General features: G+C 40.4%; 5 protein-coding genes across 8 annotated transcripts in view; 1 reads left to right on the forward strand and 4 right to left on the reverse strand.

Annotated features, from left to right (window-relative positions):
* lyve1a (lymphatic vessel endothelial hyaluronic receptor 1a) overlaps positions 1 to 1,177 on the reverse strand; it is a 4,046-nt gene extending 2,869 nt beyond the window's left edge. Inside the window, exons 1-3 of the mRNA XM_077518424.1 lie at positions 1,008 to 1,177; positions 763 to 940; positions 543 to 682 (exon numbers count right to left, since the gene is read on the reverse strand). Coding sequence (XP_077374550.1) covers positions 543 to 682; positions 763 to 940; positions 1,008 to 1,089 — 400 coding nt within the window. The 5' untranslated portion in view covers positions 1,090 to 1,177. The remainder of the gene's footprint in view (positions 1 to 542; positions 683 to 762; positions 941 to 1,007) is intronic.
* A 2,604-nt stretch (positions 1,178 to 3,781) lies between these two features.
* Positions 3,782 to 42,966, reverse strand: LOC144017142 (uncharacterized). Of its 3 annotated transcripts, none has more exons than XM_077518426.1 (33): positions 42,909 to 42,966; positions 42,681 to 42,839; positions 42,400 to 42,517; positions 42,265 to 42,315; positions 41,612 to 41,689; positions 41,488 to 41,544; positions 41,355 to 41,414; positions 41,222 to 41,277; positions 40,376 to 40,469; positions 40,151 to 40,282; positions 39,997 to 40,082; positions 39,028 to 39,730; positions 37,373 to 37,508; positions 35,367 to 35,395; positions 30,881 to 31,087; positions 29,232 to 29,338; positions 28,951 to 29,012; positions 28,584 to 28,757; positions 27,270 to 27,316; positions 26,212 to 26,253; positions 24,908 to 25,309; positions 24,722 to 24,800; positions 23,833 to 23,950; positions 23,715 to 23,745; positions 21,738 to 21,878; positions 21,066 to 21,197; positions 19,817 to 19,970; positions 19,636 to 19,685; positions 19,424 to 19,558; positions 10,812 to 10,876; positions 8,907 to 9,029; positions 5,690 to 5,821; positions 3,782 to 5,335 (listed from the first exon to the last, which is right to left on the reverse strand). In XM_077518426.1, exons 3-33 carry the CDS (start codon positions 42,421 to 42,423, stop codon positions 5,173 to 5,175), a joined length of 3,870 nt encoding a protein of 1,289 aa, XP_077374552.1. In that variant the 5' UTR covers positions 42,424 to 42,517; positions 42,681 to 42,839; positions 42,909 to 42,966; the 3' UTR covers positions 3,782 to 5,172. The 3 variants fall into 3 exon arrangements, with proteins under 3 accessions (XP_077374552.1, XP_077374553.1, XP_077374551.1); XM_077518427.1 differs by having other exon boundaries at positions 37,400 to 37,508; positions 40,151 to 40,285; XM_077518425.1 differs by having other exon boundaries at positions 40,151 to 40,285.
* LOC144017103 (protein KASH5-like) lies at positions 42,677 to 44,167 on the reverse strand. The gene is made up of 6 exons (XM_077518356.1): positions 44,062 to 44,167; positions 43,714 to 43,833; positions 43,450 to 43,630; positions 43,056 to 43,117; positions 42,909 to 42,972; positions 42,677 to 42,839 (listed from the first exon to the last, which is right to left on the reverse strand). The coding sequence occupies exons 1-6, from the start codon at positions 44,078 to 44,080 to the stop codon at positions 42,677 to 42,679; spliced, it is 609 nt and encodes a 202-aa protein (XP_077374482.1). The 5' UTR covers positions 44,081 to 44,167.
* Positions 44,168 to 45,060: 893 nt separating this feature from the next.
* Positions 45,061 to 60,279, forward strand: ctr9 (CTR9 component of Paf1/RNA polymerase II complex). Its single transcript, XM_077518430.1, has 23 exons — positions 45,061 to 45,430; positions 46,039 to 46,137; positions 46,544 to 46,783; positions 46,865 to 46,982; positions 48,085 to 48,174; positions 48,258 to 48,514; positions 48,597 to 48,704; positions 48,890 to 49,126; positions 49,397 to 49,615; positions 51,792 to 51,975; positions 52,061 to 52,149; positions 52,425 to 52,610; positions 52,726 to 52,813; positions 52,893 to 53,041; positions 53,119 to 53,235; positions 54,656 to 54,801; positions 54,961 to 55,032; positions 55,462 to 55,597; positions 55,676 to 55,813; positions 57,043 to 57,191; positions 58,875 to 58,962; positions 59,475 to 59,584; positions 59,654 to 60,279. The coding sequence occupies exons 1-23, from the start codon at positions 45,386 to 45,388 to the stop codon at positions 60,087 to 60,089; spliced, it is 3,501 nt and encodes a 1,166-aa protein (XP_077374556.1). The 5' UTR covers positions 45,061 to 45,385; the 3' UTR covers positions 60,090 to 60,279.
* A 2,797-nt stretch (positions 60,280 to 63,076) lies between these two features.
* The window catches only part of LOC144017149 (eukaryotic translation initiation factor 4 gamma 2-like), a 9,179-nt gene continuing 3,550 nt past the window's right edge, over positions 63,077 to 68,705 (reverse strand). For both annotated transcript variants that reach the window (XM_077518436.1, XM_077518437.1), the window contains 9 exons: positions 68,582 to 68,689; positions 68,331 to 68,438; positions 68,138 to 68,242; positions 67,837 to 68,052; positions 67,441 to 67,699; positions 65,393 to 65,597; positions 65,096 to 65,304; positions 64,898 to 65,019; positions 63,077 to 64,087 (listed from right to left, as the gene is read on the reverse strand). In XM_077518436.1, the coding sequence (XP_077374562.1) occupies positions 64,022 to 64,087; positions 64,898 to 65,019; positions 65,096 to 65,304; positions 65,393 to 65,597; positions 67,441 to 67,699; positions 67,837 to 68,052; positions 68,138 to 68,242; positions 68,331 to 68,438; positions 68,582 to 68,689 (1,398 nt within the window). In that variant the 3' untranslated portion in view covers positions 63,077 to 64,021. The remainder of the gene's footprint in view (positions 64,088 to 64,897; positions 65,020 to 65,095; positions 65,305 to 65,392; positions 65,598 to 67,440; positions 67,700 to 67,836; positions 68,053 to 68,137; positions 68,243 to 68,330; positions 68,439 to 68,581; positions 68,690 to 68,705) is intronic.

The following is a 68,705-nucleotide window of genomic DNA, read 5'->3' on the forward strand; positions in this document are numbered from 1 at the left end:
TGCTATATTTTCTTACACAAGTAGCAAAAATAGTGAGGTGCCATACACGGGAATAGAACTAGGGGACAAGAAAATATGAATCAATTACTAAATAATAATTTAATGTTCTTGCCAACAAGTTGCATGTAATAAAGAGACATTCTTCCTCAGCCTTTTTTTTGTGTTTTTTTTAACCTAAAACATAAAACAAACAATCACAACAATAAACCTTTGTAAATATATAACGAATGGGAATGCATATTGATATACTGCATATTGATTAACATGTCAAATTGTAATTATTTATATCCTGGAAAGAAAAAAATTAATTAAGTAATCAAATAATGTGCTTCATCAATTTTTGACATCTGAGCTAAATTGGGTATTTAAAAAAAGAATTCAGTGCCTCATTCTTGTTCAAAATGGGAACATCAAAATATTAGTAAAATTAAAAGAATCTGCTGGATACTCAAATACTTTTTTTTTTTTTTTTTTAATGGCTGATTACATATATATTAAGTACTGCACATTTTACATGCATTTCTAATAATGAATAATCCTACCTGATTGATTAAAGCAAAACACATCAAACTTCTTGTCCAGTGCAGCTCGCCATGGGAGCAAACCAATCTGGTTTTGGCCGCAGTTCACAAGTGCCTTGATACGGGGGATGACTGCATAATGCTCGTCAATCCAGCCAAACCTGAAGAAAGGGAAAAAAAAAAGAACATTTGTTTTTCATGGTTAAATGTCACTTTGTGTGTGACTTTGTGTGTGTCTGACCTGCATGTTTCTAAACCCCTCTTGAGGGCTTCGGCGACTTGATCTTTGGTGGCGAGGTTGAGTCCGAGGTTAGTGCAAAGGTCTCGTGCTTCGGTGACATTGAAGCCGTACTCGGGCTGGTTTTGATCATTCATACGGCTGAGCTGGACCACTCCGGCGATGCTTTTTGCTGGGAACACTGTCAACAGCATATGCGTTGTCACTATTGGAAGCACGAAGAACTTGTAAAATAGAAAAAGCTTTACCTTGCAGGTGGATCGTGATGTTCTGAGAGAAGCCCGCAGTGATCGAAAGCGCCACAGCGACACAAAGGAAAAGGGCCTTCATGGCTTCTGGTGGTCGAAACGAACGAATACGGACAAAAGTGTTGAGCGCTCTGTGTGCGCCCCAGCCAAATGGACGGGGTTAAATAGAGGTGATCTGCTCTCATTGGGCTGTGTGCACTCTTTGGCCATTGCCAGAACGGAAAGGAAGGGGAAGAGGGAAGTCGGGTCAAAGGACCGAGCGCAAGGCCCACGAGACCAGAAGATAAAACATATGGAAAGCACACTGAAGTTCAACAGCAAGCAAAATTGAGCTGAAAAATATAATCGTGTGGAGATAACCTAAAAACAAAAAAAATGAATTTCACCTTCTCTTAACTTTTGAATGCACTTATTGTGTCAGTACTTTTTCCATAATTATCTCTTCTCTCACAATGGGCTGAATGCCCACAAAAGTTGATTTTTTATTTTTATTTCCAAGCAAATCCACTTCTTTACCAATTCCTGTCTGTCAGGAAGCATATCTGTTGCAAACTACATCACATCCACCCGTCTAGCCACTATTTCACTATTCTTCCCATATCATTACCCAGCACACCAACCATCATACATCCATTTGACCATCCATCAATTTTTCGGTCCAACCACAAATCTATTTGTCTGTCCATCCTGCATCTACCCATCCATCATCAACCCATCCATGCATTTGACTGTCCATCCATCCATCCATCCATCCATCCATCCATCCATCCATCCATCCATCCTTTATGCATTTGACCATCCATCCATTTGTCCATCCATCCATCCATCCATCCCTCCCTCCCTCCATCATCCATCCATCCATCCATCCATCCATCCTTTATGCATTTAACCAGCCATCCATTTGTCCATCCATCCATCCATCCATCCATCCATCCATCCATCCTTTATGCATTTAACCATCCATCCATTTGTCCATCCATCCATCCATCCATCCATCCATTATGCATTTGACCATCCATCCATCCATCCTTTATGCATTTGACCATCCATCCATTTGTCCATCCATCCATCCATCCATCCATCCATCCATTTGTCCATCCATCCATCCATCCATCCATCCATCCATCCATCCATCCATCCTTTATGCATTTGACCATCCATCCATTTGTCCATCCATCCATCCATTTGTCCATCCATCCATCCATCCATCCATCCGTCCGTCCATCCATCCATCCATCCATCCATCCGTCCGTCCATTTGTCCATCCATCCATCCATCCATCCATCCATCATCCATCCATCCATCCATCATCCATCCATCCTTTATGCATTTGACCATCCATCCATTTGTCCATCCATCCATCCATCCATCCATCCATTTGTTTATCAATCATCCATCCATCCATCCATCCATCCATCTATTCATTAATCCATCCATCCATCCATCCATCCATCCATCCATCCATCCATTCATAAAACCACCCACTCATTTGTCCACCCGTCCATCCATCAATTGATCCATCCATCCATCCATCCATCCATCCATCCATATGACAACACGGCTTAAAAAAATCATTGTACTTCATTGCTTCAATCCCGACTGCTGCAACAATAAAACCCTTAAAAGGAACCCCGGCTGTCATGACAAGTTTGCTCTGTATTATCTATTTGGTTGTTACTAACATAACTATGAGATTAATTTTTCAAAAATCATTTCCAGTTTAATACATTTTGTAGAAACGTGCTACAAGGTTTAACTTGCTTTCTTGACAGATGTTTCACATTGCTCCAGAGAGCCATTCTACGTCACTACGTATGGAATACGTTGCGACGTAAATAACAATGGCGGCGTACGCCCAAATAATGTTTCTACAAAATTAAAATGGAAATTATTTTTGAAAAATTAATCTCATAGTTATGGTAGTAACAACCAAATAATTAATATAGAGCAAACTTGTCATGACAGTCGGGGTTCCTTTTAAGAACACACAAATGTAAACAGCTCAGGTGCAACAAGTGCAACAGTAGGCTACTTGTGCAAAATTCATGATGTGTATTAGTAAATGAAGTTTCACTGTCCTGCAAGAATCCATTCAATGTCGCTGACACTTGACATTTCACGTATGGTCCAAAGGATTTCCTCCCGTGGGAGCTTGCAAAGTCATGAGCATGGCCGTGATCTCAGGATCCTCCCGTGATCTCGCTTCCACAAAAACACCCCATGAATGTCACAGCAGCACGAGTAATGACGCAGGCACACAGCTCGTTTGGTTGATTATTCACTGCCATTATTTTCTATTTGGGCTTCCAGTATTTGTCAATCGCCATGTAAAGTAAGTACAAATGAACACAACATTAGTTCCAAGCTCCGGACTAAATATAGTGAAGAATAAAATTGTTATTAGCAAATACTGAAGTTTGAAGAAAAAAATGTACTTCATTATCTTTGCATTAAAACAAAAATATAGAGGCTACAAATAATAAGCTCCTAGCTAGGGGCCACCAATTACAAGTCTGCATTACTTTCAATTTCAAATTTTGCGTATTCCATGATTTTTAACACAACATTTACAGTATGAATGACCTCATTGACCTCTCTTGTGTAAGTTTCCCTTACAGTCCTCAGTTTTGTATTGTTTGTGGCATGAATTCATCAAGTGACCCTGCCATTTTGCAGAATGTTATCTGTCACATGACTTCATGGTCAAGCACAATAACATCCTGCAGCTCCAGCTGCTTGACTGCTTATTGTACGAACAATACACCGTGCGTGCATGTATGAGCAGCAAGCAGTCTAGTCACATTATAATCACATTCTTCAATAAAAAGGACAGTGTCATTGTTTGAATTGACAAGCATTTATTTCAAGCTAAAGTGGCAGAGTAAATATCTACACAGAATTGATAGCACAAGTAGGCACATGTGTAAAGACGATCAAAAATCAACATTGTCTAACATCTTTCAGTCACTGCCCCGAAGACGCAATCCAAAATGGCACAAATGATTAATTGATTGCAAAACGTATTGCACTCTGGAAACTACAGTGGAACCTGCAGAGTCTACAACAATCCCTTCCGGACTTCAGTCACTGTAGTGGTGCCTTGAGATACAAGTGACCCACCCGACTTCAGAGAATTACACATCATCCGTTTAAAACCACATAACATAGCTTTGCCTTAGGAGAGCCCACTTAGCTTCATGCTAACACACAATGCTAAATGTCATAGACATGCTAAAGAATAGCATCGATAGTCGTGGTGTTAGAGCCTTTTAAGCGATGTGAACACAAACAATGCAGCAACACATGTAGACATGCAACATAACAAAACTCAAAAGCATGCATTCTTTATCCTCTGCAAATCCCCCCCCCCCACACCACTATTATTAGGGCCCAACTGATTAATTGGCTGTTCAGTTCAATCAGCCAATATTAGCTCTTTTAAAGTCTCGCAATTAATTTTCTTACAACTTAACACATTCAATCATAAGACATACTGACATCCAAACGGTTCCCCTCCCAAAAATTAACAAACCATCCATTTTCCAAACAGCTTAATTAATCACCAGCCAATCACAGGGCACACATAGACAAACAACCATTTGCACCCACAATCACACATACAAACAATTTGGAGTGGTCAATTGGCCAGCCATGCATGTTCTTTGAATGCGGGAGGAAACCGGAGTTCCCGGATATAAAATAATGTGGCCCCTGGGTTTTGGGTTTGACACCTGTGGCTTTGAAGTTCCACTGTCTATGAAAGTGTTTATATTTGAAATCTTTAAATGTACTTCATATAAATAATAACCACAATACATATATGTTCTACGTATATCTTCTCTCTAAGTATCAGCTGGTAGTCACGGTCCTTATAAAAAATAAAAAATAAAAAATAAAAACTATTGGATCTGAGACACAAGTTATAATTGTAAATGGTTGTAAATTATATGCATGCTACAATCTATGGCAGCACTTTATATCAAAAGTGCCATACTTATCATATTCACATGTACCACAATCATATTTGGTCCCTAAGTAGAAGTGAACAAGTAGTAACTGTAACAAACGGTATACATACCATATAACCTCTGAAACTTTTTTGTTAACTGCATTCAGCAGAGTTCTGTAATGGAGATTGGTGTCTGTGAATAAAGTGCTTGTGTTCTTATGTGTCGTCACGCTTGTTGTAGTAGCCAGAAAAGAATGTGAAAATGCTGATAACCAGACACATCACCAGAAAAACCATCAGCGCCATCCAGAGAAGCCGCTTGCTCCACGAAATCTTTGGGCAAATGCGGCTAACAAGAACCAGGATCTCCTCCATCCTCCTGGGGAGAAGAAAGAAGACATTTACCTGCCTGAGTGTGCATTAGAGGTTACTAGCCACCTTTGATGATAAAACAGTCAGCACAGAATTCAGTCATTAATTTCTCATAAAATTTAGACTAATGCTTATAATGAGTAAATGACTAAGAAGAAATCAAAATTGCTAATATGCTAAAAATAATACAAGTTCTGAGTTGTGCAGGATTATGGTGATGGATATTTACATGCCATTCCAATGTTGAAATTATCATGAGCCATGAGATTGTGTCAGAAATGAAATACGAGTATTTAGTGTCTCATTTACACAGTTTATTTTGGTAATGTAAATGTTGAGTGTTTTGTTCCGTGTGCCATACCGGCTTGCTTTGATTTTCTTTCCGCTTTCTTCATCCCGTATCTTTGATTCCAGCAACTTGTCTGCAGCTTTGTTCTCCTCTTCAGGCTTTTCATCCTGGATTGCTTTGTTTTGCTTTAGTCCTTCTTGGTACCTTCAGTGAAAATATTATACAGTCTCATTTATCAGCAAGTACAAACAGCCCACATAAGTAGAATGTTAGACAAAATGCCTGTTGAGTTAATAGAGGTTTTAAACTGGTGACAGATGGATATGAGGTGCCGTCTGGGCCATAATTCAGGATTAGCTCTCACACATATAACTGAAAAGCTCTTATAAACACCACTGAAATGTTTGCTGCTTATACACACTAGTCAAATGTGTTCATACGTAGTAGTGAAATACGCTCATAAACACCACTGAAATGCTTTTATAAACAGTACTGAAACGTTTTTGCTCACACACACTGGTGAAATCCGTTCATAAATACAACTCAATTGCTCTTATAAACAGTACTGAAATGCATCCAAACATACATGTGAAACATTCTCATAAACATAAGTGAATTGCTCTCATAAACAGTACTCAAATGCATCCACGCATACATGTGAAACGTTCTCACACACATAACTGAATTACGTTCACAAACAGTACTCAAATGCATCCACGCATACATGTGAAACGGTCTCACACACATAACTGAATTACGTTCACAAACAGTACTGAAATTCATCCACGCATACATGTGAAACGTTCTCAAACACATAACTGAATTACGTTCACAAACAGTACTGAAATTCATCCACGCATACATGTGAAACGTTCTCACACACATAACTGAATTACGTTCACAAACAGTACTGAAATTCATCCACGCATACATGTGAAACGTTCTCACACAGATAACTGAATTACGTTCACAAACAGTACTCAAATGCATCCACGCATACATGTGAAACGTTCTCACACACAGAACTGAATTACGTTCACAAACAGTACTGAAATTCATCCACGCATACATGTGAAACGTTCTCGCACACATAACTGAATTACGTTCACAAACAGTACTCAAATGCATCCACGCATACATGTGAAACGGTCTCACACACATAACTGAATTACGTTCACAAACAGTACTCAAATGCATCCACGCATACATGTGAAACGGTGGGGGGGATCCATCGCCTACATCACATGACACCTGACTACCACACAGTTTCCTATTGTAATATTTTTTATTATTATTGTATTATTATTCTAATAAAGAAGTTAGAAAAAGAAAAAAAAAATCTCGATTTCAATCCCAATTACCCACAACTCACCCCAATATTTTACGTCATGGCCACGGACTTAAAATATATCATCAGGTTTAAAGTTACGCAAATGATTAACTTATAAAATTGTGACTGTAGTCATTTGTCAGCACTGAACACCGTGCCTTAGGCATTACTGACACCTAGAGGTCAAAACGGCGCACAGCACATATCGGACATACATATAATTAGACGCAGGACTTCAAATTTCAGAACTAATCTTCTGTTTCTGTCACTCCTTGTTTATTTTAATTTGAATAATGTTGTATTTGGGCCACTGCGTGACTTGATTGTAAAAATATAGTCAGATTATCTAGTCAGCAATAGCCATCAGCTATATATATTTTCTTGTCAGATATATATATTTTCTTGTCAGAAAGCTTTTCAGTAATATGTAAGGAAATTTTAACTAGTATTTATACGAGAATTAATTTCATATAGGCGTCTGAAAGACTTTCAGTTGTGTGAGTAAGCGTGTTTCAGCTGTGTTTATGAGCGTTCTTTTCCATGTGTGTACATGGATTTCAGTAGGTTGTGTGAGAGGAATATATATTAAACGCAGCGGAAGTCATTTCTTTACGTTTTTCCAAGTAAAATACATGGGCTGGCCAAAAAGCATTAAGTAACCCTAACTCAAGCCACAGCGTAACTTGGTGACATGTTATATAGCAAATGCACATAACGATCCATCTATTTGTCATTTACTTATTGATTATTGCCTTACAATAACATTTTGTTAATATGAAAGTTTTTAATTTGAAAATTTTTGTTCCCCCAGTAGGATATGACGTTTCGTTCGGCCAATAGGAAACAGTGTGGTAGTCAGGTGTCATGTGATGTAGGCGATGGATCCCCCCCACCCCGTTTCACATGTATGCGTGGATGCATTTGAGTACTGTTTGTGAACGTAATTCAGTTACAGTATGTGTGTGAGAACGTTTCACATGTATGCGTGGATGAATTTCCAGTACTGTTTGTGAACATAATTCGGTTATGTGTGTGAGAACGTTTCACATGTATGCGTGGATGAATTTCAGTACTGTTTGTGAACGTAATTCAGTTATGTGTGTGAGAACGTTTCACATGTATGCGTGGATGCATTTGAGTACTGTTTGTGAACGGAATTCAGTTATGTGTGTGAGAACGTTTCACATGTATGCGTGGATGAATTTCAGTACTGTTTGTGAACGGAATTCAGTTATGTGTGTGAGAACGTTTCACATGTATGCGTGGATGAATTTCAGTACTGTTTGTGAACGTAATTCAGTTATGTGTGTGAGAACGTTTCACATGTATGCGTGGATGAATTTCAGTACTGTTTGTGAACGTAATTCAGTTATCTGTGTGAGACCGTTTTACATGTATGCATGGATGCATTTGAGTACTGTTTATGAGAGCAATTCAGTTATGTTTATGAGAAAGTTTCACATGTATGTTTGGATGCATTTCAGTACTGTTTACAAGAGCAATTGAGTTGTATTTATGAACGGATTTCACCAGTGTGTGTGAGCAAAAACGTTTCAGTACTGTTTATAAAAGCATTTCAGTGGTGTTTATGAGTGTATTTCACTAGTACGTATGAACACATTTGACTAGTGTGTATAAGCAGCAAACATTTCAGCGGTGTTTATAAGAGCTTTTCAGTTATATGTGTGAGAGCTAATCCTGAATTATGGCCCAGACGGCACCTCATAGATGGACCCTGGAAAATATTTATATTATTTCCTATGTAGAAAAAAAAAACCTCATTAACATTCTGTAAGGACTTGATTACACTATCTAAAATAAAAATGAAAATTAATTACATATTTGATATCTTAGCACTTATACACAATCTTAAAGTGTTGGTTTGTGATGAACGTTCATAATGGCTGTGGTGTGTTTATTTATCACAGAAAGTACATGTGCATAGAAAGAAGGCCTCACCCTTTATTGTACGCCATTTCCTCAATCTTTGCCTTGAGCTCTGCCCTGATTTCCGCTCTGATCTCTTCCAAGTTGACAGCGGGCTTGGCCGGCTCGCCTTCCTGCTCCGACATTCTCTTTCCACTGCATTGTTTTGTATAGGAAAGCACAGTTAGGCCTCAGCTGCATCACGGCAATCATTTTGAGAGTTCATTACGACGTAAACCTGATGAACTGGAACGCAAGCAGTCCAAAGACAAAACGGAGATAATACAAAGGGTCTGATTTACTAAGATCCCAAATCTTTCCCATCTTTAGTGGGTGGCCCGCTCCACACCATAGAGTTGGTGACTTTTTGCAATGGAAAAACTGAGACACTATCAGCTTTTGAGGTTCCACTCATAATAATATTGTACTACATTTGACTAAACCACAAAACATGGTGTGACTGTAGATAAAATAAACATGAGCAATTACATGTAAATGTCTCGTCGATACAATGTTAATTAGCTGAGGTCATATTTATACATATGGTTGAAAGAATACAGGTAACATTACCTCAATGTACATAAATAACCCCCAAATCACATTTAATATCGAGGCACTTACTCATTTACGCACGTATTGTGAATGAATTTAATTTGTGGTCGAAAACAAACGTGTTCCGTTCCCCTTCATCTGGCCAGTAGCGTGGGCCTTAACGTAGGTGGCCAAAACATGCCTAATTAAAATTAAACTGGATGAGTAAACCAACCACCAGAAGTTGATGGAACTGCACACATGGCCTTTTTTTTTAACAGATGTGTTGTATTTAATATCAAAACATGATAATGACGATATCATGGCAATTTTAATATTGCAATATTGAAGTTATCATTACATTCTTACTGCATTGGGATGACTGACTGGGTGTCACTTATGCTTCAAAACACTTTTTTTGTTTTTGTTTTTTTTGGTGTGAACCTTATGTTTATTTTCCATTGGCCATATATCAGCAAAGTTACTGCTGCTATTGCTGAACGCTGCACACTGCACGGATAGAGGCACAACAGATGTAAAAGTGAAACTGCCCTATTTTATTTTTATTTTAGTTTTTATTTTTTAGCTTTATGGAGCTACCGTAAGCTCTGATTGATTTCACCATGGAAAATTACAGAGGGCATTGCAAGTGAAAAATATAGTTTGCAGTCACTTAATTAATATCAGCAAACTGCTCTGGAAAACTCTTGCACCATTTCCACAATGCAAAGACGTAAGGGAATGCAGGGTAGAAAGGAGTTTTGTCATAGGTGATATGGCATGACTCCTTCTTGTGATTGTCTCCAAGCCAGCCCATGGAAGATTGAGAAGCTCCACTTTGCAATAATTTTTTCTGGTATTTCAAAAATTTCTATACATGCAGAAAACTCATCTGAAATGTATTTAGAGAGATTTTTAAAACAACCATAGCTGCATACAAAATGCACCTGACGCATTAATTAAAGATGCAAAATTAGCCACCAAATTACAAGTAAATCAGGCCTATAGAGGGAAAGATGGCGGCAGCCAGTTGTTTTCTGTTGTTTTCTATTGCCCTTCTCTGTCTTTGGCACAACATGCAAGCTTGCACCGTGACCAGGATACAACTGGTGTACTGAGTCTGGACTTGGTCAAAATCTCGTGTTATTTAGATTATGAGCCTGAAGAACAACTTCAGTGACATTTGATGATATTATTCCATTCATTTCCACTTTTCTCAAGCTTTGCTGCACTCAAACACATCCTCTAGGTCACACAAACATGATAAAAGTTCCCACTGCCACATAAAATGCTTTTTCAGCATTTTTGACCCATTGTTTGGAAGACTGACTGGTGACCTCAGGAATTAGCCAATGTTATGTGCACGCCCATGCTGTGTGTATGTGTGTGCGTGTTAACAAAACCTACCACTCTGTTGTCGCCTGTTGTGTCGACTCTGGTGAGGAGTTTCCTTTCACATCACTCGCTTCACTCTGCCAGGATGGGAGTAGTCATAAAATTATTAAAACATCCTGTAATCTAAAGTCGACACACTTTCACATTTCTTGATGGCCATTGCAGATTTTTGTTCATCAAAGTAAACAGCAAGTTTAATCCAGTGGGTTCTCCAGTTGGAGGACCCGTAAAGGGTAATAAAATACACTGAAATAAATAGATTAATAACAGTGTTGTTTTGGATTCATATGTGTCTGTCTGGTTTTGTCTAACTGCTGATTTTCTCTCTTTCTGAAGTGTGGGGCATTGTAAGCTCTGTACTGAGTTACCATGGCATTTACAAAAAGACATATTGTTTGCTTTGTAGCATAATTGCCCGTCCTTTTTAACTTACTGTCACAATGTCAATTAAAAACACCATCATGCTTGCAAAAAATACTTTTTCTTTACATCTGTGTAGATCCTTAGTCATCCTGGTCCGCAAAGGTTGAATGAATCAAGACAAAATGACTTTGTTGAAGTTTTTTTTCTTTCCAAGAACATAAAAAAAAAAAAAAAAGACTAGCTCAATAAATCACTAGCAGGCCAATTACATTCTTTTTAAAATGGACTTGGGGGCTCAAATGAACAAGCCATATGCCTTAACTCAACTCAACTCAACTCAACTCAACTCAACTCAACTCAACTCAACTTTATTTATAAAGCATTTTAAAACAAGCATTGCTGTATACAAAGTGCTGTACATGAAACATGAAACATGGAACATAGATAAGTAAAATAAGCAAAACAAAACATTGTAAGTAAGTATACAAGTTAAAATTTACATCAATAGATTAATAACTTGAAGTAGGTAAGGTAAGGCAAGGCAAGGCAAGTTTATTTGTATAGCACATTTCATACACAAGGCAACTCAATGTGCTTTACACAAGGAAAGTGTGATGGTTCTGTTGTCTCTCTAGCAGTTCCAGAGTGTGGCAGGAGGCGGCGCCAACCTCGCAGGCAGAGGCCTGCTCCCACACCTGAGGCTCATCAGCCTGATGAGCCAACAACCTATTTAACCAGCCCCTCCTTTGGTTCTGTGCCGGAACATTCCCTTGCCATACCTGCTACGTTTGCTTGTCTCCTCCTGCCACACCCTTGTTGTGTTCTAGTCCCTGGTCTCCGGCTTGTAGTGGTTTTTTGTTTCTCGTTCTACCGGTCTATTAAGACGGCTCTTTCTGTTGCTACTTTGGTCCCTAGTGTTTTATGTTGCTACTTTGCGCTTTAGTGTTTCTTCATCCCTGAACAAGGTGATTTTTGGTTGCTACTTTGTTTTCTAGAACTTTTTCCCTGAGCAAGGTGATTTTCTGTTGATACTTTTGTGAACAATAAACTGTGGACTTTGTCTCTCACTCTGCATCCTGGGTCCTGGCCTTGCTTTGCCTCACGGCACATAACAGAATGTTCTGGCCATAATGGACCCAGCAGAGTCAGAGCGCTTAAGGAGTGCGCTTTCGGCACAAGGAGCACTTGTTGGACAACACCAATCAACCCTGCAACAAGTGATGGACCATCTACAGCAACTCACCACCAGTGTGGACCAGCTGAACAAGCAGATGGCAGCCATGAGTCACCAACTGCCGTCGTCCAGCTCCTCTGGTTGCTCGCCCTCTCCATCGGCGGCAACCCCTCCAGCCTCCCAGCCGTCTTCTCCCAGAGAGCCATTTATTCCGATTCCTGCTAGGTATTCTGGAGACTTAGGCACATGTGCTCAGTTTTTGCTACAATGTAGATTAGTGTTTAACCAGCAACCCAGTACTTATGCTACTGCCCAGTCAAAAATCGCTTTCATTATGAGTCTGTTATCAGGACAAGCGGCCGCTTGGGCCTTGGCAATCACAGAACAAGGATCGGCAGTGCTAAATGATTATGAACAGTTTACCGGAGAAATGAAACGCATTTTTGATCACCCGGTGCGAGGCAAGGAAGCAGTTGGCCAGTTGCTGGATCTGCGTCAAGGTAGCCACTCTGTCTCTCAATATGCATTAACTTTCCAGGTTCTGGCAGCCAGTAGCGGATGGGGGGACTCTGAGCTACAAACAATTTTTCAAAAGGGGCTCGCTGGGGAGATAAAAGATGAGTTGGCTTTAAGGGATGAATGTAACTCACTAAATGACCTTATTACATTAGCAACACGGATGGACAATCGGCTCAGGGAGAGACGGCGGGAGAGGAAGATGGACATGGCTCGTCGCTCGTCAACTTTCTCACCATCCAGCTCAACCGTCATGGGGAACTCCACCGCCTCATCTCCGAGCACCGCTCCTGAACTCCATTCCAGCACGACACCTCGCGACGAGCCCATGGAGTTGGGCAGGGCTCGACTCACCCCTGTCGAACGACAGCGACGCATGAGGAGCCGACTGTGCCTGTACTGCGGCCAGGGGGGCCACTTCTTGGCAAGCTGCCCCGAGTTGCCAAAAGCTGGGGCTCACCAGTAGGAAGGGAGGCACTGGTGAGCCGAATATCTTCCCCCTCGTCCTCCCAAATACAGGTACCAGGTATGATTCACACGACACTCTGCTCGTTACCTGTCCAGGTGCTGATAGACTCCGGAGCCGATGACAACTTCATAGACATTGACTATGTTAAAAACAACAATCTTTCCCTGACTCCACTGACCTCCCCCAAGAAAGTTCTTGCAGTCGACGGGAGGCTTCTAGAAAGGGTTACACACAGAACCGCACCCATTAAACTGACACTCTCTAGTAACCATCATGAAGTAATTGAGTTCTATGTGATTTCCTCCCCCCTCAACACCGCAATTCTAGGGATTCCCTGGTTGAAGCTGCATAACCCCCACATAGACTGGTCCACAGGCACAATTCGGAACTGGAGCAACTATTGCCATGCCCACTGTCTAAAGTCAGCCCTACCTGCCAGGGGTCCTAACTCTCCCCACTACTCAAAAGATATTGACCTAAGTAACGTCCCCAGTGAATACCACGATTTAAAGGCAGTTTTCAGAAAGGACTTGGCGTGCTCCCTTCCCCCACATAGACCCTATGACTGTGTTATAGAACTGCTCCCTGGGGCTCCACTCCCAACACACAGACTATACAACTTAACCAAACCCGAACGGGAAGCAATGGAAAAATACATCACCGACTCATTAGCTGCAGGACTTATAAGACCGTCTTCATCTCCATTAGGCGCAGGGTTTTTCTTTGTGGAAAAGAAGGATAAAACTCTGCGTCCTTGCATTGACTACACTGGCTTAAACACCATCACAGTTAAAAACAAGTACCCTCTGCCGCTCCTGGACGCTGCATTCAGCCCTCTCCACAATGCAATGGTGTTCACCAAATTGGACCTCCGAAACGCCTACCACCTGGTAAGGATACGCGACGGCGACGAGTGGAAAACTGCCTTCAATACCCATTTGGGACATTTTGAGTATTTGGTCATGCCCTTTGGGCTCACAAACGCTCCAGCAACATTCCAGTCATTTGTGAATGATGTACTCAGAGACCTGCTCGATAAGAATGTTTTTGCATATCTAGACGATATTCTAATCTTTTCTCGATCACATGAAGAGCATGTGGGGCACGTAAGAGATGTCCTGCGGAGGTTACTAGAAAACAAACTATGTTAAAGTTGAGAAATGTGAATTTCATGTTTCCACTGTTAATTTCCTGGGCTATGTGATAGAAAAGGGGCGGCTCAGGGCCGATCCCTCTAAAATCGAAGCGGTTAAAAATTGGCCTCTGCCTACCAATCGGAAGCAGCTGCAACGTTTCCTTGGGTTCGCTAACTTCTATAGGAGATTTATCCGAAACTATAGTAGTATAGCTGCTCCTCTCACGTGTTTGACCTCAAACAAACTTCGCTTCGTGTGGTCTGCTGATGCTCAATGTGCTTTTAACCGTCTGAAAGAACTCTTTGTTAATGCCCCTGTTCTCGCCCACCCAGATCCCGAGCAGCAGTTTGTGGTAGAGGTGGATGCGTCAGATTCAGGAGTGGGGGCCGTCCTCTCTCAGCGCCTGCCTGCGGATCTAAAACTACACCCCTGTGCTTACTTCTCCCGCCGGCTTTCCCCGGCGGAGCGCAACTATGATGTAGGCAACCGCGAACTCCTGGCAGTGGTCCTAGCCCTCCAAGAATGGCGGCATTGGCTGGAGGGTGCAACTCATCCCTTCATTGTTTGGACGGACCACAAGAACTTGTCCTATCTTCGCACCGCCAAACGACTGAACTCTCGTCAAGCTCGTTGGGCTCTCTTCCTCGGACGCTTCAACTTCACCCTCACCTACCGCCCCGGCTCCCGAAACCTGAAACCTGACGCCCTCTCCCGGCAGTTCGCCTCTGGAGAGGAAGAGAGGGACTCAAGCACGATCCTCTCCCCTGAGTGTGTGGTCGGGGCGATGCGGTGGCGAGTGGAGAAGAAAGTTCAGGAGGCACTTGACAACCAACCAGTTCCAAATGAATGTCCTCCAGGGAAACTGTTCGTGCCACCTGCCGCCAGGACTCCTGTGCTCCTCTGGGGGCATACCTCAAGAATCGCTTGCCACCCTGGGATCCACCGGACACTCTCCCTGATCCAACAGCGCTTCTGGTGGCCAACCATGGCTGCCGATGTTCGAGCTTTTGTTGCGTCATGCTCAGTTTGCGCCCGCAATAAACCTTCTCATCAAGCCCCGGCAGGCCTATTACGCCCCTTGCCCATCCCCTCTCGGCCATGGTCGCATATCGCGGTGGATTTCGTCACGGGACTTCCCCCATCCGAGGGCAATGACACAATCCTTACCATCGTCGACAGATTCTCCAAGTCAGTTCATTATGTCCCCCTCCCAAAACTCCCCACCGCCTTGGAGACTGCTAACCTATTGGTCCAACACGTATTCAGGCTCCACGGAATCCCCACAGACATCGTGTCGGACAGGGGTCCACAATTCACCTCTCAAGTCTGGAAGGCTTTCTGTCGGGCACTGGGGATCTCTCCCAGTCTCTCCTCCGGCTACCACCCCCAAACCAACGGTCAGACGGAGCGTGCAAACCAAGACCTGGAAACAGCTCTGCGCTGCGTAGCCTCACGCCTTCCTGCCTCCTGGTCCGCGCACCTCCCATGGGTGGAATACGCGCATAACACACTGATCAGCACTGCCACAGGCATGTCCCCATTTAAGGTGACCTCGGGCTACCAACCCCCTCTGTTTCCCAGCCAGGAGTCCGAGGTTGCCGTCCCGTCCATCCATGCCCACTTCCGCCGTGCCAGACGAGTCTGGAGGGAGGCTCGAGCAGCGCTGTCCAGGACAGCGGAGCGCAACCGACGCCTGGCTGACCGGAGGAGAACCCCAGCCCCCGACTACCAAGTGGGACAGCGTGTCTGGCTTTCCGCACGTGACCTGCCCCTTCAAGTGGACTCCCGCAAAATGGCTCCACGCTTCATTGGCCCTTTTCCCATTGACAAGATCATCAACCCGAATGCTGTCCGACTTCGGCTCCCGTCATCCCTCAGGATCCACCCCGTTTTCCACGTGTCTCTTCTGAAACCGGTCGTGGATAGCCCCCTCCAGCCACCCGCCCCACCGCCACCTCCTCCCCGGATCGTTGATGGACACCCTGCATACACCGTGAATCGCATCCTTGATGTCCGCAGGCGGGGCAGGGGGTTCCAGTATCTCGTCGACTGGGAGGGGTACGGCCCGGAGGACCGCTCCTGGATCTCACGTGCCCTCATTTTGGACCCGCAACTGCTGCGTGAGTTCTATGCCCGTAACCCTGATAAGCCTGGTCGAACGCCGGGTGGCGTTCCTTAGGGGGGGGGTACTGTGATGGTTCTGTTGTCTCTCTAGCAGTTCCAGAGTGTGGCAGGAGGCGGCGCCAACCTCGCAGGCAGAGGCCTGCTCCCACACCTGAGGCTCATCAGCCTGATGAGCCAACAACCTATTTAACCAGCCCCTCCTTTGGTTCTGTGCCGGAACATTCCCTTGCCATACCTGCTACGTTTGCTTGTCTCCTCCTGCCACACCCTTGTTGTGTTCTAGTCCCTGGTCTCCGGCTTGTAGTGGTTTTTTGTTTCTCGTTCTACCGGTCTATTAAGACGGCTCTTTCTGTTGCTACTTTGGTCCCTAGTGTTTTATGTTGCTACTTTGCGCTTTAGTGTTTCTTCATCCCTGAACAAGGTGATTTTTGGTTGCTACTTTGTTTTATAGAACTTTTTCCCTGAGCAAGGTGATTTTCTGTTGATACTTTTGTGAACAATAAACTGTGGACTTTGTCTCTCACTCTGCATCCTGGGTCCTGGCCTTGCTTTGCCTCACGGCACATAACAGAAAGACAACACATAAGCATCAAGAAACAGTAGTTAACATTCAGAGGAAGAAAAATAAATGAAAATAGGTTACAAAATTTACTAAAAATAACATACAATAACAATCTTAAAACATTATTCAACAAACTTTAAAACATTTAAAATAATAATAAACACTTAATTAAAGCTGTTAAAAGTCCCTAATCAAAGGTATAAGAAAAAAGCAAAGTTTTTAACCTGGATTTAAAAGCATTTACACTCGGGGCTGACTTCACTTCTGTTGGTAGCCTGTTCCATCTGTGTGCAGCATAATAGCTAAATGCAGCTTCACCATGTTTGCTTCGAACTCTGGGTTCCACTAGTTGACCCAAGTCTGTAGATCTCAGAGCCCTGCTGGGTTTGTACTCAATCAGCATTTTTTGGATATATTCAGGACCCAAACCATTTAGTGATTTATAGACGAGTAGCAGAACTTTAAAATCGATTCTACAGCTGACTGGGAGCCAGTGTAAATCCTTAAGTACTGGATTAATATGTTCTGATCTCTTTGTTTTGGTCAGAACTCGAGCTGCAGCGTTCTGAATGAGCTGCAATTGTCTCATGTTCTTTTGAGAGAGTCCAGTCAGAAGACCGTTACAGTAATCGAGTCTGCTGGAGATAAAAGCATGGATAAGCTTCTCTTGGTCTGCTTGAAGCATGCAGTCCTTCAGTCTGGATATGTTTTTCAGCTGGTAAAAGGCTGTTTTAGTGATGAATTTAATGATTGCTGAAGGTCAGGTCTGAGTCTATTAGGACCCCAAGATTTCGAACTTGGTCTTTAGTTTCTAAAGACAGTGACTCAAGCTGTTTTTTAACAGCAATCCTCTTTTCTTTATTGCCAAAAACAATGAGCTCCGTTTTGTTTTCGTTCAGCTGAAGGAAATTTTGGTTCAGTTGTTAATTTGCTCTAGAGAATGACACAATACGTTAATAGAATTGGTGTCATTTGGGGACATTGATAAATACAGTTGTGTGTCATCTGCATAACTATGATCAACAATGGCGTTCTGAAGCATTTGACCCAAAGGTAACATATACAGACTGAACAACAGGGGTCCAAGGACTGACCCTTGGGGGACCCCACATGCCTTTCGATCAGATTCAAAATTTCCAATAGTCACAAAGTAACTCCTTTCCTCCAAATAGGACCTGAACCATTTAAGGACTGTTCCATTTAACCCCACCCAAGTTTCCAGCCTGTCTAACAGTATATTAAGATCAATCGTGTCAAATGCTGCACTGAGGTACAACAAGACGAGCACTGATACCTTCCCTGCATCAGTGCTCAATCTTATATCGTTCAGTACTTTAATCAGAGCTGTTTCTGTACTGTGATGAGGTCGGGAAAACCTGACTGGAATTTACTTTAATTCCAAAAGTCCGTTTAAGCTCAAGAAATTGCTGAGTTGATTAAAAACCACTTTTTCAACTATTGTAGTTATGAAGGGAAGGTTTGAGATTGGTCTATAATTTGCTAGCAGGGAGACATCCAGTGTTAGCTTTTTTAAAATGGGCTTGACGGCGGCTACTTTCAGAGATTTAGGAAGCTTTAGTGAACAGATTTCACAATGGTTTTGAAAAAGCCAGATTGTATTGAGTCAAGACAGCTCGTGGAAGCTCAATTGCTGAACCAAGTCTACTACAGTATTTTGATCCACTGAGTCAAATTCTGTCATGGTAATTAAATTATTGCTAGGTGATGTTAAGTGCTGCATCATTCTGTTATTTTGCTGGTTTGTAACAATGTTTGACCTGATGGCTTGTACTTTTTCACTAAAGTAGCAGGCAAATTCATTGCATTTATCTGTTGAGAGGAGTTCTGGCGCTGTTTGATTTGGGGGATTTGTGAGTGTGTCAACCACGGCAAATAGAGTGCGTGTATTGTTGAGGTTCCTACTAATAATTTCAGAAAAGTGTTGTGTCTAGCTATTACTAACTCTTGGTTAAAATGACAAAGACATTGTCTGTACAGGTCAAAATGAACTTGGAGTTTAGTTTTTCTCCACTTTCGCTCGGCTTTTCTGCATGTAAGTAAGGTAAGTGAATGAATGAATAAATAAATATATAAACAAACATCAAATTCATAACACAAAATATAGCAGACACCACAAAGCACCAAAACAATGTTAAGTCTCTTTTAAGAAGTGTTTTAAAAGCACAACAAGGGAATGTCGTGTGTTGCGGCCTTGCTGGCAAAACAATAGTAGTATGACACGAATCCCATTTGGTTGAGATCAGGAAAGGAAAGACTCACCAAGGCAGGAAGCGCTGCGCCAGGCGTGGAAACTGTTGGAGCGTTGGGGGCGGCAGTGGGTGGCATCTGACACGGTATGTTCAGCAAGTTAAACTTGGGCACCACAGCAACACTCACCCTGCGTCTGGGCAACGCCTAAGCAATAGATGACATCACCTTGTCAATGTTATGTGCAAAAAGTTTGAGAATATTGTACCGGGATAGTTGCCCACCTTTCCGAGAGTCAGTGACATGGATCTTGAAGCCCGAGAAACTCCGTCATCTTGATTAAGAAACGTCGAGCGTTACATTTGGAAACACTTTTAACACTGTTACTGGATTTTAGAATTGCAATGAAAGAAAATGTCTGGAATACAGTAACATGGACTACCATGTTAACAGATTTAGCCTTACCTCCAGTTTCTACGGAGCCTCCATAACAGCGATTGGAGTTCTGGTTGGCTAGCTTTTTAAACTCCGTCAGCTCAGCGTGGTCTTTCTCATACGTCCTCTTGAGGTTTTCAACATATTGCATCATGACCTCGGTAGCCTTGCTCATGCGTTTTTCCTGTGGTCAAAAATAGGACAAATGTTCATTTTTGGCTACTCTACCCATTTCTGATCTACCTTCTGTAGAACGAATTAGGGATGTTCGATAGCACTTATTTTCAGACCGATACCGATACTCAGACCCTCAGTACTCAACGATACCGATACCAACTGCCGATACCAGTAGTACATTTTGACAAATAAAAAAATCATTAAAAGATATTTTTAAACAAATATATTTCCTTTAAAGCACAGTCACTCTTCAATAGTCTTAACGCTCAAAATAAAACACAAAAATGGTCTTTTAGTTTAAGATTCACAATTTTGAAGTATTTCCAAACCGGTGAAGTTTTGGTGAAAAACTGCTGCAAGCTAGCGCCAGTTACAGGCAAGGAGGACTCACTTAACGTCTTCCCCCCTCCATCGGTCACTTGTACTTGTCTGCGTCACGAGTACTCGAGTACTTGAAAAAAGGCTGGTATCGGCCCGATACCGATACCTGGTATCGGTACTCGTCCATCCCTAGAACGACTGAAAGCTGTGTGCAAAAAAGTACAACAACATAAAATCTAACCATTGAGGTTTTGGTTTTCAGTAGACGACACCCAGACTTGCTTCTAGATGACCCCAGGATATTTAGAGGGAAAATAAACTACTTGGAACATCAAGGATGATAAACTTCCCTTATAGATTCCCATGAATAATTGTGCAGCTGTACAAAATCACTGGAAATAAATTCACTTCGAAGTTTAAATAGCATAAATAGCAACAGCAAATGTTTGCTTTGGCCGCACGAATGTCTGCCCATGTCATATCAAATTAAATCCTTCATCATCAAACATACCATAACCATGCCAAAAAGCACATTTCTCAAAATATGAGTCTAAGAGACGGACACTTCATTAGGTACACCTGTGGAAGATACAAATACTGCCTTTATAAAGCTAATACTGCAGTAGTAATTTAACAATGTTATTGAGAGTGCAGAACTATTCTGTGTGTCAATAAAACAGAGCTTTTTTTTTTTTTGATAAATCGTCATATTGGATCATGTAGGTGTACCAAATGTTTCGACCAGTGAGTGTGCAGTCGACAAATGTTAATGTGACTGTACCTGTCGAACCGCTCCAACTATCTCGGATCTGCTGGAGAGGCGAGTGGCCAGCCGATGCAGCACTGCCAACGTCTCTATGAGACGCTGGTAGGCCTCACGCTGCTCCAGGTTCTGCCACTGTGGGGCAGTCATCTGAAAGTAAAACAAGAAAAAAATAAAAATGTTCTTCTTTTAGGAAAACTGTACAGTATAAATGTGGCAAATGTACTCGCACACTGTGCTTAAGTAGAACTCCAAATATGGGTTTAAATACTGCAGAAGTACTGATTCAACTCTTGTACTTCAGGAAAAGTAAACAAAAAAGTACAGATTTGGAAATGTACTTAAGTTGGTCTTTCTCTGACAAATCATACTACTTATATTTGTTGTGGACGGATGGGGGCGCAAATGTAAAAATGATTCTTTTGTCAATTTGATTTATTTTTTGTCAGTACACCTATTATTAACTTGTCACATTTTTTTTTTTGGGGGGGGGGTTATATATATATCTATTTTTTTATTTTTTAGACACCTAAAATTCTACTTAAGCACAGCACAAAGCAACTGTAGCCACCACTGATATTAGAGTCTACAGTAGAATTTTTACACTGACAGGATAAATGTTTATAGTGGAAATATGTTCAGCAAACACGATGGATTATTGTTTTTTTGTTTTGTTTTTTAATGACTAACCTTCAGCGCGCCTTTGAATTCTTCAAGTTCTTTCTGTGTATCTTCCTCAGTCAGGTTCCTCTCCCTCTCTGCCTGTTTGAGGCGGGTCTCCAGGGTGTAGTTGTCATTACGAAAGGCCAATGACAGCTGGACAAACGCATTCTGAAGGGAGGAAGTGACAGCAATTGAACTCAGAGTGTTGCATTATGTTTCACATGAAGCACTGATAAGGTGGAAACAAAGGAAGTCAGGGCATGTTGAGTGTTATTGTTTACTGTGAGTATTAAATGTTAATGTTAACATGTATGGCGGTCGAGCAGCTCGAGGGACTCGCTGTGATTCTGACTTTTCACCTTGGGCTGTGAAACCTTCAAAGCCAGGCTGCACATTATCCAACAAATTACAGTCATGGTTGGGAGGAAACATATGACCTCCGACAGTTCTGATGCACAAACAGCCCTGCAGGACCAACCAGACGGGTCGCTGCCCGAGCCAGACAACGTCACTAATGTTTTGTAACTTCGCCACAGGAAATCACCCCAAGTCTCTTCTGGCTGATTGTGGCGACAAAATCACTTTCCTGTTGACAAAAAATACCGCCACATCCAGGCAGCTGTGTTTGTGGCTGTAATTTATACTATGGTAACAAAACAAGGTAATTTCTGAGATGTATATGGCAAAAGCACTGTGGAAAAAATAAAATCACCTTTTTATGGCCCAATATAGACTCATGTTTACTGTACATGAAACTACTGTTTGAAAGTGCAAATGTAATATTGGAACTTTTATTGGCAAAGATATTGTCAAAAAGTAATCAGTGTGTAATTTCAGGTTTGACGAAACTTGAGCATTTGACAGCTAAGGTTTTTCAGTTTTTGTTAGAATATCATTAAGGTTAGCTACACATTCCCTTGCTCAAGGCTCACCAACTGACATTGGAGCAGCGTTGCAAAATTCTCACCTGCCAAGATGTTTTTCAGTCCAGGACTGCAGTTCAGAACTACTCAAACACATAGTAGGATTTACACTCTCTATGTTCAAAGGCTTGCAAAAGGAAGATTAACCGGACGTTGGTAAGGGAAGTTTTACTACTCTCCTAGGTTTCTGCTGAATCGAGCTCTTGCTGATGCTGAGTTCCAGTGCGCTGTATGGCTGTCAAACAACACATCCGGTTTGGAGAAAACTGCTGTGGCTTGCGTAAAATCACACTACACATTGGAGCACTTTGACAAGCATAAAGCTTCCCAAACCAACTCTGAAATGCAGTCCGGGACAGAAATACTTCATGGCAGGGAGCAATTTTGCAACTTTGCCACACTGTCACTTGAGGAGCCAAGGCAAGGGAATGATATGCTTACAAAAAATGCAAAGTGAAGATGTTAAATTCTGATGGCCTCACATCTGTCCGAATGATAAAATAAGAAAAAGGAAGTGCACAGTACATTTTGGAACAAACTGTATTATTACTTAGTAGCTTAAGCAGTATAAATGTTGAGTGATCATATTGACTATATGTACAAATAATGAGAAGTTTAAAACCAAATTCAGAACCTTGTAAATTGCATGACTGGTTTGACATGTGGCTAAACTTGACAATGTCATTTTACTAATTTGCAGAAAAGTACTATATAAAAATAACTTGACTAAAAATGAAAAGAAAAAAAAGAAGAACATTTGAGGGATTCCTCTTGGGCTCATGTTCCAAACATCAGTCTTATTTCATTCAATAGGGAGTTTGTGGTTTTCAAACTATTACCAATAATGTGAATGCTGGCTCACTTCAGCCTTCCCACCCCCTCCCTCTTCCCCCCAATCCGGCCAATCATAGTCACTGACCCAATCACAGCCCTCACTAATGCGAACACACTTTGAGACGTGCATAGTAAACAAGGCTACATGCTACATTGCTAGCATGACTTTTCATGATGGAAAATTGTTTGAGTAAATGCATCACTCTTTTTAAGTAAATTATGTTGTAAACCTGGAAAGATTACAAACCTCAACTTCTTTTTCACTGAGTGGAGGTGGACTGGAATGAAATGAAATGAGAGGAAATGAAATGGTTAGGTATGTTGTACAGATTCAGGTAGAGGTACATTCAAAACATCACACACACCAGCCAGGAAGGCCGCGATGAAGTTTGAGTTTTCTCAGCATGACATCGGAGATGTTTGGCATGGCGTCCGATTTGGTCTCTTCGCTGCTCGGTGAGGAGTTTGGAGAGCAAGCAGGTCCTGCATATGGAAAGCTGTCTTAACATTTATTTGTTCTCCTTGGAAACAGCTTAAGGTCCATGTTCTTCACTCGTATGCTCTTTGTTTTCACGTGTAGCGATTTTGTTACCATCGGTAAACTGCTGATGATGTAAAACTACGGATGAGTTAAAGCTAGTAAATTGGTTTCCATTTTGTCAGCATAGCTGTGGTTAAAAATATTGCTAAAATAAGAGTAATTTTATTCCAAAACTCCAAAGCAATTTTCCATTGTCACCACAGAAAGTCACACACACTTTTCAAGACTGTTACATTAAATTTACTTCAATTTCAGGACACAAAACTCTAAAATGGCAACCAGCTTCAGCCCGCCTTCATCCAATCTTTAACCCAATCTTGGGTAAAAGTAACCCCAACTCCTCAAAATCTATAGCTGCCAATTAAGTGGGTTAGGAAAACAAAACAATCCAGCATTTTTTTAGTGTATAGAAGAGTGTACTAGCACATGAAAGTTCATGGACCTTAAGCTGGATATTGAATAAATGTTTAGCGTGGACTCTATTCGTCAGCCCTATGGGGTGAATTAGTGTAGATCATACTTTGATGATCATAAATTCACTCCAATTTATGCACTACCACCATCCTTTTACACAGGCGTTCTGTGTGTTTAAACAATCACATCATTGTCTAAGGAAACCTGAAAAGAACATCTGCTCACTAAAGGAAAAACACCATCATCATCATGAGATTTTCCCAGCGATTCAGGAAGTGCACACCCTCGAAGACATTCACCTTTTTCCTGTTCAGCGGCTTCACTCAAGTCCGGTAACTTGGAGCCGACCATGGTTTGGTTACGCATCAGCTTGTGCTCCTGTATACGCACCACACAGACATGCAAAGACACGCAAACTTTACACATTTACGGGTAAAAATGAGCTCGCACTTCAAGTACATGAAATTGCAAGAGCAGTGTTTTACCTCTCTAAATTTGGACAGTTTGGGTGCAGGGAGCTCTTTGAGCCCCGAAGATTTAAAAATACCATCCCGGGCTTTCTCCGAGCTTGTGTCTTCTGCTCCATTTCTGGAGTTAATGCCCCCAATGGCATCCCAGGAAACAGCCCTCATTAGTGGTGGAAAGGCACCAATGGTCTTGATTTCAGCTGTACAGGGGGCCTGTTGCGTTGGCGGTCGAGGGACTGGCTTGGCGACCCCTGTGGCCGGGGCCTGGTTGGAATTTCGTCCTCCATCGTCACTTTTATTGCCTCCTAGGGGACTTTTGGCTTCACAGTTCTCCTTCGGAATGGCAAAACGGGGAGTGAGGGTCCCAGAAGACACTTTCCTTTTCTCTGTGGGCTTCCGGTCCACTGTTAGTCTGCTTCCCTGAGTGAGGCCATGACATTTCAGTGAATTCAAGTACCACTGTTGTGTTTAAATGCTGAGTTGTTGTGTTTAAATGCTGAGCTAGAGAACCACACACATCATTCATCATTCATTTGGTGCGGCATAATACAGTGGTGCCTTAAAGCTTTCCCCATTGAAATGAATGGAATTGCCATTAATCTGTGCTAAATTGTAATTAATCTTTCAACCCCAAAAAACTACAAAAAAAAATGTTATAGCGTTATTTATTGTATTTTATTTGATTTATTTTTTTGTATTGCGCTAAAACAGTCAAAGCACAATTAAACAAAACATTTTTTTATGCATCATAAATGAATTGTAACTACTGTATACTGCTCCTGGTGTGGACACCTTGACCACCTGGGGGCAGTATAATACAAATACTGTATATAGATACACACAAAGTTGAGGGTCACAACTGCTTAGTAAGCTAAGCTAATACTATATATACACTATAATATATTATTATTATTGTATTACATTTGTTTATAACAGGACGACACTGATGCCCCATCTATGGTGTTTTGCATCGTTTGTTAGCATTAAACTAACCAAACTTTCCCAAGATAAAGCTATGTGGTTGTTTTCACTCTTTAAATGCAAAAGGCCAAGTGTGATTATCTTTATTTTACGTGTAGTTTGTCAGTAAAACTCAAGTGGGAGAGACGTTTTTCTTTTTTTTAAATTGTTCACTATCTGCCTAAGTACTTCTCATTGTGAAATGATTTGAGTCTCATTTCTTAAATGTTTGCTCGGAAGCCAAAGCAAAAAATCTGCCAAACGACAGCTTGTATCTTGAAAAATCTGTAAATTGGGTCACTTGTATCTCAAGACACCACTGTATTTGGTTTGAGCAATGGGGAAATAAACGGAAACCTGACCTCCACATCCTTTTGTCCCCTCACTGAGGCAATGTCCAGATGCTACAGAAGAGGGCGACACAGACAATGACTTTACAAGCAGCAAAGTATACAGAATTTGTTCCTTTTCCTTTTATTATTTTTTTGAACATATAAACAGATGAACAGCAGAAATAAAACAGAAAACAACAACAATCAAAAGAGAAGAAAATCCCAATAAAATAATCATTCAATCAATCATAACTTACATGTTCAAAAGGGAGTAGGAAGAAGTTAAAAACTTATCTAGTCCTACCCCTTTTACTCAATATATTTAAACTTATTTCATTATTAATACAATTTTAATTTACTAATTATTAAAAAAAAAATAAAAAAAAATAATAATAATAAATGATATATATATCCATCCATCCATCCATCCATTTTCTTGACCGCTTATTCCTCACAAGGGTCGCGGGGGCTGCTGGCGCCTATCTCAGCTGGCTCTGGGCAGTAGGCGGGGGACACCCTGGACTGGTTGCCAACCAATCGCAGGGCACACAGAGACGAACAACCATCCACACTCACACGCACACCTAGGGACAATTCGGAGCGCCCAATTAACCTGCCATGCATGTCTTTGGAATGTGGGAGGAGACCGGAGTACCCGGAGAAGACCCACGCGGGCACGGGGAGAACATGCAAACTCCACCCAGGAGGGTCCGAGCCTGGACTCGAACCGGAGACCTCAGAACTGGGAAGCGGACGTGCTAACCACTCGACTACCGTGCCGCTGATATATATAATCCAAGTTATATATATATATATACATATATACATACATACACACATATATATATATATACATATACACATATACATACATACATATACACACATATACACAAGTGCACTTAACATATTCACATTTACCAAAACCATATATACATAAATTTACTAAACATATACCATAATACCTATCTAGATTTGTTGACCTACTGTACCTTCTAACACAAAGAGAAAATCAAAATACAGCTTTGGGATTCATTGGTGAGATGTAAAGACAGGAAAAATAACAGAATTTATATGAATTTCTTTACCTGACTAATCAACTGTGGACTGCAAGTCACCTCTGGGCCTCCCGCAACTGGACCAAGAGAAAAGCAACATAAATTGATAATAGGAATATCACTTTTATTCTGTAGTTTTGTCTGATTTTTCATGCATTAATTGCACTATTAGCTGTATCTTGAAAAAAAAAAAAAACTGTATAGGAAAAACCCTGGATTGACAGTTTCAAGGCTAATATTTTTCACTGCTAATCAATTGCCAGTTTAAGGCCCCTGCCTGGACATGAGATTATATTACATTTTACATTGACCACATTTGATTAGACCAGGGATTAGCAACCTTTGCTGCCTTAAGAGCCATTTTAGGCCAAATAAATAACCAAAAGTGTGTCTGGAGCCGCAAAACATTTCAAGATGTTAGGGTTCGTCTAATCTACTGCGGGCCCAAAAATTAATTACCACAACATAAAAATATGCAGCATCCAATACTTTGACATTCATTTTTTTCTACTTTTCGTTTTTGGATTTGTGTGTAATTTTTCATATTTTTAGACTTTTCTACCTGTTACAATTTCTGACATTTTTGGCAATTTTATGGACATATTCCGATCATTTTCTGCTTCTCTTCTTCCTTTTTTTTGGGCTATTTTTGGATATTTTTTTTGCCAGCAAATTTATGACATTTTTGACAATTTTGTAGACATTTTATGGTCATTTTTGGGATTTTTTGTCTTTTTCTTTGGACATTTTAGAGTTACTTTTTAATTTTTTTTCTGCCTTTTTCTTTATAATAAATAAAAAAAACATTTTCTGACTTTTTTAGAAATTCCAAAAATATTTTATGGTATTTTTTTCTGACTTTTTTTTGGGGGGGACATTTTAGGTTACTTTTTGAACATTTTCTTTTCTGCCTTTTTTATTCTATTCTCTGACTTTTTTGGGGGGGAAATTTCATGGATTATGTTATGGTAATTTTCTGCTTTTCATCTTCCTTTTGAAAATTTTTAGGTAACAAAAATTATTTTTTTCATCTTTTTCTAAAGACTTAAACATTTGGACTGACATTTTTTTGAATATTCTTCTTTTTTTTTTTTATCTAAGTCATTCAAGGCAGTCACGAATATTTTATCTAAAGAATAAAAACAAATATGTATACAAAAAATATAATTCCTACTATTTTATTTTTTTTAAAGAGATTCACAGGGGACACAGGAGAGGGATTAAAGAGCCACATGTGGCTCCAGAGCCGCAGGTTGCAGACCCCTGGATTAGACTATAACTGAACACAGAGTACAGATAGTGTAGAAGTATTACCACTGTACTATGACGAACAGTGTGTGTCACCTGTGGTAGAGTCGGAAAGGCTGCTGGTAGAACGGCGGCCCCGTCGCATCAGGAAGCGGTCGCTGACCTTTTTGGCTTGTTCCAGCAGCTCCAGATTCTTCTGACGATCCTCCTCGGACAGCTGCATCTCCGGCAGCTTGTCCTTCACCAGGTCGATCACATGACCTGCGCTGTCTACAGAAAGACATGCATATAGTTAAGTACAGAAGCATGCAAACAATTTTTATCCAAGTATAAATATGTTTGTTATGTCACTTCTTAGCCCTGGAAAATGCATGTGTTCTGTATCATGAATGTCTACATTCACTGTAAAGATGTAACTGTCCAATACTTGAATGTGAATTACTATAATGTCTGCGTGTTTTACCGACTGTGGTGATGGATCCTGCAGAAGAGTTTCTGGCCAGACGAGTTCTAGGACTGTGTGGCCTACGGAAAAGCACACAAATTATTAAAACTCTTGGATAGATGCTGCTATCAGACCAATACTTTCATACTTATGCTATTGAGGACAGAAGTCTATCCCCGATGACTTTTGGTGAAAGACAAGGCAGACTGATTGCCAGTTAATCAGGGCACATGCAGACACAGTCAAATGTTCACTCTCACAATGACAATACAATGGAGCCATACTTTGACTGTGCTCACCTGGCCTGCTCTAGAGGACATCCATCTTGCTGGACAATGGAGGCCTGCTGTGGGTAGATAATAGTGGGGCCCGTCATGACAACAGCTCCGCTCTCAGCAGGTGCACACTGTACAAAAAAACACCACAAAGGCAACATGTGGGAAAAATAAAAAAGCTCATCGTGACAAAGTCATCCAGTATTTATTTTACTTGATTATGCAGTGAATGAAGAACATTACCATTACTGTGGAAAAATAACACACTTTGGGAATGTGGAGAATTTTGCTGAAAATCAGTGAAATGTAAAATAATAGTGAAGTTTATCAATTTTGACATTTTACATTAATAAATCTGTGATAAGAATTGTGTGGATAAGAAAATTATTCTGGGTGTCCTAAATCTTTGCAACGTGAGACCTGATGTGTTTCAGGTTCGTTCATCATAGTAAGGATCATAAATATTTGTTAGGGTCTGGGTTTTAGTTTGGGTTTTTCTTAGTAATGTTTTCCTTGTGTTCTGTCAATGTCTTATGTCCACCAGTGCTCGTTTTCCCATTCCCTTGTGTTTGTCCAATCAGCTCCCCAAGCCACTTGTGTCCTGTCCAGGTGTCTCTTGTTATCTCGTTAGTATGTGTATTTAGTTCCCTGCTTTCGTTCAGTCCTGGTCGAGTCTTTGTTGTTGTTGTCCTGTTGTCGCCACAGCTTGTTTCCCTGAGCCTCTGAGTCCTGCCCGTTTAGGTTACATCTAGTAAGTTTAGTTCCAAGCTTTAATTTGCTCTTTGTATGTTCTTTTGCACTTTGTTTGTTTATGCGTTAAATTAAAACATGTTTAAGAGCACCCCTGCCACGCCTTTCTTTGCCTCCCTCCACTTGGGTCCACAATCTCCCGCAAACCCTAACAATATTTGGTTTCTTGTTTTTTTTTTTTTTTCAGTATTACACTAGTACACTGCTACATTTTCCCTTTGGATTTGAATGAAAGAACTGGTGGTGATGCCAAAAGACAGATTGCAGAAACATTATGTGCAGACTGTAAATACAGCAGATACATTTTTGCATATGAGCAAGAGCCCTGAAGGTTAAATTGTGTACTAATTTCTGGGTAATTGTGCGTAATAATAGGCATAATATATGTTTATGTATAGGATTAATTAAGTCTAAACCTCAACCAGTCTAAACGGCTATAAACGTGATGCTTATACTGTACAATAATAACAGTGAATTTCCCAGAGAGAGCCATCCCAAAGGGATCAATAAAGTCTAAGTCTAACCACAATCTAACATGTCAAAAGAGACAATGAATTTCCATTTAAAATTTAAATAATGATAGTTTCTTGTTCTGTTGGAATGTGGCCCGCTCCACACAACTCCACTAGGTTTTGTGGAAATTAAACTTTTTTTTTTAGTTATGATGGCAACAAACAAAAAACCCTATGGCTAAGCATCACTTAAAATAAGGAGTACACTAGGATTTTCTCAACAAAGAATTCATCGCTGCTTTAAATAGTCCGAAGAGCATACCTTTTTTGGAGGAGGATGCCTGAAGTGGTAACACTGAGAGCGATTCCTCACCATGGCCAATTTGATTACTCACGAACAACTTTTATGGACTCACATGCTTTGGCCTAATATGTGCTTCTTTGTAGAAGGACACTGTGTTGTGTACACACCGTACTCGGCGAGCTTGAAGAACTGTCCAGATCCTCGGGGGAGTCCTCTTCTTCCTCAGGCAGCGTGGGCATGGCAGGGAGCAGGCAGGGCCGGGAGCGGGTGAGGGGGAAAAAAAAGGTGCCCTCAGAAGTGGAGGATTTGCTGGACTCCTTGGTGTTGTGGGGAGGGACAGTTGCCTGAAGAATGTCCTTCGACTCTTCTTCCACCTGAAAAAAAAAAAAAAGTAGAAATGATCTCTATTGGATTACACTACATGTGTTTTAGCACATTTTGGTCAACACTGAGACATTGTTACTTTGTTTGAGGATAGAAAGCAAAATGTGGAGAGTCTCTGTTGCCTAACTGGACAGGTGCGATCACGACAACAGCGTCTCAAAATATTCACAAATATTGTGCTGTCAAATCACATGACTGGCCCAACAATTGGTTAATATCATTTTTATGACTATAGTTTTGAAAAGCTGTGACATGCTATTGCAGACCACAGTGCTTCTGGATTTCTTTGCCATATGATATAGCACAGCTTTTGCAATAACGGAATTATACAATAATCAACATATTAAATAACACTGTCGACATTCAGGAGCATTGTGAGCTCCACATTGACTCGTCAGTGTGCAAAATCACAGCTAAAGATGATACAATATCACCTCTTTATGAAGAAATCCTAAAATAGCCTTAGTGCAATGCTTACTAAATTGATTAGATACAAAAGACCTGTTACTGAACAGACCTAAGGCTAATCCAAAATGAATACAGTGTATTCTTGTAAACATTTAATAATAATGAAAACAAATGTTCCCAGTCAAATATTAGTATTAGTATGTTTAACTGTTTGGGTGGCAAAAGACACTGAATGGATGAGCAGATTCTTCAGGAGTCAGGCTTGATATGAGTGACTCCCACAGGCTGACTGTGGCAGTGAGTTTCTGAGGGACACTGTAAAATAAACACAGGGGCTTTTCCATATACACAATTTAATAAGTACATCCTTTGTGGGAATCACACATCCACTAACAGAAGGGGAAATTACATAACTACAGCTGTGCATTTTTTTTTCTTTCTTAAATCAGGTTCTGTTTAGCAGTTGTTCGGCGGGGGGGGACATCATAGACAAGAGTATAATTAGCATAATTCGTCCTGCGATACCGTATTAATTCAACATATCAGCATCCCTATGAACGTACTGTAAGGATGAATTGGGCAATTTTGGTCCCTGGCTAATCTATATTTAATCCACTGTGGTAAATACAGACAAAGAGTGGTAAACATGCATTTAATAACCTGCAATCATGGAAGTTAAACAAGTCAATCCAATGAAATGCATGCAAATTACAAATTTTATGTCATGAATGTCTTGAAATAAACAAACACTTTGTGAGAAACGTTAGTAATAAGTTATTTATATCAATGTGTAGTGTGGTGTATTGATAAAATGGTGTCTAATCATACGTGTAGATTATCTGACATGTAAGTGGGTCCTTCTAATTTTGATGACAATGACTATTTAAACCTTCCTTTGAACCCTGTTTCCTCTTTTGAAGCAAATTAATGCAAATCACCACACAGTGCCAGGTCACTGTACTGTACTTCAATGGTATGGTAACATTTGCATAAGGTTCTCTCTGCCTTTGCCTCACAATATGTGTGTCTCTGTGCGATGGAGAGTACAAAATAATCGTGGTACTTTTAGACACACGTGATCAATGTTCAGTTAGCTTCACTGCGCGCGCTATATCTGCTGCTCCCTGTCATCACAACTAGGATGAAATGTTCTAGAAACATGCTGCGACAAAAAAGCAAGTGGTGGGAAACAAGTCGGCCTTGCAGTGAGCAACACTGATATTTCCTGGGAAAAAAATAACAACACTGGTTTAAAAGAAACATATTGTTGCACAACCTTTTAACACCTGTGTAATGCAACGCTCTTTTGTGGGTAAACAAAAGGGGTCAAATGTCAGTAGCAAGAATACTAATCCAAGTCTTTAGTCTTCAGTCAACTTAAAATGCACACTACATACAGGAATAAACAACAATCTCTCGGACAAGCCCAGGTACCAATCCACAGTTAAAGATATTTTTATTCTTTACAACGTCAAAAAAAAAAGAAAAAAAAGAAAAAGAAAAGAGTAATATGGGTAGCAGAACCGAAAAAAAAGGATGCTGACAATTGGCAGGGACACAGTATGAGAATGTCCTGTACAGTAGTCGCTGCTTCTGAAGCTTTTCCCCCCACATATCATCTTCTGGATCTGCTGAGTCACTGCACCACTTGTGCCAAGATGCAAAATGCCCATTGGTCAAAATCAGAGGCAAGTGGATAACACGGCATAGGCAAATGCTAAGGGCGTACAGGGGACACCACAAAATCAGGGGAAAATACCACCTTGGTTAATATGATTTTGATCAAAACAAGTTTTATTACTATTACATAAAAAAAAAAAAAAACTAAGCTAGGAAAAACTAACACATTCAAATTTAAATCAATGCCAGTTCATATTAAGACAAATGATAAAAACAACTTTGGTAACTTTGCAAATATGTCAACATGATTGAAAGTGTCTGAAGCACTGAGAAAAAACACACACACACACCCAAAAAAAAAAAAAAAAAACAATAAGAAAAGGCAGAGAAATGAACAAGTCATGACAGTAAGATTTTGAATGCCAGTACCATCAGAGAATATAGAACAGTTCCAATCTGGATTTATTTAAAACATTTAACCATTTTCCAATGTTCAACCCTTTTATAATTTCTTCCTGTCAGTTTTGAGTTTTAGTTTTTGTCAGGGCTGGTAGGTTAATAGAAGGACATAATGCAACACAAGACTGAAAAGTTCATGAAAAATCAGGTATGGCAATTTCATCTAACAGTAGTTGCCTGAAGCCACTTCTATGACGATTGTTTACTTAGCATCCAAAACATTTGACATCAGCAAATCAGTTTTTGTGTTTGTGGCATATATATAAGCAGATAAAACATAACATAAACATGCCACACTTTAGATTTTACACTGCCGACGTGACTGCAAGACAGAGATAAACGAGCACTTTAATTATTTCCTGTCAGAAAAGGGGACACAACACACATGTCTGTGCACACACAATCCAAAATCAGTCTTGTTTTCTCGTGCAATAAGATCATTCAACAAGCAAATAACAAGAGACGTGGGGACTGTCACCGTTGTCCCCCTCATCTTTATGTTACATAAGACAGACCCCTCCTGCCACATTGTGTAAAATGTGGCTGAGTCAAGCACGGGGCCCACAGAGGAAGTGATCTGCGAGAGAACCGATGTGACATAACAGGGCAAAAGGAGTGAGAGCCACTGAACAAACATGTGCAGTCAGCAATCCGCTGACTTTCAAATGCATCAGCACACTCAAAAACAGTCAACAATTTGCATTCAAACACTTCCAAGTTCCAGTTGCAAGTCAGACTGTTGAGGAAGACCGTCCAAAAGACACAGCAGAGGTTTAACCTGCCTCTCATGCTGCACACAAGTCAAACAAACCACAAACAGCGACCCCAAACTACAGAAGCCCTCCATCTGAACCTGCCCAGGCCAGATTGCAACATTACCTGCGTCCGGCTCCCAGCGGACCTCCGGACTCAGGCCGACTTCCCACCAACTGTCACCACACTCTGCCTTTTCTCACAAAACGTCTCCAGTCTCTTGGTCTCCGCTTCCTTCTCCCATTCCCTCGGTTCGCTGTCTTTTTTCAGCAGCAGCCTCTCTTTGACTCCTGGGAGCTTTGACCATTTAAGGAGAAGGGCTGTATGCTACTTCAGACTGGGTGTGTGTGTGTGGGTAAAGTTAGTGAGTTCTACACGCTCAGAGGAAACCACATTTCCTTCTCCAACCTAACAGAATCTGTCATGTGGGGTAAAGAGAATTTCAAACTTAACAAAGACTAAATTTATGTGAAGTTTTCAAACTTTTTTTTTTTTTTTACTGTCACAAACGTACTGAGATTTTTATTTTTATTTTTTTATGAGCATGAGAGGAGTGAGTAGTCAAACAACAGAATTAATGTTTATTGCGAATTGCAATTCAAAATCAACAACATTTGGATGTATGTGGTATGATTGCTATCTTGTCCATGAACACGTTTTTGATCTTCTAAAGAAAAATAATTTGTGGTAGAAACTAAATGACATGATTGTGCCTAATAAATCTTTTATATTATTATTATTATTATTATTATTATTATTATTATTATTATTATTATTATTATTATTATGTGTACTTAAGGGGAACATTATTATCAAAGCTTGACAGCCCAATATTTTTATTTTAAGAGCATAATTTGATCATAAGTATTTTCTACAGCTCCACAGCATCATGTTCATCATCAAATGTTTTACTTTATTTGGACTCTTGTATAATTGAATGACATGTAAAAAAAAAAAAAACACATGAAATTGAGCCTTTTCCTAAATTCAAACATATACTACTGTATTTTACAAAAGAAGATGTCTCACCTTGTCGCAGCAGTCTTGTTCTGTGTCACCTGTGGGATCCAAAGAGATAGAAGATTAGATTTGCATTTAACAGGAAATCATATGCAATGCAAATGTGACACAGGGCAACAAAGGGAGAGACAGTCTGGCACACGATAAAATAGACCGGAAAGAAACTGAGCATTCTGGCCTGGCAGGTGTTGGCAACAGTGAAGTTGATCTGCCAAGTAGAACTGTTGTAACTCCGTCATCTTCATCACTAAGGGCAACAACAACCTGGCAACCCAGTCCAGAGACATGATTGAGTCATCTGCTCAGGTTGCTAGCACTGACACCAGGCCTCCCCCCAATGTTTGTTTGTTTCGCGTAGCATTCAGACAAATGTGAGTTACAGAATCTGTTCTTGACAACTTGATAGAGCAGAGGGCCAGATACTATTACCACGGATGAAAACAGAAAACTCCGAGAGCAGGTGTGCAAAGCCAGGGAGAGCTATATCTGGAGGGCTGCAGTGAAAATCTCAGTAAGTTTTTGATTGAGTGGATGCCTCAGAGTTGTTCAGCATCACAATCTTCTGCTTGGAGTCTTTGAACAACTCTAAGTCATTACCAGTAAACTTTATCACTCTGTGAAGCATCTGTTGAATTGAGCTTTTGTTGATGCTGAACTCCACTGACAGCTATAAAGCGTCTCAAACCAAATTGCAGTCAGGAATAGATTAACCTTCTTGCCAAGTGGCAATTTGGCAAAGCTATTGCAATGCCAAATGAGGAGCCCTGGGCAAAGAACGATGCTTATAAAAATTGAATGTGCAAACTATAAATTAAAAAAAACAAAAAACAAAAAAAAAAACAAGGAAGCGCAAGTAGTAGAGGCCACTTTTTGTCAGACCTTTAACTGTTGAACTGTATCTCTAATTTCTGATCAATCCACCACTTTTTTAAAGTTTATATTTTGGGAATAAATAAATAAATAAATAAATAAATATCAGCTTACGAAGGTTACTGTTATATGCAGCTCTCACGTCATACCCGGAAATGTAATTTCATTTTTGTTGTGAACATGCCATACGACATCGCATTTATAAGTCATTCACTTGCCAGCTCAGTTCAAATTGATTTTTGACGTTTATAGCCTTCAATGGCACTGAATGACATTGCAACAGCACTCACCTGCGGTTCAAATTTCGAATCTCAGCAAAAGTTATTGACAACGTCTAGCCCCTCTGAAATTCGCACACTGTGCGGCAGTTCAATTTGTGTCGCTTGGTGTGTGGTCAAGTACTGAATCGACACAAAAAATGTGTTCGCATACAAAAAAATCTTTGCTGCTGACAAGATAGAAAATGACAAATTTAATGTGTCTCAGGTAAGGTACCCTCATCAGAAAAACGAGAATATGTGAATAAACAAAATTAGGTTTAAAAACAAAAGAAGTGTAAATAAGTGAATTCACAAATGCCAAGCAACGATTATTTGACTGTCCACACTGTGGTACCTCAAAATATTGTTTCCTGATGAGAACACCAGGGGTCACAGTTTTTATGTTGCAGTGAGTTAGAATTTGAGCGAGGGTCAATCCTCAGGTGTTTATGACTGTAATTTATTTGCGATTGACCAGTTGCTCGATGTGTGGCTGATCTCTATGGTGGTAGCTATATGGTGTTGCGGTTGACTACCTTGTTGTATGTAATTGAAAAAAACTTAAAGAGATCACATTTAGCCCAAAATGCAACTAAATTCTCATTAGATGTTCAACACAGCAAAATACATTTGACCCTTCTCTTGGACAGTAGCTTGCTACTACTATCAAAACAAATGAGACCTCCTTCAATTGATCCTGTAATTGATTACATGTGCTCCCAAAGACATTACCGTAATCTTGCTCCCATCTTATGGTCCCAGCTGTCATGTGCGATATGAATAACTGTCTGTTGCATTTGTTTTCATTCCGTTGGCCAACCAATACAAAAGGAAGTCACTTTCATTCATCTGCATCTGAAGCAGTATGTGATGCAGCCATCATACCATTCATGGAAAGCTGTGGAGACTCACTGACTTCTGGGATTACATGAGGCGGAGGCGGGGGAATCTCCACTCGGTCTTCATCCGGTGTAACACACTCACTTGAGTGGTCTGAACCAGAGGACAGCTCGGGACAGGACTGTCTCAGAAAAGTGCAGAGGGAACATCCTATTTATATTCCCACGATATATTGCGTTCCATATAAGATGTTCAGGAAAACAGCTTGGCATTTCCACATTCATACTGCTTATGTTTGAATATTTCTCACGTGTGGGGGATGCTTCCAAAGTGTTTAAGTTCAACAATGTGATGAAGTCTATTACAACAACTGTACTGAATATTTTAAAAAGTGAACTTTTCAAAAATAATACCATCAGTGTGAGAGGCACATCCAGCTGGTCACAAAATGCAAATCCAATTTGATAATTTGTATTGTCTTTGTTAACGTAGAGTGCTTATTCTTTCTCACTTGAACAACTGAATTTAGGCCGCTATTATTCCACTGGATCAATGCTGTTTTAGGTTAGGCTTTAGTTTTTGTTTTTGTCGTGGTATCGAGGTACTAGAGGTGTAGTATCAAAGTCAGTATTGTATGGTATTGTGACAACATTGAGTTCATATTGTTATGTAAAATACACAGTACATGACATGTTTAAATTAGTGCTGTCAAAGTTAAAGAGTTAACTAATTAATTAATCACAAAAAAATATTGCATTGGATTAATCACACTCTTAATTTCATTTAATTAAATTTTTACCGCAGATGATCCTTTAGCTGATAGCGTGTTTGAGCAATAAACATAACTACATGCATTAAAGTAAAGCATTTAATAAATATTTGTAAATGACAAAATATCTGTTCATGTCAAGCTATTGGGGTCATTTTTTCCCATTTTAAATTATGCAAGTAATTAACTGATTAGAAAAAAAGGAGGATGAACAAGTGTACTGGATAAATTTTTTTTAAGTCATCCTCATAACATTAAATGTAAAAAAAATTAACATATAACGTGCTCATTACATTTGGCGGGCAAAAAATGTTGAGAAAAAAAGCCTTTTTAATTAAGCGATTAATCATGATTAATCAAAATTCGCTGCGATTGACTGCCAACCAGTCCAGGGTGTCCCCTGCCTACTGCCCTTGTGAGGAATAAGCGGTCAAGAAAATGGATGGATGGATGGATGGATGGATAATCAAAATTTGAAGATGTGATTAATCTGATCAAAAAATGTAATCGTTTGACAGCTCTAGTTTAAATACAATTTAATCTGAAAGATTACCAGTGTTATGGGGGTAGTTTTTGCTATATGTGCGGATCGTTACTACAGTCTAATAAAAAGAAAAGAAAAAAAAAAAAACATTGTTAATTAAGGGGCAGAAATCAAGTCATTTTATAGACTTTGCTACTCTTTCCATGCACAAGAAGTGTTTTATTTCTTCACTTGACTATGACTGTATTCATTTTTGTCAGGCATTACATATTCAAAGTAAAATACTTCAATAAGAAAGAGAAGGAGTCATATTTTAATCATGTCGTTACGTCAGAGCCAAATTATTGTATTTCATATAAGTATAGCATAGTATAGTATACCATTTCCTAATTGTGTATTACTATCATTGTTGTGTTTCGATTTAGACTACAGAAAAACACCACCAACCTGCTTATTTTTGTCCAAAATCCGAGCCTCAAACGAGTTCAGCTGCAAGTCGGCGTCAGCTGCCCGTCCCAGAGCGGCCTCCACCCTCTGAGTGATTCTCTCCATCCTCACCCTCACCTGGCTCACCCTCTTCTCACTCTCCTTCACAAGTTTGGCCGACTCCAGGGCTCTGTTGACCGTGGCCTCCATTCTCCTGAGTGCCACCAGCAGTGCGTCCACGGTCACCTCAAGTTGGACTTGCTGTGAGGTTGCTCCAGCTGGGCTGTGAACTGGTTCTGTGGCCACCGACGCATCCCTTCGCTCCTTCACGCGTTTTCCCTCATCTCCGTCTGCATCCTCCCTCTCGGTGTTGGTTTCCTTGTGCACTAGAAGAACTCTGCTGCTGCTTTTTTTCTCAGTCACACATTTAAGAGAAGCTTGCAGGTGGCAGACCTGCTCCCTCATATCAGTGATGGTCCGCTCCGCTTGATGGAGCCGAGCTCTCTCGGCGAGCTCCTGAAAGGTTTTGCTTTTGCCAGTCCGGGCGTTAGCGCCCTCAACGCTAAGGGATTTCCACCACTTGACGATGGCCACTTTCTTGGATTGCGGTATGGACTTCCCGGTCTGGTTTGGTTTTTGCTCCTTCTCCCAGGTTTTCCACTGCTCGTCCACCTTCTCCCCTTTATCCTCCCACACACACTTCTGGATCTCTAGGTCCTGTAGCCTGAAACCACCAGCACAGCTTTATAAACATCTCCTTCACACGCTATTATGTCTGTAGTCATCAAAGGGGCACTAAAACTGCACTTAGCCTCAAAACAGTCTTACATACAGTAAAGCCTGTGTGTTGCGTAAGGGAGGTGCCCATAAAAATTCTGTCAAAAGCAGACATTTTATTAGCAGGAAGAAGCTGCTCAGAGTAGATTCAAACATCAACTAAATCCACTCTGTTACCATAACCGGAGAAAAGGAAGACAAAAAGTCACATACACATTGACAAGCTGCTGCTTGATGCTTGCCTGTTGCTGCCGGTGGTGAGGAAAAGGCTTCTCCTGGGTCTCAACAGGGGAAGAGGCCTATGATGAAGAAGCAACATCGATTTGAATTGAATAGGTGTCATGTCTCTTGTGAAAATCAAACCCACCCTTTCTGGATATTTATTGCGCCATAGATGAGCTATTTCTGCAGATTTGATCCTGTGGATGATGCTCTGAATGTCCTCACATTCTGTATGGAGGGGAGGAATGGGGACGCTTTCGTCCACAGCTCTGTGATTCTGCTGCCAAAAAGAACACCGGTTGGCCACAGTTAACATGCCACTGAGAATTGATTCAGCAAAAGTCAACCTTATGACAGTTTTTAACAGTACCTGCTGCATGTCTTGCATTTCACTTTGCAGGGAGCACAAGTTTGGAGGATCTCGCGCGTACAGTGTCTGAGGACTGAGGTAGAGTCTATCATACCTATCGGTGAAAGAAAATAATAGTCAATTTCTATAAATAGTTAGGTGGGGTGGATATCAAAAGTCTACACACCCATGTTTCAAAGCCAGGTTTTGGGATGTGATCAGATCTGAACTTGTTCCACCATTAATGTGACCTATGACCTGCACAACTCTGTTGATTTTAGTTTTAATTCTTCTACTAGATTCTCCTAATTTTCCTGCAAGAAAGCAACATTATATGGAAAGGCCTACTAGAACGGTTTAACTTTATTTGGGGTTAACATCAACGCAACATGGCACAGCCACATCCCAGCTCAAAGGTGTGAACACTTAATTTCAGTATTTTTTTTAATTCCTCTCTAAAAAAAAAAATCAAAAAAATCAATTGCATTCTACAAGTTTTGATTTATATTTCTCTAAATTTGAACATTACAGACACCTGGAATTTGAAGGCTGGAGGAGACTGCAGATTTTTTTTTACATTCACTGTTTTGGTTCTGTTGGAACATCAAAGGTGAGCTGAAGGGGCAAAACATTGCAAAATGTTGCAGCAATGAGACCCACCTCACAAAACGTTAGCAATTTCATTGAAATTTCTGGATAGACCAAAAATGCACTGCAACTTAATTTGTATTTCTTTAAACTTCAGAATGCACATGTCCAATCTTTCAAAGTTTTAATACTTTTTGCACAATTTGCTGTTCTCGAACAAGGAACTGAACAGCAAAATACACAGCAGGTGTTTGATCCGTAAATGTTTGGCAGAAATACCTTGACAGAACTTGATTCGAATGTTCATGTAATCTCATCAGCTCTGCCTGCACGCCCTGTGACATGACACCATGGAAAATGATTATTCATGCATCATTATTTACGCTTTCCTGATTACAGAGTTGAAATGAACCTCAATGATGTTATGATTCTCCACATGAGAAGTCTTCATCTTGTCCATGATAATGTCTTTCTATACAGGTACAAAAGGCAAGGTGATTTTGAAAGTAAATAAAAACAATGTTTTTATTGATCAATGAACCAACCTTAGTCATTTCTCTGTCTTTCATATTCAGCATTACCAGAGTTTCTTGAAGTTCAGCCTGTCAATGTTTGAATGTTAAGCAAAACAAAACCAGAGCGGGGAAACGATACTGAGTATGTTCTTACCCTCAACTCGGCATTGACTTTGCGGAGTTTGTGGATGCCATCTTCTGAACATGTCTTTTCAAAGGACAGTTTTTCATTCTGTGGAGGTGGCCATTTTTAAAGAAGACACATTATGCAAGGTTTATATAAATTAAAACAGTTCCCAAATTTTGTAATTACTATTTGTGTCATGCTTTGGTCAAAATAGCCCAAGGAACAAGAATTGCGGGGCACTTTTTTTTTACCCTCTTAAAGCCCTGTTGAAATCAGAATGTTTTGAGTGACATTGTCCCATATCAAGCAGGTGAGGCATATTAGCCGTTGTAACGAAGATTAAATTAAATGTGATCTGGTTTAATCGATAAATACAGAGTTTAAACAGCTGAGCTAACTTTTAATTGACATCTACACAGCAACACTAAATGTCATCATTTATAATCTTGGTAAAGCTGAAACTGACTTTTTCTAATATCAGGAATTATAATGCCACACTATGCATTAACATGCCTGAGGGGGAAGATGTACTGTAGAGTACACTTCCTTTCAAACAGACAGTCTGTCGAAATGATACCTGAAGCAAAATACGTGTATTTCTGTGAAATGAGAGTATAAACCCTGAAAAAGTAACTCCAGCAACATCTGGGCTTGTATTTTGATCAGAATATCTGTATTACCTTGTCTTCAAGCCTCCCGATGTGAACTTTCAGGCATTCAACCTCATTGCTCTGCAATAGACCATTAAGTCTCAATTTACTTTTCTTTTAATCCATTAGTAGCTTTCTAGTTAGCGTTTCAAGTGTATGTCATACCAGTTTTGTGCAACTGGCTTGCATGCGGCCGGCTCTTTCCTGGGCCTCTTTCAAGGAAAGACGGGTCTCCTCCAGTTCCTCTGTTATGGATCTGGCTCGAAGTGCTGACCGCTGGGAACTACACTTGCCAGAAAAAAATAAAAATAAAAAAAGAGCATCCATCGCCATCATAAATCTCCCCAAAAAAAGTCAACCACGATGTTGCTGCACTGTATTGTAATGATAGGATTACAATTTCTTCATCATAGACAATAAGTAGAGTTAATGTTGAGATATTTTACCTGGCCAGCTTTGCTCTCAGCTCAGTAATCTCCAGGGTGAGCTGCAGGTTGACATCTTCACACTGAGCTACCGTCCTCAGCAGGCTACTGTTCTGCTCGCTCAGCTTGCGGTGAGCTTGCTTCAGTTCGGACACAGTTGCCGACAGATCTTTTCCATCGCTTAAACCAAATGAGCAATTTAGTGGTTAAGTAAGACAACGCATGACATGAAGAGAGACAAAAACTAACCAGTCACACTGTTGTTGACTGTCAGTGGGAGCAGACTTTCTTGGAGTAGTAGAAAATTCCAGACCTGAACATTTGGTAAATTCCATTTTGTCAGATTAAAACAATTTTAGAGATCTGATTAACAAAATAATAATAAAGGTGGCTTACAATTTACAGGCAGAACGGAAGCATCTAGATAAGATGCATCTTCACCACTGTCCACGTCAGCACTAAATAGCAGCAAGAATCACAACAATTGTAACTTGAAAATATATCAACAATTGATTCTTTAACCAATCAGATTTCAGATTCTTCTTCGCAGCCTTTCAACAACATCAACATTTTTCCGTCCTCTGATTAGTTGGATAGAGTAAGCCAAATTCAGTTTCTACTTTGATATGGAAGTTACATTCTTTTGTCCAATCATATTTCACCCTATGTGTATTTTAGTAATGGAACTGTTTATTTAACCTATCAAATTGAAGATTCTACATGTAGAATGCATTTGTTAAAGTACAAAGTATTTAATATTTGCAGACAAGCCTTTAGAAATACTGTGTACCTGTCCTGATTGCACTGGGCGATCCACTCCCTCATAGTCAAGTGGAACATTTCTCTGCTCACAATGGGGTCCTGACACTCAGGGTCCAGCAGCTGCTGCAAGGATGCCAGGCGGCCCTGCTGCTGACTCTGGGACGTCACCTTCTGCAGGTACTGTAAGATGGTTGATGCCATCACCTCTCCTGATGGGGATCGACAAGATGGATCTAGTGGTGTGCACGTTTTAGTGTTTTACGATATTCATCTTTACTATAAGTCAACACACCTGTGCTGGAAGTGTTACATGCATTGTACATGATGTCAAGGAGTTCATATTCAGAGAATTCATTCGTGTCGCTTGAGTCCTCTTGTCCGTCCCTCATCCCACTGTCAGGAAACTCCCACACTAAACATTCACAGACATGTACAGTAGTTTATCCTTACAGTGTTTAAAGATCAGAGGTGAGTACAAGTAGAATGTCAAAAAAAAATACTCAAGTATACACTTCAGAATATGAATCAAGTAAAAGTCAAATATTGTCTTTCAAACAATTACTTGAAAAAGTATGGACTCAGTGAAAACAAAAATGGATAGGATAAAATGGAAAGGATAATGATGTATAAGTTCACTTACCATTATTGCTGTCAGACATTGTGCCAATTGGCTGGATTCTGGTACAGCAAAGAGACTGATGGTCTGTCACATTTCTACATATGCTTTAGCTGGAATCAATTAGAGAAACACAGTAACACCCACTTATTTTTTTCAAGATGCGGATTTTAACACAAAATGACTATAAGTGGGACACGTAATGAAATAAAAAGCAGTTCATCATCTCAGTCAGAAAACATCATGCTAGTGGGCTTGACTAATTTAAAAAAAAAAAAAGTATAAAATGTAAATACACGAAAGACCTAAAAAGAAATATAGAATCACAGTTCTTTACCTGATGCAGCAAAAAAAAAAAAAAAAAACTTGCTTAATATAAAAGGCATGCTTGTCAACAAATTAATAACATCCATCAAAATGTTAAAAAGCTAGTTCAATTATAATCATAAATTCTTACTTCCCAATCCAGTGTGGCTCTTCTGAAAGGCAAAACTTTGTCTTAAATATATTTTATTGTCCTTATTTAGCTTGTCCTCTGATTCAGGTAAGAAGCCTTCAAGATGCTCTTGTACTTGTATGCACTTCATATCAAAACCAGCTGACATACCACAGCCTGCGCCCACCATCAACCCACTTCCTCCCCACCTCGCTGCTGCCAAAATGGCTGGCTGCGAGAATGGTGCATTTAATTGGTTTGTATTTAAATTGCTTGTTATACCGCGCCAAATACATATTTGAAGTTATGTGGATTGTGTGTCCAATTCAAACTTTAGGTTCCCGTGCAGATCTCAAACTGGGGTTTGTAATTTGCATTGAGTTATTTCCAGCGATTTCGTCTAGAGTACTGTACACATTGGCGTCTTTCGCGGAGGTAGACGAGAGTAACAACCTTATTATGACAAAGCAAGGAGTCGAAAGTTAACTAAGGTTGTCATGGAATGCAATTACGGAGTATTTTTCATATTACCCAGTGGATGGCGGTAATGCAGACGAAAAAAAAAAACCCAAGTAGTAGTAGAAGAAGAGTGGACGACCGTGAACTATTATTTTTGACGTGAATACGTAATTTGATAATTCAATAAACGAAGACAGAAGAGTGTTAATAAAGTCATATTTTTTTTATACATATTTGTACATCTGCGTCAGTCAGTAAAGTCGTAAAAAAAGAAAGAAAATGAAATTTCAAACGTGTTTATTTTTCCCCAACCGGACACAGTTTTGGGTTGCACAAACGGTGTGCTCGCTGTGCTGGCTTCCGGCCTAAAGCATCATTTTGGGACCAGGCTTTATCGACTGGACTGGCTTTAAAGTTACAATTTAACTGCGTTTGGGCTTTTCCTCCTCCAAGATGTCTCGAGGGTCTATCGAGATCCCTCTGCGGGACACAGATGAGGTAAATCTTTTTGTTTTAAAGCTCGTCCTCATAAGACGCTGTTGTGTTGCTAGTCGTGCTAATTATTGCTAACATCAGAACAAGTGACCCATACTGTAAGCTGCGTTACTGACGTAAATGTACTATTACTAAACTTATGTCCTAAATCAGCAGTTCTCTATTTTAATTTACACCGGGACGATGTTGTGATAAAATTAATACAATAAATATCATGTGACTACCTGTCATTGTCCACACAAACTGAACATCCGCATTTGTTTATAAATGCAGAACTTTTTTCTCTCTTAAATATGTGTATATACAGTTTTCTATTGAATGTCATTATTAAAGGGAAGTAGTAAAATAGAATTTTTGAAATTTTCAGTATTCATTAATTTAAAAACCCTTATTAATTTAAATATGCATAATTGTGCAAAACACCATTAGCATCATATCATGGTATCGACATTCAAACATAAACTACGAGGAAAAATGAAGTATATCTCTGCAAATAAGATTAGGATGGTCATAATTGTGTTTTTATTATTATTATTATTATTATTATTTTTATTATTTTTATTATTTTTTTAAATCAAATTGATGTAAATATAATACGTTTCAACCTTCAGGTCATTGAGCTTGATTTTGACCAACTGCCTGAAGGTGACGAGGTCATCAGTATCTTGAAGCAAGAGCACACACAGCTGCACATATGGATTGCCTTGGCGGTAAGCATATATTGTACAAGTTGTTACAAATGTAAAGCTCCTCATTGTCCTCAAATAAACTAAGTTTTACAGAAAACACTATGTGTTTTTGTTATCATAATGAAACAAGCAAATCTAATTTGAGATAATATATTTCTCAAAGAAAGATGGATATGTATTGGTTAAATCATGGATTTCCTGTTGTGAATGTTGTTGTTCAGCTCCATTGTTAGAGAATTGCAAGTTGTGCAAACAGTACTGAAACCTTGAACACGGGCTTGTCTTTAAAATTTGAAGGTTATAGTGCATTTTAGGTTCACCTGAAATTTCTTCCAAAAGCCGAATAATCCCTAACTGCTTGTAAATAGTGCAAGTATTGAAAAAATATGAATCATAATGAAGCAATATGACTGCCTTCTTTTCTTAGCTGGAGTACTACAAGCAGGGCAAAACAGAGGACTTTGTCAAGCTCCTTGAGGCGGCGCGTATCGACGGGAACCTGGACTACAGCGACCATGAGAAGGATCAGATGACATGTCTGGACACTCTTGCAGCTTACTACGTGCAGCAGGCTCGCAAAGAAAAAAACAAAGATGCCAAGAAAGAGCTCATCACACAGGCCACGCTGTTGTACACAATGGCAGACAAGATCATTATGTACGATCAGGTGAGAACAAAGCTCTCTGGGCAGGTTACAAAAAATAGAACTTATATATCAAATAAATACAACTCATCTTGTCTCATGCAGAACCATTTGCTGGGAAGAGCTTGTTTTTGCTTGCTGGAAGGAGACAAGATGGACCAGGCCGATGCTCAGTTCCAATTTGTCCTCAACCAGTCCACCAACAACATCCCTGCTTTACTTGGCAAGTTGAACACGATAAAATGTTTTTTTTTTTTAAAAAATTCATTTTTATTTTTTTTAGGTGTATTCACAACTCTTTTGTTATGGAGAACGATTAGAGCCTAGTATATTACGTTATAGCCGGGACTCTTGTGTGCATTGTGTACACTCACTCTCTCGTGGTACACGAAAGAATCTCTAAATTAAACAAAATTAAAACATTTACAATATTCAAACATGAAGTACAATTAAACACTTTGGAATGACGCTCGTAGCTATGCATAAAACCTGTTTAAATATTTGTAAAAAAAATAAATAAATAAAAATCCAGGAGACTAACTTTTTTACTTTTTAAGTCCAGTCCAACAATATTTAACTTAAGTACAGCACAGTACTTCTGTTGAGATTCCCATCCTTATATTTGCTAGAAAGAAAAAAAAAATTGTTAAACAATTAATCAGCCGATTTAATTGAAAAACTATACAAATTAATCAGAGCATGCAGGAGCGTTGCTTGGATATGTTGGATTTTTTTTTTTTTTAAATATATATAATATATAAATTAATGAAATAATTTGATATTTGGTCCCTTTGCACTTTTAACAAGACAGATGTGAATTCCTGCAAGAACATCTGACTGTTTTAAGATACTTTGCAGTCTGTCCTTTAGTATTTGTTTAACTTTGCAAAATAGGCAAATTTCCAAGTTTAAAAAAATGCAAAAAAGTAGTGATGTTCGAAACCACTTTTTTTTTTCTTGTGTAGTCTCCACTGCCAATAATAAGCACCGGTACTGATACCTTGAAATAAGGACTGGCTCGATACCTGGTATTAGTACCCCCCCTTCCCTACAAAAAAAAGCATCAACTGATGAATTTATCTTTACATTTTTGTTTTACTTCTTTTTTTCTGTATCACTAGGGGAGTAGACCATGTCATGTTAATCAAATAATAGAAAAAGAACAATAAATGTGGAAGCATTGTTGCAGTTTATGGGGGGGGGGGACGAAATGGACCTCCATCATAAACTATCCAACTGAATGATAATGAGCCAGCTTTAACGATATATTTGATCAAATAATGAGACCTCATTCACTGAATTAACACCTTTCTGTTGTTTATCAGGTAAGGCGTGCATCTCTTTCAATAAAAAGGATTACAGAGGCGCACTGGCGTACTACAAAAAGGCTCTGCGCACAAACCCTGGCTGTCCAGGTAAGGATTGTAAGACAGTGTTTTTTCTTCTACAGTCATCCATAGATAACATGCTGTATGTAATTGATTTTGCATGTGACCAGCTGAAGTAAGGCTGGGCATGGGCCACTGCTTCGTCAAGCTCAACAAATTGGAGAAAGCTCGCCTGGCTTTCGGCCGTGCACTGGAGCTCAACCCCAAATGCGTTGGAGCCCTCGTCGGCCTTGCTGTTCTGGAGCTCAACAACAAGGAGGCCGACTCCATCAAGAACGGCGTGCAGCTCCTGTCGCGCGCATACACCATCGACCCCAGCAACCCCATGGTTCTCAACCACCTGGCCAACCACTTCTTCTTCAAAAAGGTAGACACGAGCATCGTGCCCGCTCGTTCAACCTCGTTTTGAATCTTGTTCACATCGTTTGCCCGCTTTTTTCGTCCTTTAGGATTACAGCAAAGTGCAGCATCTGGCCCTGCATGCTTTCCACAACACTGAAGTGGAGGCCATGCAGGCGGAGAGCTGCTACCAGTTGGCACGATCTTTTCATGTGCAGGTAGCGTCCATGATCATTGTGGAGTAGCTTACTTCTTATTTACTACGTGTTGTTGAGCCGCAGAAATTGTTTCAAGGCAATTGGACTCTTCTTGTTTGGTGACGGGACACTCAAAACTTGTGCATTACAAGTGGAACATCTTCAACAAACTAACGTGTTATTAATTTCTCCTTCTGTGGCCTTAGGAGGATTATGACCAAGCCTTTCAGTATTACTACCAGGCCACGCAATTTGCCTCCACCACATTCGTGTTGCCCTTCTTTGGTCTGGGACAAATGTACGTTTATCGAAGAGACAAGGAGAATGCGGCCCAGTGCTTCGAAAAGGTTTTAAAGGCCTACCCCAACAACTACGAGACCATCAAAATTCTTGGCTCTCTCTACGCAACGTCTGATGACCAGGAAAAGCGAGACATTGCCAAGGTATGTGTTCTAAATATTCATTAATTATGTCATCCATTTATTGGGACAGTGTTCCCCGCGTGACTGAGATTCTTTACCAGACTGTGTATATATGCCAAACAATTGGTTAGCGACCAGTCTAGTGTGTACGTTGCATCTTATCCAAAATCATCCAAATAAGTAGCTTAACCTAACCCTATTGAGGACAAACTCTATATCAATCATTCTCAACCTCTTTACTCGAAGTACCCAAAAAAATACTTAGCTCAAGTATTCATCTGTGCTACTTAGGGTCATCTGAAGAAAGTAACCGAGCAGTACCCCGACGACGTGGAAGCCTGGATCGAGCTGGCTCAGATCCTGGAGCAGACCGACATCCAAGGCGCGCTCTCTGCGTACGGCACAGCCACCCGCATCCTGCAAGAGAAAGTGCAGGCAGACGTTCCCCCGGAGATCCTCAACAACCTCGGCGCGCTTCACTTCCGACTGGGAAACCTGGAAGAGGCCAAGGTAGAGGGCCTCAAACTATTAATGCATGTTTTAACGAAGCAATAGCTGTAATGTTAAAGTCTCAAAATAACACTGTATTGTAAACTATACTGTAGATCTAAAACCATAGTAAAATAGAATGTGAAGAAAAAAATGAGATTCAGGGTTCCCGCGCGGTCTTAAAAAGTCTAAAAAAAAAAAGGTCTAAAATTCAGAAAGTTACATTTTAGGTCTAAAATGTCTTAAAAAACAGCCATATTTTCATCCTAGGTCTAAAATTTAATTTACCCAAGTCTAAAATTCTTACATCCGTTCCTTACATTCCGAGAAGTGTCTGCTCTGTAGAAAAAAACAAAAAGAAAGAACAAAAAATGTGCGTGTTGCGTTGTTTCTGTTATTTGCGTGCTCAAAGTGAAGGAGACATTTGAGGGGGTGCGTTTGCATTGCAGTTCAATATAGTTCGGGCGGGCGGGTGCTAAGGTACGTGGGGCGGTGCAAGTGAAATGTGACGCGCGGCGGCGGTTTGTTTTGCCGCGAGATACGACAACAGGAGGGGTGGGGGGATTATTGTTGTTGCTTTCTGCGGACATCCCGAGCTCAACATGTCAAGCTAACACTACCGGGACAAAAACAAACAGGCAGGGTGGTGAACGACGAATTTACGGCACGAAATAGTGCGCGCGCGCGCGCGTCACAGCGAGTGTCAACAGACAGTAGCAGAAGCCGGTGCCGTACATTTCGGTATTTCCCTTGGCTATCGAGTCTTCTCGGTGCACTTGTATGTCCTGGTGTTGGTACTGCGCGCGACTCAAAACAATAACTCCCGTGACGATCCAATGCATGAATTCAAACTTCACACAGGTATGTCCCTCAGCCAACTAAGCTAAAAGCACATCGCAAGCGTCTCTCTTTTTTTCCCTGTCAATGTCTACAACTAGCATGAGAAGCAGATAGGAGAACTGAGACGTGCCTGCAATGAACGTCATCAAACTCAAAATGAACCACAGCAAAAAAAAAAAAAAAACAGCAGTGATTCCGTGGTCATCATCGTGTCTCATATTAATAAAAAAAAAGAAAAAAAAAAGACGTCATACATTAACCAAAAATGAATGTGATGGCAAAAGAAAAAGAAAAATTGTTGATAAAAAGGGAAGGTTACTTTTGGCAATATTTTTTTGATATATTAAGTGGTTAAAATGTGTGATAGATTTATTGTTCCATAAGGTGGCTTCATATTTCTTTTGGCTGGACGGTAGGTTTATTTAATGTCTCAAATTTCTGAAATACTTCACACTGTGCACACATTGTGTTTGTGTCTTTTTAAAGGTTAAATATTTATATTTCAAATTATCAGCCTTTTGTTTTCCTGATCCTTATTTTGAATAGAAAAAAACCCCCAATTATAACTGTCAATAACGACTAATAAATATTTAAACTGATACATTTTTCAGTCCTATCGCCCAGCCCTTTGTTGCGGTCTATTTAAATAATTGATTCAATATATGAAAATATAGAAGACATTTTTGTTGTTGTTTTTTAACACGTTTGAAGATACTGTAAAAATTTGTGGTGTTTTAAGATAACGTCGACAAGCAACAAATGTCACTATAAGTTTTGAATATTTAAATGAATCGTATGTTTTGATAGCCACTGCTGTTGCAGGCAAAACTTGTGTTCCAATCAAATATTTTGCAAATATATCGAGTTGCGTATGCTTAAAGTCATGCTACACCTCCACAAAAAATGGTGCGACCAAATCCTGTGCTGTGCGAGCAACTAAAAATGTTATTCGCACCAGTGCTAGTAGTGGAAAAGTTAGTGTAGAGCCCTGCAAGTTGACATGGTTTTGAGAATCAACTATGTGACCCCCCCCCCCCCCCCCCCTTTTTTTTTTTTTTTTTTTAGGGGTCTTCGGTCGGTCGTGAAGTTGGTCTAAAATTTTTCTCATAGTGGTCTAAAAAGGTCTAAAAAGGGTCTAAAATTTCACTGAGTGATTCCTGCAAGAACCCTGGAGATTATTAAGTGTAATTAAACAGAAATTGTTTTTGGCTATTTGTCTGTTCAATAAATGTCTGAATTTTTTTTCTTCTCATTGAAGTGTATATGTAGATTGTAAATTGCACCACTTGTAAGTCAAAGTACCTCCATATTCCTTTACAAAGGTAAATTTAGACTTTAAACGAGCTTCCCCCTCCAGAAATACTTCCTGGCCTCTCTGGATCGGGCCAAAGCCGAGGGCGAGCATGACGAGCACTACTACAACGCCATTTCTGTCACTACCTCATACAATCTGGCGCGTCTGTACGAGGCCATGTGCGAATTCCACGAGGCAGAGAAGCTCTACAAGAACATTTTGAGGGAGCATCCCAACTATGTGGACTGTAAGCACACCATATATACAACTATACATCACGCAGCTGGAGTATGATAGAAATGGAATGCGCAACATTTGTTTTTGCCTTCCAGGCTATCTGCGACTTGGTGCGATGGCACGTGACAAAGGCAATTTCTACGAGGCTTCGGATTGGTTCAAAGAGGCCCTGCAGATTAATCAGGTATGTTTCAGGGCAACATTCTGACTAATGATCTGTTAGATTTCCATGGGAAACTGAGGTGGGGAGTTTTGGGAGTATTCCAAATTGGAAACTATTTAATTCTAGGAATTAACTGACAATTTAGTGTAATGTAATGGTAAGATATCACATTCAAGTATAAATATAAACATTTTGTTTTGTCATAACAGACTAAGATGTGCTTGCCAATATTTAAGGCCATTACAGAAATGTGATTGCAGACTCTTATCACCATTCTCTGTTACTGTTTGTTTCAGGATCACCCAGATGCCTGGTCCCTCATAGGAAACCTTCACTTGGCTAAACAGGAGTGGGGGCCGGGTCAAAAGAAGTTTGAGCGTATTCTGAAGCAGCCATCCACGCAGAACGACACCTACTCCATGTTGGCGCTGGGCAACGTGTGGCTGCAGACCCTCCATCAGCCCACCAGAGACCGGGAAAAGGTGGAGTCACAAAAATCAGTATTTTTTTTTTTTGTGTTTTTTTTTTTTAACTGTTCGTACTTTGTGGAAGTCTTCTTCTGCTGACCTGTTCTCGTTAATGTTTTCATGTGTACAGGAAAAGAGACACCAAGATCGTGCGTTGGCCATTTACAAACAGGTCCTGCGAAATGACTCCAAGAATCTTTATGCGGCCAATGGGATCGGTATGTTGCGCTTCCTATCTGACTTAAAAAAAAAAAAAAAAAAAAAAAGTCGATTTCAGGAGGACTATTGTGTGTCCAGGTGCCGTACTGGCCCATAAAGGCTACTTCAGAGAGGCCCGGGACGTGTTTGCACAGGTGAGAGAGGCAACGGCCGACATCAGCGACGTGTGGTTGAATCTGGCTCACATCTACGTGGAGCAGAAGCAGTACATCAGCGCTGTGCAAATGGTAAGACGCATACATGTTGACAACTATTGTGTCTGCACATCAATGAGCTGACTAAATTGTGACTTTCTGCTGTGCAGTATGAGAACTGTCTCAAGAAGTTTTACAAACACCAGAACACGGAGGTGTTGCTCTACTTGGCACGAGCACTCTTTAAATGTGGCAAACTCCAGGAGTGCAAGCAGATGCTGCTCAAGGTAAAATCACAGACATGCTCCTCGTAAGTTATAGTGGAGCGTTTTTTAAAAAGTCCATACAATAGAATTTGTCACGTGTATGTGTTTTTAATAAATATTGCGCTCTGTAATGCAAAAACATATCATTAAATAGAATGTCAAGAATTTATAAATTATCACGATTAATTATTTCAAATATTTTTGCCTCACTCAAATGGACATTATGCTGTTCCTTCTGGTGTTTTTAACAAAATGCAGACATAAACATATACATGGACTGCTGTCAAACCTCCTCCGCAAGCTACCGTAATATTACAGGGTTTCCGCGGGTTATGAAAAAGCAAATGGATTTTGCTGAAATTAAATAGTACTTCATTTATATTGCGCTTTTCCACCGTACAAGGCCCTCAAAGCGCTTTACTTTCAACTACTCATTCACCTACTGATGGCACAGCATCAGGAGCAACTGGGGGTTAACTATCTTGCGCAAGGATACTTTGACGCGGTCACAATGGCATGGCATCGAACCCACAACCTCTGGGTTGTGAGACGACCACTCTACCACTGATCTACGCCTTAAATTGTATTTAAAGCATTAAGTACAATGTACAGAAGCATAAAAATTTAAATACAATTGATGTCAATACATTGCTATTCATTATTTATTTCACATAAAACATTGTGCAAATGTGTCACTTTAACACAATTTAACAATATTGATTGTGATAAAAATATACTTGTATGTACTGGTATTGTGGGGACTGGTGATTAGTTGCAATTTACAATAGACAAAATGGCCTGCCCTGGAGTCCACAACTTCCTTCATGTTCCAAATACCAGTTGCTCTGAATTTGAAAAGAAAAATGTACTGTTTGTCACTGATGTCCAACATGAAACACTAATGTCTTCTAGTGGCAGACAATGACCTCAACACAAATCTATGAGTCAGTGTTTCACAGTTTAACTGTTTAGTATTTCTTTTTAGCTTCAAATCACTTTATGAATTACTTAGATAAAATTGCTGAATCAGTGACCTAAAAGATACAACCACATTTGTATTTGGTAGGGTATTTGTCCAATTTTGTGTTAACAAGAGAGTATGAAAAACTTAAAAAATATTTATTTTGTTGTAGAAGAGTTTGATTAATTTGCGATTAATCATGAACTAACTATGGCAATCAAGTGATTGATTAAAAATGGTAATCAACTGACAGCCCTAATATATAGAGTATATGTATAGTATGTATATGTGTGTGTGCGTGCGTGTGTATATGCAGTACGATATAGTCATGAAATTAGTCTTAAGTTGCGCAAGAACGGTGTTAAAAAGCATTAAGTTAAATTTGCTGGTACCTGCAGAAACCCTGCAATAGTTGTTCTTCGCAGTGGATAAATAAAGTAGTGTGAGCTGTTGACGTATTGATTGTTGTGTTGCAATCAGGCCCGCCATGTGGCACCCAACGACACAGTCCTCATGTTCAACGTGGCCCTGGTGCTTCAGCGGCTCGCCACGTTGGTCCTCAAGGACGAGAAGAGTAACCTGAAGGCTGTGCTGAGCTCCGTCAAAGAGCTGGAACTCGCTCATAGGTAGCAAAAGTCGCTTCGTTTCCAGTCCGGGCTGGGCAAAGGGCCACATTTGATTTTTTTTAATGCCTTATAGATAGTTGACATTTGTGAAAACACTTGCAAAATGATAATTCCAGTCAGGCTGTCCTGCATCTTCCTCACTTCGTTGTCCCCTCTCAGGTATTTCAGTTACCTAAGCAAAGCTGGAGACAAGATGAGATTTGACCTTGCACACGCAGCTTCTGAAGCCAGGTATGTTTGGAAATCCTTGTTTTAAATTTCCTCCTTCAGAGTAAAAATTTTGAGATGGCAGCGAACTTTGTAACAAGAAGCCATTTGGCAGATAATTAACATTTTTTTTCAAAGAGCTGTTAAGCTTTTTTCATGCCACTTGAATTACGCCTTCTGCATTTAAAACAACCATGTCTTGGGAAAGTTTGCTGAACTTAATGCTAACAAATATTGCAACACCTCATAGACAGGCTAACAAAATAGCATTGCTTTTGCACCATTCTAACTGATCATAACAGATATTTCAACACATACTGTGCAGCTAACACATGTAGACAGAGAATATAACATCACATTATAGCTTGTACATCTGCTAGGTTGTCAGAATCGTGTTGGATTGGATTCCGTGTTGGATTGCTCATGTTATAATTTGTCATTGTGGGTTCGCAGGCAGTGCTCCGACTTGCTGAGTCAGGCTCAGTACCATGTGGCACGCGCCAGAAAGCAGGACGAGGAGGAGAAGGAACTTCGGGCCAAACAAGAGCAAGAGCGCGACCTGCTGCGCCAACAGTTGATGAAGGAGCAAGTACGTGAATCACGGCATGATTTGCGGTTAGGAGTTTCTCTCTGATAATATACTCTTCAATAAACAAAAATATTTCAGGAGGAGAAGAAGAGCCGAGAGGCTGAGGAGCAGAAGAAGCTGCTGGAGCAGAGAGCTCTCTACGTGGAGAAGACCAAAAACCTCCTCACCTTCGCCGAGGGCATCTCCAAGGAGAAGAGGAAGGGAGGTGGAGGACGTGTGAGTGACACATACACATTGACCAGGGGTTCTCCTACTGGAGTCCAGGGACAATTAATTATAACATAGAGCTTGGTGATACAGGAAGGATCATCATCAGGATTATTTTTGATATTGATATAACAATTAAAAAAAACTAAATTATTCATTCATTTCAAATCTAAGTATTTGTTCAAGTACCGTACCAAAACAAGAAAATAAATTAATAAGAAGTAAAATATTAATGTAATAAAATAATAGCAGGGGACAGTGTGGTGCATGGACATTTACATGTATAACTAGACTAAGTGCAGTTTCTGGAGAAATTGCGTGGGAATGCTGAATGTTAATAGCTGAATGCTAATAGCTGAATGCTTATGAAGTAAATTGAAAGATAAATTATGTGAAAATTACAAAGTTTTAATTGAAGTTGAAAGATAAATGAATAAGAAGAAAACGAACTGTAATCTGTCTAAGGTGAGATTTAATCATTTCAGAGAAATTATAATCCTTTTCCTGAAACGATAGTCAGTCAGTTGGTATCAAACCATCAAATCTACTAAAATGTGGTCTAAACGGGGTTTGAATCCAGGTTTTACATGGGGGAAAAAATTGCTCTAACGACTGAGCTAACTTGCCTTGTTCAAATTCAAATTCACTAATGCCGTATTTATTTTAAAAATAGCCATCTGGTGAAAGTCAATGTGCATTTAATCATTTCAGTGAAATTGTAATGCATTTCCTAATTTGATAGTTACTTGGTATACAGTTAGATCACTAAGCATAATTGCCATGGATATATTTGCAATGCACAGTCAGATGTGGGATTTGAACCTGGGAACACCTGGTTATTGGACAATGCACTTAACCAAGTACTCCACTGAGCAGTGTCAGAGAGCTGGTAATGATGATCAGTTGCATGTATGGAAGTGGGCATTGAAAGTGGGACAGTTCAACGTCAGTCCCATTGAAAATGAATGGGTAAAAGTTTATATTTAACGATAAATTCTGCTAGTACTAATGTGGAATCAGATGATATATACCCCGGAAGGCATGAATTTTTGAAACAAGTTGAAATTTGAATGGTTTAAAGCGGAAGTATTATGTGGGAGTTGTTTCTCGGCAAATAAGTAAGGAGAATAAAAATCCGAATAACATATGTGGGATGCTTTCAGCATTCCCACAATTAAAACAAAACTATAATAATCATCAACAATTAATAACGTCACTTCTCTCCCATCCGCTCCCAGCGCAAGAAGGGCGGCGACATGGACGATTTTGTCAACGACGACTCTGACGAAGATCTGCCCGTGAAGAAGAAGAAGAGAAAGGCCGCCAGCGGGAGTGAGCAGGACGAGGGCGAGGATGGAGAGAAGAAGGCCCGTCGGAAGAGGAAGAAGTGAGTGCGCTACTCTATCACTGATTCTCAAAGTATTATGAGAAGAATCACTTGAGTTTAATGTTCAAATTGTGCATTATGTTATAGTGGCTGAAGCTGTTTCGAGTTCGTCCCTACCGACCGCCAGATGGCGGTGCTGAAACACCATGGAAAATCCCTACGTGTACATTCGAGAAAAGAATACATAAACGGACACGTAGTCCATTTTTCCAGTTAACGCAATCCCCATGTATAAGAGGGGGCTGTGTATTTTCTCGTGTGTTTATGTGGATGCTGGGGCGTTCATTCCCTTTTCCCATGGTTTTCGGTGACTCGTTGATGAGTGCCACTTCAGGTTTTGAAGGTGCGTGTTGTGTATGTCAGCAACTGTTGCCGTCTTGCCGGCGGTTGTTTTGACTTGTTTTTGCTAGTGATGATATCGCGACTCGGACCCTCCTGGTTTTGCTGCGTTGAAGTGAACTTGCTAGCGAAGCTACTGTTTTTCGTATCCTCTCCTAGCTTGTAGCACCACGCAACTTATTCAGCTGCTGCCAGTGGATCGCGAGCTGCCTTGATGTATGTTTGCTAGCAATGGTATCATTTATCATACCCTCTGCTAGCTGGTGATGGCACAAACAGTACGCCTTTGTTGCTTTGTGGCTTTGTTGTGTCCCGTTGATGAAGAGGCTGGTTGCGGCTTCCTCTCCCGCACAAAGCCTGCTGCCCGTCAACCTGTGCACTCTCCCTGTGCGTCGGTTTGTAGCTTTTTCTGCTATGGAGGACGCCGCTCGCTGTAAGCACTGTGGTTGCTCCTTTTTGCCTGAACTGGGCCACATTGATTGCTGCCTTGATTGTCGCGACACAGCTGCCGTTCGTCGTCCTGTCGCCGCTGCTGCTGTTGACGTCACGCCACAGACGGTCGTAGCTGCTGGCCAGGGCCGGTCATCGTCGGTGGAGGCAATGGGTTCCCCAACCCTTCACAGGGGCCGATCAATGCACAGGTCTGCTTCTCCTGCTGCCCCTGCCTATCAGATTAAAACATATCAGGCTGATTCTCAGCAGGTGAGCCATTTGGAAGCGACTGTGAGTGCAATGCAGGCTTCTTAGTGGGGTGGTTGAACCCCATCTGTTTCTGAGGCCTCTGCTGTGACGTTGCCCTCTGCAAAGGTGGCATTGCCTGCTGCTGAGGTTTGTTTTCCAGGGTCCTCGTGACGTCGCTGGTATTCGGCGTTCACTGCCGTTTCAGCACCGCCATCTGGCGGTCGGGAGGGACGAAATGGAATGACAGTTACGAGTGTAACTACGTTTTCTGTGAGTCCTGCACGACCGCCAGCATTGCTTGTCATTCATAGCCCTCGTGTTTTTTTGCGCGAGAAGGTTTTGAGAGACCGCGTTCCAGTTCCCATCTCCTCTATACATGGGATTGTGTCAACCGGAACCATGGACTGTGTCCTTTTATGTATTCTTTCCTCGAGTGTACGAATGCGTATAGGGATTTTCCGTGCTGTTTCAGCACCGCCATCTGGCGGTCGGGAAGGATGAAATAGAACCGTAGTTACATTTGTAACTGTGGTTTTTAATGCAGTACAATTCAGTTGTATGGCAATTTGTAAGTGTATTTGCATTTAATCTTGTGGAAGAGTGGGTTCTCAAACATTTAGTTCAATACAGTTGGACGAGTGGTTTTGATTTTTATTGCCGCAGAGCTCCGAGAGAAGATCACAGCGATGATGAGGAAGGAGCGCAATCCAAGAAGCAGCGTAAAACCAAAGAGCGGAAGAGGATCGAAAAGGTACCTTTCAACTGACGAAATTATGAAGCCAATTCATTTCTTTACATTAACTATTATGGGTTTTTTTTCACAATACAATACAGTGCTAATTTGTTAAAAAGGAGTCCTTAGGAGCAATGTGGGAAAACATTACGTTAGGGTTAATGGCCACGATTACAGCTCCTTTAAACATTGGAATTGGTATTGTCTGCAAAAAAAATCATTATCGAGACACCAAAAACAGTCAGGCCCTACAAATGGTCCAATACAAATTGAAAACACTCGCATGGAGCGCACCCACTTAACACTGAACTAACCGTGCGGTGACAAGCCAACCCGAGCTCCTGAGACTAACCAGCCATGTTCCTGATGTCATTCAATAGACCACACCTCTATCATTTTTAGGAACCAATACTTGTGGTAAAAAACGTGGACTAATGGAGTGAATGAATAATGTTGAATCTAATAGGCAGATGGCTAGATTGCTTTGAAAATTGGTTTGTCTTTAAGTGTGACACCATGGTCCTTTTCAGTTTCAGCCTGAGCGTCCTCCGCCTTCTCTCAAAGGAAAGATCAAGTCGAAGGCAATCATCTCGTCCTCCGAGTCGTCAGATGAGGATGGCTTGAAAATAGCGGAGGACAGGTAAAATGCAAGGGACCGTCGTGGCAAAAATAAAGTCTTACAAAGTCCATTTTTTTCTTCCTCTTTTAGGAACCAGAAAGACAGCGGTTCCGGATCCGACGACGACGACCACAGAAAGCGCATCGTATCGGAAAGCGACTCTGACGCCGGTAGGAACCGTTCCGGCAGTGAGGCGGGCAGCCCACAGTGGAGGAACCGCTCAGGCAGCGAGGCGGGCAGCCCTCAGCGATCCGTGGGCAGCCCCCAGCGCTCGGCGGGCTCCGACGACGACGACTCCGGCAGCGACCGTCCGGTGAAGGAGAGGGAGATGCAGCGGCAGTCCGAGTCGGACCAGTCGGACAACGAGAGCAAGAGGTCGGGATCGGACGACGAGTCCCGGGCCGCTTCGCCCGTCGCGGCATCTGAGCGAGAATCGGAACCGCGGTCGGACAACGAGGGCACCCCTCGCCGCTCTGACAACGCGTCAGAACCCGAGGGCTCCAACAATGATGATGACAGTGATTAAGTTTTGGAAGACTTGCCTCATTTATGCCCATACTCATTTGTTTTCTTCTTCTTTTTTAAGTCCATCATTACCATGTCTTGTTTTGTTCTTTTTCAAAGTTCAAAAAGGTGAATGTTTTGAAAGCAAGAAATACTGTATTTTGTGTCGTTCTGAAGACAAATGACAATAAAAGAAAAGAAAATGCTTCTCACTTTTTTGCATTTTTAATAATGCTTCATTATGAGGGGGAGTGGGTAGTGGAAGTATCAAGCCAAAATATTAGTTTATACACAGCAAGAGACAAGTTCCATACCTGAGCTATCATAATTTGTTTTTCATTTATTTCGTTTTCACCTTTTATAAATTGGATTAGTTTTAAATCATTTTTATAGCGGATGTTTTTTTTTGTTTTTTATATTTTATTTATTTTAGTACAGTATGCCTTTTTTTCTTATGCAGTATTTGTCAAGTGCAAGAAGGTAGGGGAAAAAAAACCAATTTGAATAATACCTGAATGACTGTTTGACCTTCGTTTTTCCACATGGTTGTCATATAATAGTAGCGAAACAATTAATAGAAATGTGCAACACCATTCTGAGTAGCCTACTCAACTTTTGAGAAGTCACGGAGACCAATACCACTTGTTTGAGAATATAAAATTTACCAAAAAAAAAAAATATTTTAAAGAAAGGCCTACATACTGCATCCCAATATAGCATTTTGTTCTTAAAATTGTATGAAATTAATAGTACTGTACTTTTCTATGATAGTTCCTGACCATAAAACGGCCACTGCAGCTGATAGTGGTAGCACTTGTCACAAGTACTGATACCTTGAACTAAGGTTGTGTATCAGCCCAACACTTGGTATTGGTATTCAACCATCCCTATTTAATAGGGGTGTCACGATTCGCCAACTCCACGATTCGATTTAAATTTCGATTTTGGGGTCACGATTCGATTTTTTTTTCGATTTTTTTATTTTTATTTTTTTCTCCGCTCCCCCACTTTATAACACAGAGGCATATGCTTCTGTAGGCTAAGGCTAGTCTATGATCATTGGTTCTATTCATTGTACAGTAAATCTTATTTCAAAAGATCGGCTACATATAGGTGATGCAATTTCCATATTATTTTTGTGTAAATTTATGTAATATATGATAATTGACATTAGGCAGGAATGATCAAATTCAAAGAATTTATTTACAATATAAAGTTAACCGTCTTGTTCTTACTGAAGTGTAAAATAAAAAATAAAAAAACAAAAACAAAAAGTCACAGTGGGTGCCTGCCATCTATTGACTGTTTTTGGTTACAACAGTGTGCTGTGCGTTCCTCTTAAAATAATGTGCAATGTGCAACAACAACAAAAAATATATTGTATCCAAAGTCATGGAACAAATACAGCCTGAACAAACTATATCCCAACATTTACAGTTGCTGGGCATACTGTAGCGTGGTTCAAGTACACTAATTAAATGTTTGAATCCAGCGTTTTCCAAGGCTGCAGGTCTGCTGCTATAAATAGACCTATGGATCTGGCGTTTCGCGCGAGCTGAAGTGTGTGGAAGTTTCACTGTAAATGAGGATGAAATAGTTGGTTGGACCGTTGTTTTCCCACTTCTAGTTGAATTTGATAAATCTAAATCTTTGTGATGCCTGCGTAAATGTCCCGTCATGTTTGTCGTGTTTCCCGTTGTTACGGCTGGCGGCTCGGGCCATTCAGTTTGAATGCGCCAGCGCGACACTCTGATTGGAGGACTGTGCCAGCGCGACACTCCGATTGGACGACTGTGCCAGCGCGACACTCCGATTGGACGACTGTGCCAGCGCGACACTCCGATTGGACGACTGTGCCAGCGCGACGCTATTGTGTATCCGTGTATTATACCCCTATTAGTTATTGTTTCTCCTCCGTTCTGTCAGTTCTGTCAAATGCGGTTATTATTTGTTCACCTTCCACTTTCACTCCCTTGTCAAACCCCTGCCTGAAATTTCAATTAAAACTACTCAGATGTTAAAGTCGACCCGTGTTTATCTACTCTATATTTTCTGTTATTGTGTTACTTCCCTTCCCCTTGACGAGCCGGGCGTAACACAGTGGCCGAGTACAGTACGCGCACATAGCATATCTTGCAACTGTGGTCTTTTTATCGACAACGTGAACGTTGTCGACATAACTCACCGGGAACGCAAAATGTTTCCAAACTGGTGACGAGAGAAGCGGGAGCGGCTTGAAGCACCATTGCTGTGTCTGTCCGCGCTTGCCATCATGACTGCAGGAGAAGTCAGCTAACAAGTGCCGTTAGCTAGTAGCTGAATGGCTGCGTCTCATTTGCTTTCCTGGGAGGTGGCGGTGGCGGCGGGCGCGGGGGGGGGCATCGAATCGTGTGTCCTCTCTTCTATTTCGATGCTCGAAATCGTGACGTAATTTCGATCGATTTCGATAAAAAATCGAAATCGTGACACCCTTACTATTTAATACCAACTCTGAAAACTTCAAAGACAACACCGGATTTATGCAGTAGTTTTAATTTTGAAAAATTTGTGTTCTTGCATTTTCAAAAATATTTCTCAATTTGCTTTTTTTTTTTTGTCAGATATAACCTACCTTGCTGTGTGGTTTAATGAAATACAGATGTCATGTTCTTCCTGGTTTTTCTGTTCATTCAAAAACACATGCCTTTTGATATTAATATGGATTGAATGAATGCATGAATTGTAGCCAAAATCAGCTGGGATAGCTCCAGCTTCATTCATGACTGAGAATAAGAGGCAAGCATAACAAAATCGATGGATAAACACTACAGCTGTAATGAAATACAACTGGAAGCAGAAAATCAAGTTTGATTTTAAAAATGTGATTTGATTTAAACAATGTGAGTACATCAAATCAAACTGAATTGTTCCATGACAATCCACCTTGAACAAATTGTCTTTAATTGGAGATGCATGCACACCCCTAAAAAAAAAAACTCAACATAAAGTACAGCTGATAAAAAGACAAGCGACCGTGAAATGTACTTTATTCAAGGTTGATCTGACTGCAGCTGTCCACTCAAACCGTTACTTACGTTGTTACATCGACACCTGAAAGAAAGCGCAGGTGGTCACATGCAAAAAGATTAAAAAGACCACTTAAAAACCCCAATGATATGGCAAACTGGAAACTAAGCTTTGGCTGTCTCGTATGATAAAACACTTTCAAGTATAGTCAGATACAGAGGTATATCCATACAAAGTGATAAATTAAAAAAGGCAACAGATTTATTTTACAGCACAGTAATGTCCACACTCCAAATGCTAGATTTAAAAAAAAAAAAAAAAAAACTGCCAACAAAAGTGATTTCGCAAGCATCAAATAGATAAAACATCACCTAGAAACAAAATTCATTGCTTAGAGAAAGAAAAAAAAAAAAAAAAAAAAAAAAAAGGTCAGCTTACTCCATCATTAATTACTTGTGCTGTGCCACAAACATACAAAATGGCCGCCTGGTGTCAAGTTCAACACAAGAACAAAAAACGATTGGAGGAGCTTCCAGACAGAAGAAAAGAAAGAAGAAAAAAAAAAAAAACACTCATCTGCAACTTAGGATTGATTCTTTATATCAAAAATGATACTATTGCAACAACTCATGACGTGCAGCAAAGTGCATCTAAAAACAGACAAAAAATGCGAGTCTCTTTACAATGCATGTTCTCATCTGTAAACAGCAGCACGTGATGACTGCGACCCGATTATGAAACCGTATGTATATGTTCGGCAAAACACCTCCTGTTACGGCTAAAAGCAAAAAAATCATACTTGGACAAATGACGTCTTATAAATAAACGGAACGTTGACATGTTGACGTTGGTTTAAGTCAATTAGTAACAGTGGTGTTGTTGCTGACTGAGGCTAAGTAGTTAAAAATAGGAATCAAATTCCAACATGGGGGTAGTGGGGGAGGGATCTTAGTAATCTTCATCCTCAGACTCCTCGTCTTCAGCGGTCTCCAGCCAGGTGAGCCACTGGTTCACCTGCATGGCAAAAAACAAACAAATCAGACACAGGTTGTGTTCACAATCACCCCATAGAGCAAGTTCGCCATTATTGTAGTTTAGAGTATATTCATTGGATAAAAAAAAATAACGTTTGTATCAAAGGGAGAACATTTTTTCTCTCCTGATTATGTTTGGGTATTAATGTATTAGTTAGTCTTATGAAATGTATTTTTTGTCAATATAATTTACATTTATTTCCTATGGTAAATGCTGCTTGTTTTGAGATGAGAAGACTTTCTTTGGACTTGAATTTGTCACAAAAAACCCCCAATTCTGCTGTATTAAATACATTGAACCCCAGTAGTCCTGTCACTATCGAATATTTTTAGAATGAATTAAAACTGTATTATAAAAGCATTTTCCCCTGATTACTGTTTATGAACCAGTGATGGTGTTTGTTTTGTACTTCTTATTCGTAAAGAGATTTAAAAAAATAAAAATAAAAAAACGGAGGGGGGTTGATGATGTACCATGTTACTGCCATTGTGTTCCAACATTAAAAACAGATGTTTCCAAATGTCTTATTTTGATTAAAACACAGAAGATAAGTCTTCTTTCATGAAGGACTACAGAAATCAGTGAACAATTTCCGGTGATATACTGAAATCAGAGGATTTGAACAATTTTACATAAAAAAAAAAAAAATGGGTCCAAATGATTACTCTATTAAAATAGTTGTTTATTAATTTTGACAGCTCTAAGCCCCAGCATTTTTTTAAGGAAGCTATCCTCACAATTAAAAAAAAAAAAAAAAAAGTTGAAGTTATTTGAGTGGTTAGAACATACGTGAAACAAGGCTTTCCCTTTGCCCGGATACTCTTGAGTGACGTCTTCTTTCCATGTGAGGAAGGCTTCTTCTTCGATGATTTCCATATCGTAAAAGTAGGCAAAGAAACGCAGCAGCATGCCTGGAAGCCGAGAGCCCCCCGTTAGCTTTTCTGGATCAATGTGCACGTGTGAGCATTGGTGTGTGCTGTTGGTCACCTTTGGGGAAGTGTTTAGCGTTACAGTGGACCTGCAGCGCATACAGCGCGCTGACTTGCAGGTCGACGTGGTCGTGCAGGAACTTCTGCATGACGGGCTTGAAGGAGAGCAGCTGCTGCTTCTCCTCATCCAGCTGCTCTTTGCTGGGCGCCGCCAGCTGCTCTTCGTCGTCGTCCGGGTTGATCTCGTAGGCGATGTACTGCAAAAAACTAGCAGACGGAAAAAAAAACAAAAACAAAAAAAAACGACAATGTATCTGAGTAAGCAGAAGTAAGGAGGGTGCTGCGGTTGGTCTACCTGGTGGTGAGGATGTTGACGAAGCCTTTATCCGTGTGGAGTTTGGGAGAGATGTTATCTTTGATCCACTTGTAGATGGACTGCGGCGACGGGTCCACTTTGATCTGCTTCAGAAGCTCCTTCTCCAACTTCATCAGTGGGAACAGAAAGCTCAGGCCTTTGCCCTCCAGAATCTCCAGCATCCGGTCCTTGTTCTGGTCCATTTCTAGACAAGTGAAGACAAATGATCAAAAAAACTTTGAGAGAGCGCAAAGTTGAACTCATTTGAGACCGAAGAATTCATTTGGCAGCTTTCAGGCACCCGCCCACCTGAGAAAATACATTTCTTCGATTCTAAAGGCCGTTTGGGCAAGCAAGGAGGTATTTAGTGTAATTTGTTTGTGAAACAACAACCACCTATTGACCAACAATCCTAATTGGGGATGTAACGATTCATTCAAGCCCGAGTAGATACTCGGCTCCTGATTTGCTTTTTTATTTATTTATTTATTTATTTTACATACAAAATGATTCATTTGATAAACAAAAGATGCTTTTATTTTAACATCTACATTTTGTCCTTGTTACATACATTAACTTTTTGTAACTATAAAAAAAAAAAAAAAAAAAATCAAAAACAAAAATGAACTCATAATTTTGACTTACATTTTTGTGTTATCAGTGCTTTGTGGTTAAGGTTAATATTCTGCCCATTCTTCTCATTTCCTTCACAAGGAGGTGTGTCCTTAAAACGCTTTAATCTTCTAAAATGTATTGAAATACGTGTTACTGTCTTGATGGAGTCTGATTTTAAATTATGTAAAGGGGGCTAAATTGATAAATTTTGCTTCTTTCTGCCCCTTCTCAAACTTGCATCTTATTTTATATATATATATATATATATATATATATTTTTTTTTCTTTTCTTTCCTTTGTTATGTTTTTATTGCTGTGCTTGTTTGAGACGAATAATGCTGCCTTCATGTGTTATCAAAATTACGGTAAATACAACGTCTGTTAGAAAATTGCACAAGAACGCCCCCTCATGTCATATTTTCCACCGGACAACTGGGAATTTATTTTGATACCAGAGTTTATGAGCTGAGAGAACTTTTCAAGTTTCAACATGGCGGAGAGTGCCGCGGGATTCATGAATGGCAAGAAATATTAACACTTATAAGGGTGTTGTCATCCACTAGCAGGTTGTTTTAGAACAGGGGTGGCCAAGTTCGGTTCCCGAGAGCCCCTATCCAGCCTGTTTTCCATGTTTCCCTCCACTAACACCTGATTCATGATCAGGATCATTATCAGGCTTCTGCAAAGCTTGCCGATTAGCTGATCATTAGAGTCAACTGTTGCTGGAGGAGGGAGACATGGAAAACAGGCTGGATAGGGGCTCTCGAGGACCGAACTTGGTCACCCCTGTTTTAGAATCTACACAATTTCGTAGCGTACACAATTCAATGTCCTGTCCTTTACAACTCATTACTTGCCGTAATTGTTCAGTTTTACAGGCAAAGAGTACGCCAGCTTCCATGTGTATTTTTTTGTGCCGTAATTAGGAGTTCCCAAGTGGTAAGGTCCATCTTTCCCATAATACATGAAGGCAGGGTAATATCAAGTCAAAATCAAATGACAAAGATGAAACATGTCTGTTCAACTTGTGCAACAATGTGGCCCTCTACTGGACTAATGAGCCACTACATCAGCGACACATTTCACAGAGAGTGTACGACCGCAGGCTATAAACACACAGGTGATAAATTGCCTCTAAGTAAATGAGGAGCCAGTTACAACAGTTAAAACATTAAATTGATTACTTAGAAAGATCTAACCTAGTTTTGTAGTGGCATCCACAAAGACCCGCCAAAGAATACCGGATATCCGCAAAAATTTGTCCGTCCCCAAAAAGGGTCCAGCTATAAACTATGAAAAGGTGTGCAAGGCCTAATGGTTAACATGGCGTTGTGAATCAATGCTTTGACTTTATTATTTTACAATGATGTATATTTTAAGAAAATGACATGAGTCTAAAAGCATGTATAGAGGCGAGGAATTGTGGGCCATACCGGGTAGCATCTTCTGCATGTTGACTTTGCTCTTCTGGAAGACGTCGGCAAGCCACTCGCGATCCTTGAGCTTTGCCATCTGTTGCAGACAGAGCAGGAAGAGCGGGAAATGGGCGCCGTTCTCCAGCTGGTGGGCCAAATCCGTCATGCTGATCAGGTCGGCGACGGCAGCTCGGGCCGCAAACTGAGCCAAGTACGACTTGACCAGTGGGACTTCTTCCTCGATCTTGGGACACTGGTCCAGTACACCGACAATGGCCTGTTCAGAGAGCATTGACAGTTTTTGTACACAATGTTTCACTGCTATAGCACAGATTTTTATATGCACACACACACACACACACGCAAGTATGCTTTGTGTCTTATTTGGAGAAATGTGTGAATGGGCGGCCCCACCTGCAGAAGGTTCTCGCTTGTGACAAGGCCCTCTGTGCAGAGCTCGTGAATCAGGGTGCTGGCAAGTTCCTTGTCGTCGTCTGAACGACTGAGCGAAGACGCCACAATCTTGTTCAACATCTCAGATAAAAAGTGTTTCGGCGCCTTCATCTCCTTAACAGTGGCCACAGCCTCACTGACATTCTTGTTGTTCATGTAGTCCGCAATGAGTGTCTCCTAAAAACATAATGAAGGCCAAATGTGTTAGGTTGCATGTAAACTACCTTTGCTGTACAAGACGGTGAAAAAGAAAGAACATTACCGTCATTTTCTGCAGCTCTTCCTTTGTCGGAGGTAGTTTTTTGTTGGACTTTGCAGGTTTCTCCTGAATTGGTGGAGGGTTGGTTTTAAGACCAAGCTGCGGGGACTACCAAAAGATAAACATTTGACCATAAAAATTTTGTAAAGCTGTTTTTTTGTTTTTTTTTTTTTTAAAGTAATATTCAAATAATTACCTGTCCCATTAAGGACCCTTGGGCACTTGGTGGCATCATTGTCATCTGTGGCTGCAACTTTGGCACTTTTTTGTTTAAGATGAATGACTGTGCTGGCCTCAGGCTGATCTAAAAAGGTGTAAAAACAAGAGAAAACTATCACCACCATTTATCATCGACATAAAACAGTGCAAAGCAAAAGTCATCAGCTTATACAAGTTAAATTAATGTCACAATATAACTTGTCAACATCTTAAGAAAAGTCTAAGTACCTCATCAACATTGAGCTTCCCTTTCTTGCTGAAGCGTGGGCCCATATCCTTTGACTGCATCTGAACAGAGCCATTCTGCTTATGGCTGAAAACTGGCGAACTCTGACCCTGGGGAGATATTGCA

Source organism: Festucalex cinctus, chromosome 4 (genome assembly GCF_051991245.1).
Source record: "Festucalex cinctus isolate MCC-2025b chromosome 4, RoL_Fcin_1.0, whole genome shotgun sequence".
In the NCBI taxonomy this organism is placed as follows: domain Eukaryota; kingdom Metazoa; phylum Chordata; class Actinopteri; order Syngnathiformes; family Syngnathidae; genus Festucalex; species Festucalex cinctus.

Coding starts and splice junctions, on each gene's coding strand:
- LOC144017142 (XM_077518425.1), bottom strand. CDS start 42,423: ATGCAAGCCAGTTGCACAAAACTG. Junction 37,509..39,027: donor TTTTGGACAAAAATAAGCAG/GTTGGTGGTGTT, acceptor TTTCTGAGACAG/TCCTGTCCCGAGCTGTCCTC. Junction 5,822..8,906: donor GAAATGGCGTACAATAAAGG/GTGAGGCCTTCT, acceptor TTTTCACTGAAG/GTACCAAGAAGGACTAAAGC.
- LOC144017103 (XM_077518356.1), bottom strand. Junction 43,631..43,713: donor ATGTAACACTTCCAGCACAG/GTGTGTTGACTT, acceptor GATCCCCATCAG/GAGAGGTGATGGCATCAACC. Junction 42,840..42,908: donor AGTCAACAACAGTGTGACTG/GTTAGTTTTTGT, acceptor ATTTGGTTTAAG/CGATGGAAAAGATCTGTCGG.
- ctr9 (XM_077518430.1), top strand. CDS start 45,386: ATGTCTCGAGGGTCTATCGAGATCCCTCTGCGGGACACAGATGAG. Junction 45,431..46,038: donor CTCTGCGGGACACAGATGAG/GTAAATCTTTTT, acceptor TTCAACCTTCAG/GTCATTGAGCTTGATTTTGA. Junction 57,192..58,874: donor GCCCGTCGGAAGAGGAAGAA/GTGAGTGCGCTA, acceptor TTATTGCCGCAG/AGCTCCGAGAGAAGATCACA.